Source organism: Lepus europaeus, chromosome 11 (assembly GCF_033115175.1).
Source record: "Lepus europaeus isolate LE1 chromosome 11, mLepTim1.pri, whole genome shotgun sequence".
NCBI classification, from domain to species: domain Eukaryota; kingdom Metazoa; phylum Chordata; class Mammalia; order Lagomorpha; family Leporidae; genus Lepus; species Lepus europaeus.
Window position 1 is genome coordinate 103,279,155 of NC_084837.1, and position 71,438 is coordinate 103,350,592.

Here is a 71,438-nt window from a genome sequence, read left to right on the forward strand (position 1 = left end):
ATACTGGATTAGGATGGATCTTAAATTCAAAGACTGAGGGGTTTCTTTATAAGACTCATGGGAGAGCAGGCCATTGAAGACAGAGGCAGAGATCAGAGTGATGCAGCTACAAGCCAAGGAAGACTAAGGATGGACAGCACCACAAGGAGCTAGGGTAGGTGAGGAAGGGTTCTCCCCAAGACCCTAAAGAGAGATTACAGCCTTGCCAATATTTTAATCTCAGATTCTGGCCTCCATAATAGTGAGAGAGGAAAGTTCTGTCGTTTAAACCACACTACTGGTAGCTGTTTGTTATGGTACTCCTAAGAAACCAACAACTAAGATAATATCAGAGCAGGACACACAGGGTATAAAATAATGTAAAGACAGGCGAGTGGTAAGAGAGTGTAGAGGGATGGACTGGTTTGGACAGTGTGGTCAAAATTGGAAAGGAGGAAATCAAAATAGCCATGGTTGCAGATGACATGTTTTTGTGCATGGAAAATTCTAAACGCTCCACCAAAAAAAAGGTTCAACTTAAAAATCAATTCAGTATAGTTACAGGTTACAAAATCAATATATAAAAAAGGTAGCTTTTTATATGCCAATGATCAACTTGCCAAAAATGAAATCTAAAAATTACTCCCATACGCAATACAGACAAAAATCAATTTTAGGAATAGATTTAAACAACCAACTGAAAGATATCTACAATGAAAATGCTGAAATGCTGAAGAAATAAATCCTCAAGGACACACAAAATGCAAAAATATTACTTGCTCATGGATTGCAATAATTAGTCTAATTAAAATATTTATACTACCTAAAGCAATCTACAGATTCAATGAAATCCCTGTCGAAATACCAACAACATTTTTACACAATGAGAGAATCATCCTAAAATCCATAAGAAATCAGAAAAAAAATCAAGAATAGCCAAAGTGATCCTGAGAAAAAATAAAAAAAAAAACAAATAAGTGACACACACAGTGTCCTCACCAAACCTTAAAAAGGAAGGAAGTTTACTCATTTTCCAAGATGGATCCAAAAGCATGGAACTGTAGGACATTACACTGAATGAAACAAGACACAGAAACAAGAAATACAACATGATCACACTTACATGTGGAATATACAAATGTCACACTTATAAAGTCAGAGAGCAGGATGGTGTTTGTGATTAACTGGGAGCAAGAAAATGAGGAGGTGTTAGTCAAAGAATACCAATATACTATTATGGGGCTGTTATATAAGGTTGAACCTCCACCTGCAGTGTTGGCATCCCCTATGGACACCAGACAAGAGTCCCAGCTGCTCCACTTCACCTCCATTCGCCTCCCTACTTAATAAGCCTGAGAAAGCACTAGAAGATGGCCCAACTACATGGACTCCTGCGCAAAGTGGGAGACCTGAAACAAAGTCCTGGCTCCTGGCTTCAGCCCAGCCCATCCCTGGCCACTGAGGCCATCTGAGGAGTGCAACAGTGGATGAGATATATCACTCACTCACTCCCTCTCTTTCTTTTTCCCTCTCCCCTCTTTTTCTCTTGTTTTCTGCCTTTCAAATAATAAATCTAAAACATAAAATTTACAGTTATTATGAGATAACGTTTTGGATATCTCACACATACAAGCACATATATATATATATATATATATATATATATATATATATAGAGAGAGAGAGAGAGAGAGAGAGGGAGGGAGGGAAAGAGAGAGCGCACGAGTGTGTGCACGCGCGAGAAAGCGTACTGTAACCAGCTAACGCCATATTCCGAACTAGTAATTTGCTAAGGTCACTATTCTTAAAAAACTCTCTAAAAAGCGTAGGAGTGCAGGTTGAGAGCTGAGGACTGTGGGAAGAATCACTATGTTCCTAAAGTTGTATTTATGAAATGCGTGAAGTTACATGCCTTAAATAGAAGTTTACTGGGAAAATAAATAAATAATAAAATATTTTAAAAACCACTATAAGTATGATAGGTATTTTAAGTAGCACCATTGTATTCATCTTTTCATACTGTATTATAAGTATGCAGGAACTTCCTTTCTTGATGACTAGATCCATTTTCTCACCTCCTATCCACTAAGTACAACTAAAATCCAGAAAATCACAAAAGAAACCTACAAATTAACACAGTGGCTGGGCATCTTAATCACCCACCAAACAGAAGATGCCCCACCTGGCTGTTCACCCATCCTGGCATCAGAATTCAGCCAAAGTAGGCTCACGCCTCCTAGGACTGTATGATATCTCGAAGCACATCTACATTTTACATATACAATTTAAAGTATACTTAATTGATATATAACATACAATTTACAATATATAACAAAAATAACTTATAAAATAAAATATGGTATTCAATTTGTAACATACAATATCATACACAATTTATTTTTCCTTCCTCCTGCCTCATGAAGGCCAGAGTGTCCCTGGCCTGCAAGCGTGGCCATCACAGGATATGCACAAAGATTTCAAAAAGACTCACCAGGCACGGGTGGATGAACCTGAGGGTCCTGGTGAATCCACTGCCACTCCTCAGACACCAGCGGCCCGGCCCTTCCTGCAGCTGTTGCTCGTCATGGCCGCTCACCTCCTTGTTCCAAGCCCAGCACTGGGGCTCCACACAGGTTCCGAGGAAAAATTCCGCAACGCTGAACACCAAAAAGCGAAAAGGGCAATAGCGGCACTGAGCACCCCTTTTATAAACTCGGTAGTCAACTGCATACATCAATTCTGACTGGAGTAACTTCAGGCGCCAACCAGTCAGAAAACAAAGACCAAGCCTGTGCAGGCTGGCACAGGGGGTGTGGCTCCAGGCTGCTCCTGAGCTCCTGCTGTCACGAGCAGGCAGTGAGGCAAGGCTCCAGGGCGGTGGGAGACACAGATTGTTTCACTTTTTTCTTTGAATTTCTTCTGACATTCATTTTAAAATTTGACAGAGTACTTCTCTTTAGGCACAGTATAGATTCACCTGCTGTTAACACAAGCAGGAAACACTGTAATATTCACTTTCAGGATCTTTTGAATATATTTATTTTTTCACTAAAATTAATTTTTTAAAAAAGTGCACTTACATAAAATCACAGTATGTTTGTATGCAGTTCAGTACAACAGCTCAAAGATATACAGAGTATATGCCAATTATTGCAAATCATCAGACTTCCATTTCTATTACTGTTTAGTACAGCTACCCATTTCATTCATCCGAATGTATTTTTGTTTTCGCTGGCCAATCTCCATCATCCCTTGGGCACTCTGAGTCTGTTGTAATCACTATTTTACCTCTCTATCAACTATATTTATTAACTCCCAGAGATGCAAAACATGCAGTATTTGTCTTTCTGTGTCTGACTTACCTCACTTACAATAGTTATCCCCTATTCCTTCAATTTTGCTCTAAATGTCAGGATACCATGAACTCCTGTGCTAGTGCAACACTATTTACAAGAACTAAGATATAGAATTAGGGCAGCGCTGCAGCTCAATAGGCTGATCCTCCACCTGCGGCACTGGCACCCTGGGTTCTAGTCCCGGTCGGGGTGCCGGATTCTGTCCCGGTTGCTCCTCTTCCAGTCCAGCTCTCTGCTGTGGCCCGGGAAGGCAGTGCAGGATGGCCCAAGTGCTTGGGTCCTGCATCCACACGGGAGACCAGGGGAAGCACCTGGCTCTTGGCTTCGGATCAGTGTGGTGCTGATGGCCACAATGGCCATTGGGGGGGTGAACCAACGGAAAAGGAACACCTTTCTCCCTGTCTCTCTCTCTCTCTCACTGTCCACTCTGCCTGTCAAAAAAAAGGATATAGAATTAGCCTAGATTCATCAATAGATGAATAGCTAAAGAAGAATATGTTATGTGTACAGAATCAAATATTACTCAATAATTAAAATACATATTTATTATGTTATTTTATCAAGGTAAAATCAGAAAAGTGCTTTTCCGAAACTCTGTCAAGCTAAGGAAGTGACATGTGATCCAGAATTCACCAACTAGGTACCTGACATGAAAGTTTAACTCAAAAGTAAGAAAAGTGTGAACTCTGACACCACATACAAGTACAATGCAATAGTTACATGGATTTCCTGTTTCAAGAAAGGTAGCAATAAAAAAGGTCGTAGTTTATTCATAAATCTTCTGCAAGAGTGTGTGAATCTTCCCTCCATACCGATCCTCCCACCCACACTCCCACCCCAATTCTTCCTCCCTCTCCGTTTCCTAGTCCCATTCTCCATTAAAATTCATTTTCAATTAACATTGGGCACAAAAAGACCAATTCTATATTAAGTAAAGATTTCAACAAGTAGCTCTCTCTCACACACACACACACACAGTTTGAGAACTAGTTTTACAGTTAACTCTCATGATGCAACTCATTGAGGACAGAGATCCTGCACGGAGAGTTAGCCCACAGTGACTCCTGTTGTTAATTTAACAATCTCACATATGAGGTCAGTGAAACAGCATTAAAGCCATACCTGTACCCGTATGGTGTGGAGCCCAGTGGCTATGCCTATTCCTTCCTGTCCCTTTCCCAGACTCTGAAGTGAGGCCCAGAGTCGGCGCTTTGACAAGCTCCCCAGGCGACTGTTATGTGCACTATAGGGTAAGAGTCACTGCTGTGAGGCAGAGCCAACCTCAATGTCAAAGAGATTCATGGATTCTTCTTCCGTGGCAAGCACTGGAACACTTGATACACAACAAGCAGCTGAAATTCAAAGTCTGAGTAATTCCCTAAGTTCAGCCTTTAGGATCAACACCCCGGGCTTTCATGAGAGTTACTTAATTTTGAGTTTTCCCTTTATTAGCACAATCCCGGAGAAACTGACCCATACATTTCACAGTACAAAGTAAAAAGTGTTTACTGCACAATTTGTTTCTTCAGTCCTAAAGCTCAGCCTGTTTCTTGCCAACTTGAAAACTCGGAAAGACAAGCACTGCTCGGTGCTCTGCCCACTGGAGAGGCTGCAGGCTAGGCCGCTGCAGGAAAATCTTCAAACCTTTTCACTTTATTAAGTTCAGCTTATATTTTGAAACACGTGAAAGACACTGCTCTTGAGATATAAGGATAAAAATATGAGATGGATGCATCAGCTGGAGATAAGCAGATTTGAAGCCAGGAGCCAGGAGCTTCCTCCAGGACTCCCAAACAGTTGCAGGGGCCCAAAGACTTGGGCCCTCTTCTACTGCTAGGCCAGGCCACAGCAGAGCTGGAACAGAAGTGAAGCTGCTGGGACTCAAACCAACACCCATATGGGATGCTTGCACTGCAGGCCACAGCTTCATCCACTATGCCACGGCTCGGCCCACCGTGCCCCTTGCCCCACAAACGCCCAGATTGTTCCACTTGTGATCCAGCTGTCTGCTAACAAGCCTAGGAAAGCACAGGAAGCTGCAAAAGGACTTGGGCCCCCAAACCCACACTGGAGAACTGGATAAAGTACCTGGCTTCTGCTCGGCCTGGCCCAGTCCTGGCCATTGTAGCCACCTGGGGTGTGAACCCATACATTGAATTCTCTCTCCTGCACTGCCTCATCTATAACTCTGCCTTTCAAACCAATATTTAAAAAGAAAAAAAAATCTAGTACGTATTATGAGGTGTCAGAACCTTGGACAGGCTGGAACAGAGCACAGAGGGATTCTTGGGGTCTCTCTAAGCTTCTGCTTTCTCCTCCCTGTGTGCAGTCTGTGAAAATTCACTGGACTACATGCAAATTAATTCGAGTGCCTCCTGCCCGTTTTCCTGCACACACACGTTACAGTCCCGAACCACCCAGAGAAATGAGGCCATGAGTCACGGCCTCTTCTCACAGACCCGGCGAAGGCCACTTCCGGCCAGGGCCAGAAAATCCCCAAGACGGGACCAGGGCCGTGGGAGAAGTTCTTCCTCTCTCTACAACCCCCACCTGCCCACCTGGACTCTTATCACACTCCCCTTTCCTTTCCTTTCCCCCACACACGTTTCTTCCCTCCATTCCACGCCTCCCCACATTCATGTCACCTTTTCATTTTCCCCCCTTCCTCTCTCCTCCCATCTCCCCTTTGACCACCTTTCTCATCCTACTATCTCCTCCACCCCTCACACAAACGCCCCCTCCACGATCTTGCACCCTGGGCCCCGCCTACCCAGTGACAGGAAGGCCACCATGCCAAACTCACCACAGAAAAAGCATTTCTGTTCTTCTGAAACAGGAAACGAGTCCTGAGGTGTAGTCTTCAGGAAGGGGCTGAAGAAGAGGACTGTGCCTAGAAATTTCCAGAAGCCCAAGGTAACTGATATGGCCGCCTCAGGTCCCAGCCTCTCCTGATCCAGGCCTGACCCTGGGGGTTGTGGGTCTCCCTCAGGCTCGGCCAGCAGTGTCGAGGACGGCTCCTCACGGCTTGTGCAAGCTCTCGGGCAGGAGTGGACGCGGTGCTGACTCCCACCTGAGCACCACGGGGAAGAAGGGGGCACACCTGTGGGTCCGCTTCCGGGTTGCAGCACCGGGAGAAGGTACACTCCCCATGGGCGGCCACCATGGCCCCACGGGACGCATCTGCGCTGCAACATCCAGTGCCCCAGGGCCGCTTCCAGTACTGCCTCTCCGGGCTGTGACCCAAGTAGGCAGCCACTGATGGCTCAGGTACTTTGCACCGCACCTCCCCGGCTCGTGGGAGTCCTGAATGGAGTTCCTGCATTCTGGCTTCTGCATAGCCCATTGCTGGCCACTGAAGCCCATTGGGGAGAGAAGCAGTACATGAGCCATTGCTCTCTCTGATTGATCGTCCATCTGGGGTTTCACACCCCAGCTGGCCTCACAGGCCAGGGCTGGGCCAGGCCGAAGCAGAAGCCAGGGATTTTTATCCAATGCTCCATTCTGGGTTCAGGGGCCTAAGTCCTTGGGCCGTCTCCCCCTGCTTTCCCAGGCGTGTTAGCAGACAGCTGGATCCCATGGGGAATGGCTTCCGTGAGGGTTGATACTGTGGGATACCAGGTAAAGCCAACGCCCACACTGCCTGCATCCCCAGTGGGCACAGGAAACTGGAAAAAAGAGAACAGACTCAAGTGACTTAACAACAGAAATGACAGCGAGGACATTACTATCAACCTTACCAAAATAATAATCAAAAAACACTATGGAAAATCTACAGAGCCCTAACATCACACCAAATGTGAGGAACCCGAAACTGTCCTCCTAGACCAGGAAACAGACAAGCATTTTCGCCCTTGTTCCTCCAGTTCACAGTCTCAGAGGTCTAGAACAGGGCGGCTGGCCATCAAAAAGCGAACAGACGGGAACGCAGGGCCATTCCGGGAGGAGACAGAGCCAAATCTGCTCTCGACAGCTGCTCGCACCCTGGGGACCGCTCCACATCATCCGCACAGCACCACCGCGACTCCACTCGCGCCGTCGGGACCCAAGAACAATACGCACGCCAGTAGCGAAGAACCCCAGCGGGAAACCACAACAGCCGTGTGTCACTCACCTACAAAGGGGCCCGGTCTACTGGCGGGACAGGGGCCTGCCAAGGCCGTTGCTTCCGGAAGTGGCCAAAGAAGAGAAATGCACCTGGGAAACGGCGCGGCAGCCTCGGAGACCCAGCCTCTCTTGATCCCGGCCTGACCCTGGGGCCACTGGGTCTCCCTCAGGCTCGGACAACAGCGTCGCAGATGGCTCCTCATGGCTTGTGCAGGCTCTCGGGCAAGAGCGGACGCAGCGCTGTCTCCCACCTGAGCACCACAGGGCTGTCGGGACCAGGCGTGCGGGTGCACTTCCGGGTCAGAGCGACAGGAGCAGGCACACTCCCCACTGGCCATCACCATGGCGCCACAGGATGCATCTGCACACTACCCCATCCAGCGTCTGAAGTTCCAGGACCGCTTCCAGTCCTGCCTCTCCAGGCTGTGACTCAGGGACACAGATGCCGATGGCCCAGGTTCTCTTGACCGGGCCTCCCTGCCTCGTTGGAGTCCTTAATGGAACTCCTGCCTCCTGCCTCCTGCCTCCTGCCTCCTGCCTCCTGCCTCCTGTGTGGCCCAGCGCTGCCCGTTGAAGCCGCCTGGGGAGAGAAGCAGTGCCTGGGGGCATCACAGCACTCTCTCCCTCTCCCTCTCCCTCTCGTGATCGTCCATCTGGGGAGTCACCCACGAGGTGGCTACAAAGGCCGGGGCTGGGACAGGCTGAGGCAGGGGCCAGGGACTTTATCCGGTGCTCCATTCGGGGTTCAGGGGCCTACGTCCCTGGGCCATCTTCCTCTGCTTCCCCAGGCACGTTAGCGGACAGCTGGATCCCACGGGGTACGGCTTCCAGGCGGGTCGGCACTGTGAGGTAGCGGGTAAAGCCACCGCCCGCAGTGCCAGCATCCCATATGGGCTCCGGTTCCAGTATGGCTGCTCCACTTCCGGTGCAGCAATCTGCTGTGGTCTGGGAAGGCAGTAGAAGGCGCCCCAAGTCCTTCTGCCTCTGCACCCATGAGGAGACCCTGGAGAGGCTTCTGGCTCCTGGCTCCTGGCTTCAGATCTGCTCAGCTCCACCCATTGCAGCCAATTGGGTAGTGGAGCAGCAGATGGAAGGCTTCTCTCTCTGTGTGTCCTTCTCTGTCTCTCTCTGTCTGTCTTTCTCTCGCTCTGTCTCTCTCTTTTTCTCTCTCTAACTCTGATTTATTTAAAATGAAAACAAAAGGCAAAACCACTTTCAGTTTTGGTAATTTAGTTCTGTACAAAAAAATAGTTAAATATTTCTTTTGCCAAATACATTCATAAGATGTGAAGGTATTCACTGTATTTTTTGGAGAATAAAATCTCACATGTGGTGTGTTTTTCTATGTAAAATGTACTATGTCTAATGCATGGTTGGTAATGTAATAAAAACAAGTTAAAATTTTTTAAAATGGAATTCATTAGGAGAATGGAACATAGCCTAAAAAAGGGAGACAATGAAAAACCAAAAATTAAACAAAGTGAGGAATCCAAACTGTGACTTTCAGGAGCCAGGAATATAAAAAAAATGGATATCAAAATTCATAAATTCCTCAATCAGGTTCAAAACCAAGAAAGTAACATTCAAAATTTTTCAAAAATCCAAAATAACATATACTCAATAATAAAAAACAAAATAAAATAAAATGTGTCATGCTCAGGGGAGTACAGTCAATAGCAACGGGACTGGTTTTTCCACTTTGTACCAGCCTAAACCAGACAATGAAATTGCTGTAGCATCCCTGATTAATAGTAAATGAAAACGAGAGGAAAACCCATTTTCAATAAGGGTGAATTCCTCCTGTACTAAAAAAAGGCTTACATTATACTTTTCCCAAGTGATACTAGTGTACATGTGTTTTTTATATTTTTGGGAGAATAATATCTGATGTGACCTGTTTTTCTTCCTTAACTTGTACTATGTCAAATATGTTGTCGTTGATGAAAGAAAAACAAATAAATAACTTTAAAAAGTGGAGTCAGTGAGGGGAAATCACATAGCCAGAAAGATAAGGAAGACAGCTAGAAACCAAAAATAAATAAATAAATAAATAAACAGAGGAATCCAATGGTGACATGCAGGAGTTATGAAATCCAAAAGAAAAAACACCGTATATCAAATTCACGAATTCCCTGAAAAGGCTCACAGTCAAGGAAGTGACAATTAAAAAACAAGATCCACAATAAAATATACCACTCAAAAATAAACAAAAGAAATAAAGTGTGCCTGGTCAGAGAAGCCTGGTCAGTAGCAACAGAACTGATATTTTCCAGTTTGTATCATCCAAAACCAGCCAATGAAAATTTGTCCTAACATTTCTAATTATTTTAAAAGAAAACTAGGGGCCAGTGCTGTGGTGTAGGAATGTAAAGTCGCCACCTGTAGTGCCAGCATCCCATATGGGCCAGCTTGAGTCCTGGTTCTTCCACTTCCAATCCAGCTCTGCTATGGCCTGGGAAAGCAGTAGAAGAAGGTCCAAGTCCTTGGGCCCCTGCACATGTGTGGGAGACCCAGAAGAAGTTCCTGGCTCCTCAGTGGTTCGGCTCAGCTCCGACCATTATAGCCATTTGGGGAGGGAACCAGCGGATGGAAGATTCTCTCTCTCTCTCTCTCTCTCTCTTTGTTACTCTACTTCTCAAAGAAATAAAGAAAAACTAAACCTAAAGTAGTAGCAAAACTTAGTTTATCATGTGTGTAGAAGATTGCCAGTTAATAGGCAATATAATTAAAGGCTACAGAAATGGCCAGATCTCTTTGAAAGCTTTGTGTTAGAACCCTCTGAGCCTCAAGAAGCCATTACTGGACATTACTTGAACAATGAGGTCATTTGTGATCCTGGCTGACCGTGGGGCCCAGAGCAGGGAGAGCTGAGGCAGGATGAGTTGGGGGTAACGGCACCACCAAGGACCTGGCTTTCCTCACTGGCTGGCTGTGTCCTCAAGGGACATAAACACACAGAGGGACAAGACAGCGCTCTGTTGTGTGGCACACACTATGGACCAAGGACCCATTCTGTGAACCACTTTCCCTGACATCTCTTGTACCACACGGTTTACACCTGTCCACAAGAAGAACCACTGGGAAGTTTGCCACACACACACGTGGGTGAATACTGGGAGGTCATCCACAGTGTCCCCAACCATGTCCCAGAACACTCAAATAGGAGAGGCTGCCAACTGACTCTTGCACTGCTAAGGGCCATTATTTAGGTACCAAGTATCTACCTGTAGGAGGCTGCAGGAGCTGCCGGGAGCTGTGGTTACTTTTATATACAATGCAATGTCAAAAGCTTGCCGAGGGGCCAGCGCTGTGGCTCATTTGGTTAATCCTCTGCCTGTGGTGCCAGCATCCCACATGGACACAAGTTCTAGTCCGGGTGCTCCTCTTCCAGTCCAGTCCAGTGGAGGATGGCTCAAGTGCTTGGGCCCCTGCACCCGCATGGGAGACCAGGTGGAGGCACCTGGCTCCTGGCTTCAGATCGGCATAGCTCCAGCCGTTGCAGCCATTTGAGGGGTGAACCAATGGAAGGAAGACTTTTCTCTCTGTCTCTCTCTCACTGTCTAACTCTATCTGTTTTATATATATATAAGAAAACTTGCTGAAGGGGCTGGCACTGTGGTGCAGTGGGTTAAAGCCCCAGGCTGCAGTGCCAGCATCCCATATAGGTGCCGATTCAAGTCCTGGCTGCTCCTCTTTCAATCTCGCTGATGCACCTGGGAAAGCAGTGGAGGATGGTCCAAGTCCTTGGGCCCCTCCTGGCTTTGGATCAGTTCAGCTCCAGTGGTTGTGGCCATTTGGGGAGTGAACCAACAGATGGAAAATCTCTGTCTCTTCCTCTCTCTGTAGCTGTGTCCTTCAAAGGAGAAAAAAAAAACTTGTGTTGTGGTGCAGCAGCAGATCTTGATACCAGAATCCCACGCAGGAATGGAGTCCTGGCTGCTCCACCTCAGAAGCAGCTTCCTGCTGGTTTGCCAAGATGGAGTTCCAGGTGCCCAGACCTGGTTGTTGCAACCAGTTAGATGAAAGGTCTCTCCCTGCCGCCCCTCTCTCTCTCTCTCTCTCTGTGTGTGTGTGTGTGTGTGCCTTTCAAATAAATAAATCTTGGGGTCGGCATTGTGGTGTATTGAATTAAAACTGCAGGCTGCACCACCAGCTACCCGTATGAGTGCCAGATTGGAAGCAAAGCAGCCAGGACTCAAACTGGTGCCCATATGGGATACCAGCATTGGAGGCAACTTTTTTGTTTGTTTGTTTGTTTGTTTTTTGACAGGCAGAGTGGATAGAGAGAGAGAGAGAGAGACAGAGAGAAAGGTCTTCCTTTGCCGTTGGTTCACCCTCCAATGGCCATCACGGCTGGCGCACTGTGCTGATCCGAAGGCAGGAGCCAGGTGCTTCTCCTGGTCTCCCATGGGGTGCAGGGCCCAAGCACTTGGGCCATCCTCCACTGCAGTCCCGGACCATAGCAGAGAGCTGGCCTGGAAGAGGGGCAACTGGGACAGAATCCAACACCCCAACCGGGACTAGAACCTGGTGTGCTGGCGCCGCAGGCAGAGGATTAGCCTATTGAGCTGCAGCGCAGGCCATAGAGGCCGTGTTTTAAAGTGGTGTTTCTTTAAAAGAAAAAGTTGCTGATCTCACATAATAGGTTAAATGGAATAAATTTTTGTGGTCAGAAGATTCAGATGCTTTTTAAAATATATATATTTATTTATTTAAGAGACAGAATTTTAGACAGAGGGAGAGACAGAGAGGTCTTCCATCTGCTGGTTCACTCCCCAGTGGCTGCAATGGCCAGAGCTGCGCCAATCCGAATCCAGGAGCCAGGAGCTTCTTTTGGGTCTCCCATGTGGGTGCAGGTGCCCAAGCACATGGGTCATCTTCTGCTGCTTTCCCAAGCCACCAGCAGTGAGCTGGATTGGAAATGGAGCAGCCGGGACTCGAACCTGCACCCATAAGGGATGCCGGCACTGCAGGCAGAGGCTTAACCTACCGCACCACAGCACCATCCCCCCAGATACTTTTAAAATGTGTTGTAGACCTGAAAGGATGAAAGGCTTCCAGCAGCTGACTTGAGTCCATCTGACAGAAAACAATCAGTGTGAACTGGAAGAAACTTAGCCCCTAGAAACTCCTTTTGTGGAAGCTGACTTGCTGATTTTACTACTTAGATGGAAAAACAAGGCACTCAATGTTGCAAAGACAGCCCTGCGAGGAGGACTTGCCTAAGCAGATGGAGGAGACCCCGGTGGGAGGCTGGATCCCTGGCAGAGCTGAGAGGAAGATCAGTGGAGAAGGCAGACTGTTCAACCCACAAGACAGAGCCTGGTCCCTTGGCCCCTGCTCGGTGCGAGACAGCACTGCCATCCGCAGGCCAGAAGCTTCCAAGAGAACTCTGAAAGGCCCTGCCGTAAACAACCCAGGTTTGCAGAAACAGAGCTTCAAGCAGCTGAAGTCTTCTCTATGGGAAAGGAGAATTTGGATTCCTACTTCAACCATCCACGAAAGTCAATCCCACGTAGAAAGCAAAAGAACAAAAGTGTTAAAAGAAAATACAGGGAGGGGCCGGCACTGTGGCATAGCAAGTTGAGCCTCTGCCTGCAGAGCCAGCATCCCACATGGGCACGGGTTCAAGTCTCCACTGCTCCACTTCCCATCCAGCTCCCTGCTAATGGCCTGGGAAAAGCAGTGGAAGATGAAGATGGCCCAAATGCTTGGACCCCTGCCCACACGTGGGAGACCTGGAAGAAGCTCCTGGCTCCTGGCTTCAGTCTGGCCCAGCTCTGGCCGTCGCGGCCATTTGAGGAGTGAACCAGTGGATGGAAGATCTTTCTCTCTGTCTGTAACTCTGCCTCTCAAATAAATAAGTAAATCTTTTTTAAGAAGAAGAAGAAGAAAATACAGGAGAGAGGCAGGCATTTAGCACAGTGCTGGCATCTGTGATCCCATAAAAGGAGCACCTGGTCCAAGTCTCTTGGCTACTTCATTTCTGATCCAGCTTCCTGCTATTGTGCACACGAGGAGGCAGCAGGTGATGGGTGAACGCCTTGGGTTCCTGTCGCCCAGATGAGAGACCTGGACTGTTTTCCTGGCTTCTGACTTTGACCCATTTCATGCATTTGAGGAGTGAACCAGTGGGTGGGCTCTCTCTCTCTTTTTAAATATTTATTTATTTGAAAGGCAGAGTTACAGAGAGGTAGAGAGAGACACAGAGAGAGGTCTTCCATCTGCTGGTTCACTCCCCAAATGGCCACAATGGCTGGAGCTGCACCAATCTGAAGCCAGGAGCCAGAAGCTTCTTCCAGGTCTCCCACATGGGGACAGGGGCCCAAGGACTTGGGCCATCCTCTACTGCTTTCCCAGGCCATAGCAGAGAGCTGGATCAGAAGTGGAGAAGCTGGGACTCAAACCGGCGCCCATATAGGATGTCAGCACTACAGGCGGTGGCTTTACCCACTATGCCACAGCACCGGCCACTCTCTCTCCCTCTTAAGTAAATAAACAAGTTTTTAAATATAAGAACGTTTCTTCATTAAAAGCAAGCATAAAGAAAATGAAAAGATAAGCAACAAGCTGAAAGAATATATTTGTGACAGAGAACTCGTACGAATCAATGAGAAAAAGAGTAGTCAACAGAGAGATGCTCGAAGGTTTTGACAGATGGACAGACACAGAAGAAGAAATCCTAGTGTTCACATCAGATGTGATGGATGCTGCCCAATGCCATTGCTGCTCTGGGAACAACAGCCCAGGGAGACCCCAAATAATACCCATCGAATCTACAGAAGCTGCAATTAGACAACACCAAGAGCTGATGAGGAAGCTGAACAGAGGTCGAGGTCTCACGCTCTTCTGGGGAGAATGAAAATCAGAACAACCACACCAAGACACAATTTGTCAAGCTCTTGTCACTGTATGCTTTAGGAATTTCACTCTTATTGGCAGTACTCAGACAGCCTTGAGAGAGTGCACCTGCCACAAAGTAAGAAACAGTAAACAATGCACTCAAGCAAAGGCGGGAGAGGCTGCAAATGTGGCAGAGGCTGCAAGCGGCCACCTAGCCCTGGGGGCTACTTTCCTGCCTTCCAGGACCCCTGATCTTCCCCAGTGTCCTTTTAGGCTAGGTGTGCCCATATGGGTGCGTTTTCCCCGGCAACAATAAGCAGGAGTGGCCTGTTTGATTTTGGGGATTGGGGGAGACGGGGTGTTGTTTTCCCTCCCCTTATTTTTTTTCTGCAATTGGAAAATGGAGTTTCTGGCAGGGTCTGGAAGTCACTTTGGCCCACGCATCGACTTCAGAAAAGCAGATCAGAGCAGGACGATGAGACAGGAGGAGGTTCGGTCCTTGTCACTGTGCGCCCCTTGTCCTGGGGCCTTTCCCCGAGACAGACTTAACTCGCTATCATCTTTAAACTGCTGTGGGATCCCAACCCTTGGGACGCCCGCATCCCATCTCAGTGCTGGAGTCCAAGTCCTGGCTCTGCTCCCAATTCCGCTTCCTACCAATGGAGACCCTGGGAGGCAGCAGGTGATGGCTCAAGTCCTTGCCACCCCATGTGAGCGACCTGGATTTAGTGCTTGGCTTCCAGCTTCATCCTGGCCCAGCCCAGGTCTCTGCGGGCATTCGGGGAGTGAACCAGAGAGGATGGGAATTTTCCCAGACGCTCTCTCTCAGAGAGAGAGAGACAGAGAGACAGAGAGACAGAGAGACAGAGAGAGAGAGAGAGAGAGAGAGTCTGCCCCTCAAATAAGTAAAAATAAATAACAAACACTCTCTTATGAAAATGAATCTCAGAAAAACAATTTTGATCGAAAAGATGTAGCTCTTAGAAGAACATATATAATTCCATTTAAATAAAGGTGAGGCCTCCCAGGACACAGACGCCACATGGAGCCTGGAACCAAGGAAGTAAACTTTTGCCACTTTGTGGAACTGTTGTGTCCTTGGTTCTGGCCAAAAGGTGGTCAGAAATATTGAGCACCAGGATCCCATCACTAAAAAGGCTTTCTCTCTCTCTCTTTTTTTAAACACTGTGTCTTTTTTTTTTTAAGGTAGATCGATCTATTTATCTATCTATCTATCTATCTATCTATCTATCTATCTAACTAAAAGGCAGAGTTACAGAGAGGCAGAGGCAGAGAGAGAGTGAACACTCCATCTGCTGGTTCACTCCCCAAATGGCCACAACAGCCAGGGCTGGGCCAGGCTGAAGCCCGGAGCCAGGAGCTTCTTCTGAGTCTCCCATGCGGGTGCAGGGGTCCAAGCACTTGTCACAGAAACCTGAGGTGGGAAGACCGCCTTCGTTCAAATAGGCCCCACAGACAGTGGAGGATCCGAGCGGTGTGTTGATGCCAGCGGGCTCGGCTTGAACTATTTCCCAAGAGCTGAGCAATAATGCCGAGTGTCTTACCATGTTTATAGGTTCGTCAGCACCACTACGGCATTGGTGGGTTTACATTGCAGCCTTTGTGATGTAGGACCACACTTCCAGTGGTCGGTGGGCCTGGTGTGTTTGTAAGAGAGATACCAGGGGCAGATTCATTAGATCAGGTTTATGGGTGGAGTTGACAGAAGCAGAAATTGGACGTCTTCCTCCCTAGACAAGGTCACAGTGGGCAGCTTCCTCACTAGTTAACTGAGAGCAGCCACTCTTCAAGGTTTGTGCTGGGAGGAGGGGTCTGCTTCTCTTTCTTTGTCTCTGGTTGTGGCCATATATCCTCTACAGGGCCATCTTCCGCTGCTTTCCCAGGCACATTAGCAGGGAGCTGGATCAGAAGAGGAGCAGCCGGGACTCGAACCAGCGGCCATATGGGATGGCAGTGCTGCAAGTAGCGGCTTTACCCACTACACCACTGCATCAGCCCCAAAAAGAGACTCTTGCAAGTACGATGTTGGCCCCTGGGCTGTCCTGGTCCACAGCCTGGCCCCCAACACCCCAGCTGGGGCCAGCACCATTCTGGCCTCGCTCTTAGGGCTTACTGGCATTGGAGCAGTGAGCACTTGCTGAGACTGGCCCAGGGAGACCAGCTGCAGGACAACGGAGGAAGAAGACAGGAGGGCTGGTAAGGCCTGGAAAGGTGGGCGCTCCTCTCTGCACATCTAGCCTGAGGCCACTTCTCCAGCAGCTGCCCTGGAGCCCTGTCAGGGTGAGCCTGGGCTCTGACTTCCCAGCTGGCCATGCTAAGGGGCTGCTCTTGCTGGACCCACACCCCTCCACCCCCAGAGAACAGCTGGGAGTGGGGTGGCAGGCATCCTCAAGGTGGGGAGGCCCTGTTCATGCCTGCCAGCCATGTCCCCCATTCTTGGCATCTTTAGACTCCGAAATCACATATCAAGGTCCATAACTCACTTCACCAAAGGTCCACCAGAGTCAGTTTCAGGGAGCAGGGCTCTCGGGTGTGCACTAGAGTGGGGGCCGGGGGGTGCTCATGGTCTGTGAGAGACCCTCGAGGGAAGGACGGGCTGGGGCCTCGTAATTATCTGTGCACATTTCTGTAGCTGCAAATGAAAAAAAAAAACTAAAAACAGGGTTTGGTTTGGAAGGCTTTGGTTTGATTTATCAATGTTTAAAATGCACATACTTGTTCACCCAGCCTGTCTTAGTTACAAATAACAGCTTATTGGGCCGGCACTGTGGTGCAGTGAGTTAATGCCCTGGCCTGCAGCGCTGGCATCCCATGTGGGCGCCGGTTTGAGTGCCGGCTGCTCCACTTCCGATCCAGCTCTCTGCTATGGCCTGGGAAAGCAGTAGAGGATGGCCCAAGTCCTTGGGCCCCTGTACCCACGTGGGAGACCTGGAAGAAGCTCCTGGCCCCTAGCTTCGGGTTGGCACAGCTCTGGCTGTTGCGGCCAATTGGGGAGTGAACCATCAGATGGAAGACCTCTCTTCTCACTCTGCCTCTGCTCTCTCTGTATAACTCTGACTTTCAAATAAATAAATCTTTAAAAAAAAACAGCTTATCCCAGAGTTATATTAACATATGTGCATGAGACATTTTTGACAAGGATTTTTTTTTAACGATTTATTTATTTATTTGAAAGTCAGAGTTACACAGAGAGAAGGAGAGGCAAAGAGAGAGAGAGAGAGAGAGAGAGGTCTTCCATCCGTTGGTCCACTCCCCAATTGGCTCAATTGGCTGCAACAGCCGGAGCTGCGCCAATCAGGAGCCAGGAGCCAGGAGCTTCTTCCGGGTCTCCCACATGGGGAAAAGGGGCCCAAGGACTTGGGCCATCCTGTACTACTTTCCAGGCCACAGCAAAGAGCTGGATCAAAAGTGGAGCAGCCGGGTCTTGAACCGGCGCCCATATGGGATGCCAGTGCTGCAGGTGGTGGCTTTACCCGCTATGCTACAGAGCTGGCCCCAAGGATCTTTACTATAGCAGTTTGCAAGAGTGGAAGAGTTGGAAACAACTAAAAGTCTATCATGAGGAAGATTGCTAAAGCGAATGCGGCACATCCATATTGTCCAGTGTGTAATAATAGTGCTAATATGTGGCCACTCAAAAGAGCAAGTAGGGGACAGGTGTTTGACCTAGAGGTTAAGGTACCGGTGAAGGCACCTGGGTCCCTTATCCTGAGGACTTGGGTTCAATATCCAGCTTCGGTTCCTGATTCCAGCTTCCTGCAAGTGAGAGACAGCAATGATGGATGAAGTCACTGGGTTCCTGTCATCCGCACGGGTGACCTGGATTGCTTTCCCGGCTCCTGGCTTCGGCTCAGTCTGGTCTCAGTCACTGCGGGCACTTGGGAAGTGAACTGACAGGTGAAAGTGCTCTGTCACTCACTCTCTCTCTCTAATATTTTTTGAAAAGAAGAGTAAGTTGGGGACCGACACTGTGGTATAGCAGATAAAACTGCCATCTGCGATGCCAGCACCCCACGTGGGCACCGGTTCGAGTCCTGGCTGCTCCATTTCCAAGTTAACAGGGAGCTAACTTGGCCTGGGAAAACGGCTCAAGTGCTTGGGCCCCTGCTACCCTTGTGGGAGACCCGGAAGAAGCTCCTGGCTCCTGGCTTTCCTGGCCAAGTCTTGGCCATTGTGTTCCATTTGGGGAGTGAAACCAGAGGATGAAAGATATCTCTTGTCTAAGTAAATAAAATATATTTTTTAAAAAGCAGGGTGAGTTGGATAGTTGGGTTTATAGATCTCAAGGATGCATGGTGCAGTGGCGAAGCAGATAATATGACAACTCACAGCCGTAAAAGCAAAGGTGGGAAGTGGACAGCTGAGCAGGTGCACGTGGGTATTCTGGGATGGAAAGACACACCAGAGGCCCTACCACGGTTGTCCTTGTAAAGGAGAACTGGGTGGGAGTAGGGGTTCCGGGAGGAAAACACACATCCTTTTGCAATGTTTGAATATTTTATTTATATGTATGCATTTCCTAGATTGACCAAGTACTAACATTTCCAAAAACAGGATTTGGAGTGGAGTGTAGAACCTCTATATGTGGCCCACACAGTACAGATTACACTGGGCGAAAGGACATCCTACCGGCGTTCCAAGGACAGACAGGGGACGAAGTGAGGATGATGCGAATGCGAGTGCGGCTGTGGGCAGGGGGTGGCGCTAGAGAGGCCAGACCTGGGACTGGGCCTGCACAGGGCAGCGACCCTCGGAGAGAGCAGTGCTTTAAATAAACGCTCCCTGCAAAGGCGGCCTGCAGAGAGCAGACAGCCTAGGTCATCAGAGGGTCTGGGCGCGACGCTAATAATAATAATAATACATTTTTTTAAAAGCCACCGAAGCTGAGATGGCCCGTGGCCCTCGGAGCGCTGGCTCGGCTGTGCTGCAACACTGATGCGTGCCTGAGCGACAGCACCCGAAAAGACGAGGCCGGGGTCCCCAGGGGCCGCTCTGAAGTCGCCCAGCGCTCCCCGGGCAGCGCGGGTGCCCTTCGCTGGCGGGGGATGGCGGCCCCGGCCCCGGCGCGGGCGCCGCGGCCTCAGCTCTTCTTGCGCAGCTGGCTGTACTGCGCGCGGCCCAGGATGGGCTCCAGGACGCTGGGCCGGAAGAAGCTGTCGCTGACCCTGCGCGTGGGCTTCTCGCGCGGCGCGGCCAGGAAGCCCGAGCGCGGCGCGGCGAGCGTCTCCGCCTTGTTGTCCAGCCCCGGGCCCCGCGCGCTGCGCAGGCCGCCGCGGGGCGGCGCCGGGCGCAGCGCGGGCTCCGGGCTGGCGGGAGGCGCCGCCGACCCCTTGCGCTCCGGCTCGGCCAGCGGGTTGTCGATGTCGCGAACTCGCTTTCGGGCTCCATCAGCGACAACCTGGGGAGCTGAGGGCCCGGCGGCCGCGTTAGGGGCCTCGGCGTGGCTCTAGTCCCTGGGTCTCCAACCTCCTTCTGCCCACCCCACCCCCCATTCATTGCCACTCCTGGAGCGGCCATTGGGAAGGCACAGGCTGGGGTGTGGGACAGCGGGAGGGGGTGGGAGTGCAGGGAGACCCTGGAGGTGGCGCCTGCACTGAGCCCTCCGCGGGGGAGGCCCTGGTACCCGATTCCCAGGTCCCTTGGGCCTTCCTAACTCTTCTTGGGCCAGAGCTACAAGCTGCGTGGTCTATACACTGAGCCCGCCCAGGGGCCAGGGTTCTGTCTGGTCATGTTGGGGTGGGGGGGTGGCGGCGGCGAGATGCAGGGGCAGCCATCGCCTGGGCAACCTCTGGGGTGCAGAGACTGAGTGATGTAGCTCCTTGCTGGCTCTAACAGCGCCTCCGGCCCTGGCCAGCCCCCACCAGCCTGCACAATGTGACTTGCTCTGCGGATGGGCCCCAAGAGATGGCAATGCTGTCCTCGGGGTTTTTCCTCTGGGTGACAGTATCGGAATAGACTCCACTGGTAATCCTTGGAACTCGTGCCCCACCTGGTGTCCCGTGTGGTACAAGACTCCTCCAACCCCTGCCTGGGCAGCAGCCCCCAGACCTGCCAGGTTTCAGCTGGGGGCTGGGGGAAGCTTCAGATGGATGGTGGGAGGCTCCTGCTGGCACAGTGACCAAGGCCATGGGCCATGCTGCTCCCGGGGGTTGGGGGACCCCCGTATATGTGAATGTTCCCAGGGCACTGAGGCTTGCAGGGGGGTTAGTCCTGCAAGGAGGGTCTGCAGCCCCTTCAGTGAAATCTATCATGGAGAGAGTGCCTGCTTAGCCCGGGGTGAGACTCACCGGCACGAAGTGAACCACAGTGGCCACCACGTTGTCAGTAACGCCCTTCAGGGCGTCCGAGAGGGACATGGCCCTGCCCTTGGTGGAGGAGGCAGCGTGGGCGGGCGTGAGGTGCAGCATCCTCCCTGCCGTGCCCAGCACGGCCCTGGGTGCCCACGTCACAGCCGAGATGGTGCCGTACAGGGTTTTCTGCAGAGTGTGCGCCACGCTGCCCAGGAGGCCTTGCGGGCTGGGCAGGGCTGCTACCTGCGGGCCAGAACGCGGTCAGAGACTCCCCTGTCCACACACCCCACACACACACCCCTCTCCCCGCTCCCCGGGCCGCCCTAGAGTCAGAGGGGAAAACATGTGGACGTCAAATTGAAGATACTTGGGGCCTGCTCTGGCACAGCTGTGTGTCCTTAGGATGGTTCCTCCCCCTTTTCTGCCCCTCAGTGCTTTGATCTGTAAAATGGGCCAAGACTCCCCGCCCTGCCTGATTTCCTGGGGGTGCAGTGAGGGACGGCTGAGAGTGACAGGGAGGTCCTGGGCGTTTGGGGCGGGGTGAAGCGTGCTGCAGCCACGTCCCATGGCCCGGGGCTGCGGCAGAGACCCCTACTGCCCCCTCTGCCTCTGCCCCTCCCCCCGTGGGCTGAGGGACCTTGAGCTCCCGCGCGCCCCCCCACCTCTCTGAGCTTGTACTCCTCCGTCTCCGATTCCGACTCCTCCTCTGTCTCCTCTCCCTCTGTGTCTGTCTGGTCGGCGTGCTGCTCCTCCTGGGCCGCAGCGAGATGGTGCAGCCAGGGCACGCGGACCTCGCTCCGCCTCCGGGACACCACCTGCATGGCCGCCGCCGCGCCCCACTGGGCCAGGCTGCTCTGAGGGTGGGACGGCAACGTGTCACTGGTGAGGCCGGCGAGCCCCAACAGCCAGGGCCCCTGGCCCCAGGGTCAGAGCAAGGTGGGGCCCTAGCAGGATGTTCTTTAACTTTTCGTTGAGTGGTCACTTCCACAGGCTACGGTGCACCCTTCCTTTTGGGCACACAGCTGTGTAACTACCGCAGGCCAAGGCGGAGAGCACTGCCCACACCCCAGGGAGCCCCGGTGCCCCCACTCATCCACACTCCCACAAGAGTGGCCAAGGATTCTGACCCCTTCACCATGCATTGCTTTTGCTTATGCTAAAACTTTGTGCAAATGGATCACACAACGTGCATTCCCCCATGATAGTGTCTGCAGCTCCATGGAATGGCATGACAGGCACCCCTGTTGCTGCATACATAAGTAGTTCCTTTTTCTTTCTTTAAATTTATTTATTTTTTTGAGAGGCAGAGCTACAGAGAGAGAGGTCTTCCATCCACTGGTTCACTCCCTAGATGGCCACAATGGCAGGAGCTGAGTTGATCCAAAGCCAGGAGCTTCTTCTGGGTCTCCCACTCGGGTACAGGGGGCCAAACACTTGGGCTATCTTCCACTGCTTTCCCAGACACATTAGCAGGGAGCTGGATCAGAAGTGGAGCAGCCAGGACTCGAACTGGCGCCCATATGGGATGCCGGCACTGGAGGCAACTGCTTAACCTACTATGCCACAGCACTGGCCCCAGCTCCTTCTTTTTCATGTGTGTGTGATAGTCTATGGTGTGCAATTACTACAGTTCACCCCTTCTTCTACTGGTGGACACTTGCATTGTTTCCAGTTCTTGATGAAGGATAAAGCCAATTGGATTGTTTCTGACATGACGTAAGCGTTCATTCTGCAAACCAGGGTCTCCTTGCACAGCTTTCAGGATCACTGTTCTAGGGGAGTGGTGGCACCTGAGACTCTGCCCCCACTGGGCCAGGGGCAGGGGTGTGTGTGTGTGTGTGTGTCTAGCCCCCTCCAGGCCAGGGGCAGGGGTGTGTGTGTGTGTGTGTGTGAGCCCCCTCCAGGCCAGGGGGAGGGGTGCGTGTGTGTGTGTGTGTGTGTATGTGTGTCTCAGCCCCCTCCAGGCCAGGGGGAGGTGTGTGTGTGTGTGTATGTGTGTGTCAGCCCCCTCCAGGCCAGGGGGAGGGGTGTGTGTGTGTGTGTGTGTATGTGTGTCTCAGCCCCCTCCAGGCCAGGAGGAGGGGTATGTGTGTGTGTGTGTGTGTGTGTCTAGCCCCCTCCAGGCCAGGGGGAGGGGTGTGTTTGTGTGTGTGTGTGTGTGTCAGCCCCCTCCAGGCCAGGGGGAGGGGTGTGTGTGTGTGTGTGTGTGTGTGTCTCAGCCCCCTCCAGGCCAGGGGGCGGGGTGTGTGTGTGTGTGTGTCTGTCTCAGCCCTCACTGGTAAATGATTCTTAACACAGAGGACAAAAGGGAACGAGAGGCCACAGCATCTGGCACACAGTAAGTTCTCAGCAGACAATTGCTGGAATGAGTGATCCAGGCCTGGCAATGCTTTTAAAAGTACTCAAGGGGCCAGTGACATGACATAGTGGGTTAAGCTGCTGCATGCAACGCTGGCATCCCATATCAGAGTGCCAGTTCGCGTCCCGGCTGCTCCACTTCCAATTCCTGCTAATGTGCCTGTGAAAGCAGCGGAAGATGGCCCAAGTGCTTAGGCCCCTGTCACCCACCTGGGAGACCCAGATGGAGTTGCTGGCTTGGGGCTTCAGCCTGGCCCAGCCCTGGCCATGTTAGCCATTCGGGGAGTGAATCAGCAGATGGAAGATTCTCTCTCTCTCTGTCACTCTGCCTTTTGAGTAAATAAAATAAGTGAATCTCAAAAAAAAAAGTACCATTCCTATGATGACTGAAAAGTGGTCATCTTGTTTGCTGACCTGCATGCTTTGATGTTTTTATTTCCTTTTTTGCACTTAGTTTCTTATGAATGTATGGAGAGGTGAGGGTGGGGAGCAGTGGGGTGTCAGCCCTCCCTGGACCTGGGAAAGGCAGCCTCTTCCCCTTGGGTGCAGTGCAGATGGAAATTAGAAGCTTCTAGAAGGGAAAAGTCAGGGACACAGGCCAACTGGGTGCTTGCTGCACAGGATGAAGCCTCATGCTTTGCTTGTTTAAGGATGACACAGCCAGGTACCTGGGTACCAGGTGGGAAGGTCCACAGCAGGAGGCCCAGCTGTGGGGGGTGAGGATGGGGGGAGGACCACCCTAGCAAAGCAGGCTGGAGAACCAGCCCCACTCCTCCAGACTCTCATCCTCAGACCGCAAGTCCCAAGGCTGGAAGAGAGAATATTCCCAGGATGGGTGGGGGCGTGGGTGGGGGACAGGAGGAACCAGAGGTCCACAGGTCCCTGGGATTGGGGGGGGGGCAGGCGGGACTGAGCTCAAGGCAGACACTTACCAGGGGCGCCACACCCGGGACCCACATGGCCAGGGCGTGGCCCTGCTTCAGTGCCCAGGCAGTGGTCTGCATGCCTTGTCGAGAGAGCGTGTTGGCCAGGGCCCCCACCCTGCTCGCCAGGCTCGGCTTGGCCTTAGGAGGCTTCTGGCCTTGCTGGTGTCCGGGAGCAGCAGCTGGGTGGGGATTTGTGGGGAAAGAGGAAAAGAGTTCAGAGAGGGCTGGGGAAAGCCTGGGGCTGGAGGCAGTGGTCGCAGGGCCATCACCAACTCCCTCGGGATTGTGCCACTCACCCCTCCACACACAGGTGGGGAGGGGCCAATGGCCGGAGCATCCACCTGGCAGTCCCGCTGGGCCCTTCCTAATCCAGCCTCCTTCACCTCCCTCTGACTCCCGGGTAGCAAGAGTAAGTTGTGGGCCCTGAGACGGCAGGTACCTGTCTCTTCCTTGGCCTGTGGCAGGAGATATTCCACCACCTTCTCAATGCCGCCCAAGGCCAAGTCGGCCCCGCCAGAGGCCAGGCGGCCAGCCCGGGTGCTGGCAGCGTACTCGGCCGTGTTTCGGGCCACCCCCCAGGCGAGCTCGCAGCCAGCCAGCGCGGCTCCCAGGACCTTGTCTGAAGTGCTGGCGATGGGCACGCTGATGCTGTTCCTGGCGCTGCGGAGGCGTGTGGAGATGCTGTCCTTCAGCTCAGATGCGATCTGGGGAAGTCGTGGCGGGAGGGGCTCAGGCCACCCTCTGGGCTCAGCTCCTTAGCCTGGCCCAGGGTACTGGGCACTGATATTTGGGTCCCTGCATTATGCTGGGCCCTAGAGGGAAAAGGTTCCCACCTCACTGTGCTAGCCTCATGGACTTCCTGGCCCCTTCACACCCCCATCACTGCTGTGGCTTTGAGGACAATCTCCAGGTCTTCCTCCTGGGCTGCACCTGACGCCCTCATGCCCACAGGGCCTCTCTGCTCATAGTCCCATCTGCCTTCCTATAGGCTGATAGCCATGGTTGATCTTCCTGCCACAAGTTATAAACGGAAATAATTTGCCTTTCTCTTCATTAACCTGGGAGCTCCTTTGTGACAAAGATACTGCCCTTTACCTGGAAAGATGGGGGAGTGGAGAGCACAGGTCCCAGGCAGAGGTGCACCTGCCGGGCTCCACTGAAGGTGGTTGCCTCTGAATTCTGGGGACGTAACCCCTTCCCCAGAGGGTGGGCAAGGGGGTCAGTGGGAGAGCTCATGCCGTGGGGCTGGGGGCTCGGACAGTGCCTGGGTGGGTGGAGTGGATGAGGTTAGAGACGGAAGCTCACTCCCCCATGGGCAGCTGCCCTGTGAATATGGCTCCCTGTGAAGGGACCTGCTCGGGCTCTGGGCCATCAAGGCTAGGAGCTCAAGCAGAGACACTGCAATTCTGTCTTCCCTATGCGTATGACTCCCGGAGGGCCCCACTCGGACTTCCTGCTTGAGTTTGCCTTTGGGCTTGTGCCTGCTGCTCCGGAAAAAACCTGTGTCCGTTTGGCTCCAAGGGCAGGGAAAGCGGCCACCGTGCGGCTGTAGGGGCCTCCCCCAGCCTGGAGGGGGCTTGCTGCAGAGTCCGGCACCAGTGCACCCGAGGGTGAGGCAGGCACTGGGGCCGAGCAGGGGGCTCACCTTTTCCGGAGGGTACTGGAGGGCGGGGATCCTCTCCTCCAGGTGGTCCAGGCCTCGGCAGGCCAGCTCATTGGCAGCCGTGACTGGAAGGGAAGGACCATGTCAGGGTGGGGTTGGGGGTGGGGGTGCGGCCCCACTCTAAGAACCTAGCAGTGGCCTCTGGGCCAGAGGCAGCTCCTGAGAGCCCTGGGGGCCCAGCCCTGTTGCCTCCCAGGTGTCCTTGACCCTGAGCCCTTTGCCATCAGTAGCCCTGACCTGCGCTGCGACAGGCCCACACTCCAAGCTCAGCTCCCACCTCCACGCAGTGTGTGGCCTCAGGTGAGCCACAGCCTGTGTGTGCCTCGGCTTCCTCGCAGCCCCCTCCCTCCCTGGCTGCCCAGGGGCTTGGTGTGGGCAGCAGGAAGAGGCAGCACGGAGGTGTGGGTGGGAGGCAGGGCCTTGGTGGCGCCAGTCTGGGCCTGCTTAGTGCTAGTGGTGGCACTGCCAGCGACAGCTGCAGCAGCCCAGATTCTCCACGCTTTTAATTTCACCACCTCGTATGGGGATGGTCACCAGTATGGCGAGAGCCACAGGGAAAAAAAAAAGGAGTTGCAGCCCCGAAGGAGCGAGGCCAGCTCCAGGGATGCAGGTGCTTGGAGGGGACGCAGCCTGGGGGCTGCTGAGGACGGAGACTCTGCGAGCACGGCTTTAAAGGATGCTCCCATACGAGATGTTTTCATACATGCCTTCTCGGGGCATCTTATCTTCCTTCACAGAAAGCTCAAGCCCTGATGACTGGGCTGTCTCAGGACTGGGAAAGGACGGAGGGAAGGAGGCCAGCCCAGGGCTGGGGGCCTTCACCCCTCTCCTCTCCTGTGGGCTGGGTGAGAGCCTCAGATCCCCCTCATTCTCCAGCCAGCAGCGAGGAGGGAGCCGGACTTCTCAGCCACGGCTTGGAGAATTCACTTCAAGTGGGGCTGAGCAATTTGAAGGGACAGGGCTGCTAGGGCTTGATGGACAACTGTCTTCCCGTCCTGGTTCCTGGCTGGTGGCCCTCTGCTGCCCCCACGTGCCAGGAGCTGGTATCACCAGCTGTGGGGCCCAGCCAATGTCCCCCATTCCCAGCCCTGGTGCCCACCAGTCCTGCTGTTAGAGCCACTGGATTCATAGTGAGAGCGGGTGTCTGATCTGCCACGGGCCCCATCATCGCCACTTAGCCCCGCCCACCCCTTCCCCTGCCAGTTCTTTGCCAGGAGCTGGTATCACCAGCTGTGGGGCCCAGCCAATGTCCCCCATTCCCAGCCCTGGTGCCCACCAGTCTTGCTGTTAGAGCCACTGGATTCGTAGTGAGAGCGGGTGTCTGATCCGCCACGGTCTCATCATCGCCACTTAGTCCCGCCCACCCCTTCCCTTGTCAGTTCTTTGCCTGGTCATCCCAGGTGACAGCCAGCTGGGTGATGATGGGGCATCCACAAGTACAGGGAGCTATATTTATATCTTTGTGTCTCTACGTGAGAAGACCGTGGAATGGGATGTAGGCCTGGGTAGGCGGTTGGGTAGACAGACAAGCAAGTTATCAGGTGATGGGACAGACAGGGGACAGACAGCCGCGAGTGGCAGTGAGGACTCACACTGGGTGGACAGCCTGCGGACCACTGGCTCCATACTCCAGGCAGCCAGGCTGCTGGCACCCTGCACGCCCTTCTCACAGGCATTGCACGTGGATGCCACCAGGGGGTGGGCTTCCTTGGTGCTGGCATAGGTCTTCTGGAAGCACTGGCACGTGCTGCTCACCACCGGCAGCTGCAGCACCCGCTGTAGCGCGTTCTCTTGCTCCTGCCAGGGAAGGAACCCATTCGCGTTGTTGTCGCACCTCTCTCTCCAGCCTTCCGGGAAGGTGAGCCCAGGCGGGGGGAGCCCATAGTGAGTCACTGAGCCTAAGTGACCTGGGAGGAGCCAAGGCCAAAGAGGTCTCCGGATGCCAACAGTCACAGGGACACGGGGAGCCCACAGGGAAAGCAAGACGCACCTGCAGCACCTCCTGGTCACGAGCCAGGCTCTGGAGTGCTGCAGAGACAGAGGCAGCCCTGTCCTCCTCCCCGGCCACCCCTCCTGTCCTTGGCAGGAGAGAGCAAGTGTCGCTGCCATACGTGTCTGGTGTTTTGGTTCACCTGGCACTGGTGGCCTCACCTGAACACTTGTCCTATTGTCTGGGACACTGCCCCCTGCCTGTGTGCTCCGGCCCCGGCATCTGCGAGGCTCACCCTCCATCCAGGTCCCCCTCTGCCCAGCCGTGCCCTTTCCCGCAGGACCCAGCTTGGCTGTCACTGCCCCTTGAAGCTCCCGGTCCTCGTCCTACCCAGCTGCCTCTGGACGGTCACCCTTGGAACCGCCGTGCTGTGGTTTTGTGTATGCCTGGCCCTCTCTCCCAGTGCCTGTCACTGCTATGCCCCCAGATGGCCTGGCCCACAATGTCAGCTGAATAAAGCTGGACTGCACGGGGCAGAATGGGAAAGCTCAGATCTTGGGCCTCCAAGGGGCGTGCAGTAGGAAGCCCCACCCACCCCCCTGGAAGGCTCCCGTCTCTTGGAGGGGAGAGGAGCACTCGTCCTCAGAGAGAGAGGCCTGCGCCCCTTGTCGGCCAGCTCTGCGGGCCCGAAATCCACCTCTAGCCCTCAGCCCACCTTCTGCCCCTGGAGCAGCACTGGGCAAGCCTATTTCATCCCTCGTGGTTGCCTCTTCCCATAGTTGAAGCTAAAAGTGTCGCCCGTAAGAGGTCCCTTCTCCATGCTAAGGAGCTCCAGGTCCCAACCTGGTTTTTTTTTGTTTTTGTTTGACAGGCAGAGTGGACAGAGAGACAGAGAGAAAGGTCTTCCTTCACCGTTGGTTCACCCTCCAATGGCCACCCCAGCTGGTGCACTGTGGCGGCACACCACACTGATCCGATGGCAGGAGCCAGGTGCTTCTCCTCGTCTCCCCTGTGGGTGCAGGGCCAAAGCACTTTTTGCCATCCCCCACTACCTTCCTGGGCCACAGCAGAGAGCTGGACTGGAAGAAGAGCAACCAGGACAGAATCCGGCACCCCGACCGGGACTAGAACCTGGGGTGCCGGCGCCACAGGAGGAGGATTAGCCTAGTGAGCCGTGGTGAGGCCCCAACCTGGTTTTGTGGACAGTTCACCCCGTGGTCTGGTGGCCGTCTCTGCTGGATGGACTAGTCTGGAGCTGTCTTTCAAATCTAGCACACAGACTCAAAGGCAGCCTGCAGGTGGGAGTGGAGCGTGCCGGCTGTGGCAGACCCACAAGTCTTCATTATCGGGGCACAGTGCTCTTGTTATCGGGGTGCTATGCTCTTGTTATCAGGGTGCAGTGCTCTTGTTATTGGGGCGCTGTGTTCTTGTTATTGGGGCACAGTGCTCTTGTTATCGGGGTGCTGTGCTCTTGTTATTGGGGCGCTGTGCTATTAGCACACTTCGGCAGCAGTCACATGATTCAACTTTAGCTCACTCTTAGCCACACAGAGGGAACCCACATTGACTGCCAAGGGGAGAGTGAGCTCCAGGCACTGGCCCGGGTGCCTCAGTGACTTGAGCTCACTGAGTGCCTACAGTGACCCTCTGGCGCCACCATTGGCTGATGAGAGACTGAGACTCAGAGAAGTGAAGTGACTTCCGCAGATTGCACAGCTAGTACATGGCCATGCCGGGATTCCAACTTAGGTCTAAAACAGCATTACATTAAATTCTTTGTGTGGGGGGGATAGGTGGCCAGTGTTGTGACGCAGGGGGTTAAGCTGCCACTTGCGACACTAAATCCTCTATGAGCTCAGCTCAAGCGCCAGCTGCTCCACTTCCCATCCAGCTCCCTGCTAATGTGTCTGGGAAAGCAGCAGAAGATGGCCCAAGTGCTTAGGCCCCTGCTACCTGCATGGGAGACCTGGATGGAGTTCCTGGCTCCTGGCTCCCACCTGGCCCAGACCTGGCCATTAGACTATTTGGGTAGCAGATAGAATCAGTCAATCTCGCTCGCTCGCTCTCGCTCTGCCTTTCAAATAAATAAATCTCAAAAAAATTTCTTGTGTCTATTGTGAGCATCAAGAATTCTCTGCTGAGGTCAGGCTCAGCTGCTCAGCTGCCTCTGCAGCTTTGAACCCGACTGGGGCACGATTCTACTCTGCAGGAGAGGCCCTGGCCTGTGCTGTCTGTAGGAGACTGAGCTGGAGGAGCCCCCAGGGACACCTGCGTGTCCATTAGACAGAGCAGGCCACGGTGTTTTAGCTTTTCATCTCGCAGGTGACTTGGAAATGGGAACTGGTGTGACACCGTGAATTTAAACAAGTAGATATTTTCTTTAGCATTTTGGATAGCGCCTTCAGGGGTTGTTTTCAAAAGCAGAAACAGATCCTGGGGCGGGAATAAGCGGCTCTCTATTAGGACAGCTCCACCAGGAGTTCACTGTTCCTTCCGTCTCCGGGTTCTGAGTCAATCAACACAAAACTTCAAGCAGCCAAAGTTGGGACCAGATGGTTGTTGTACAGGTTCATGTTTTTTTTTATTTGACAGGTAGAGTTATAGACAGAGAGAGAGAGACAGAGAGAAAGGTCTTCCTTCCGTTGGTTCACCCCCTAAATGGCTGCTATGACCGGTGCGCTGTGCCAATCCGAAGCCAGGAGCCAGGTGCTTCCTCCTGGTCTCCCATGCGGGTGCAGGGCCCAAGCACTTGGGCCATCCTCCACTGCACTCCCAGGCCACAGCAGAGAGCTGGACTGGAAGAGGAGCAACCGGGACAGAATCCGGCGCCCCAACCGGGACTAGTACCCGGGGTGCCGGTGCCGCAGGCAGAGGATTAGCCAAGAGAGCCATGGCGCCGCCTAGGTTCATGGTTCTCAAGTAGCACTGTCTGAACAGTGCCCAAAGCAGGAAGGCCCTGCCAGGAGTCATCAGGCACACTTGAAATTATCAGGATCCAGGGCCGAAGCTGTGGCACAGCAGGTTAAAGCCCCGGCCTGCAGCACCAGCATCCCTGGTTCTAGTCCCGGCTGCTCCACTTCCAATCCAGCTCTCTGCTATGGCCTGGGAAAGCAGTAGAAGATGGCCCAAGTTCTTGGGCCCCTGCACTGGCATGGGAGACTCAGAAGAAACTCCTGTCTCATGGTTTCAAATCAACTTAGCTCTGGCCATTGCAGCCATTTGGGGAGTGAACCAGCAGATGGCAGATGGAAGGCCTCTCTCTCTTTCTCTCTCTGGCTCTACCTCTCTCTGTAACTCTTTCAAATAAATAAAGTAAATCTTTTTTTAAAAAGTATCAAGACCCCTCTGGTCATAGCAAAAACCAGATCAGAGCTATACCACGGGACACACTGAATGTCCAGCCCATGCCCACACACAGTGGCACAGGCTGCACACTGCTCAACTCCAGGCAGTGTCTCACCACACGAATGACACTGAGAGTAACAGAATCTAGTGGCTCTGCACTGAGCAGATGAGGGGACTTCAAAAAGATCGATGGAAAATGGAATTCAAAGATAAGTTGATGCTGACGCAAATATCTTGGATAGTTTTTCCATGACATGAGTTCTCCATGAAGACAAATGCATGGATTTCAGAAGTTTTTTGCACCACGATAAACTTTCCTTTCATTGTGCTTCCCACAGACCTTTTAAAGTGCCCCTGTGTGGTCAAGCTGGGGGGTGCAGCAGGGTGCAGGACACAGCAGCACCCATCCCCTCCAGCCGTCCCCCCACCCCCAGCCAATACAACCTGCCTTTCTCTAGGTTCTTTGGGCATCTTTCCCACCCAGATCCTCCTGCGGATAGCAGTGGGCTCACACATAGCGGGCAGTGGGCTAGGACCGCAACTTAGACACATCTTCCTGTGGTCCCAGGACTTCCCTGCCCTGGCCCTGCCCCTCCCGCTCCCTCCACTGTCCATCCCCATGTCCTGCGATCCCAGATCACTTACCGGGAGGTCTCCATCCAGCAAGGTCAGACCCTTGTTCACTGCCATGCTCACTTGTCACACTGCAACACACAGAGTCCCAGGTCCACCAGAAACCTCGGGCCTCAGCTCTACAGGGGCAGCTCCCCCAGCCACCGTCTCACGGCCACCAGCTGGGCCCAGGATTCCTGAGAGCTCGACTGCCCAGCACAGAAGTTTGAAGGGTGAATGTCATGTCCAAGGCCATCCCTTAGGGTCCCAGAGCAGGGAGGCGCTCCACGGGCTGTTGGCTCAGATGGACGTTTTCTTAGGAGGGGCCGGGGAAAGAAGTGAGAAACTCAGGCAACCATGGGAGAGAAAAGTCTCAAGGCTCTTAAATGAGGGCCCCAAAGAGGCTAAAAGAATGTGTGCAGCCACTCTCAAGGCCAGCTGCTCCAGCTGCCTCCAGGAAAGACTGGGGTCGCAGGTCCCCCACCCGCTTGCATTCACCTGGTGCTCCCCCTCACTTTCCCCAGAAGGCCTTGACCCCCGGCCCCCAACTCTTCCCTTTCATGCCATCGACCCAGGAGCCCCGACTCACTGCGGCCGCCTGTTGCCTCCGCCAGAGCCCAGGCTGCAGTGCCCCCAGAGCACACACAGGTCCAGCCACTCCAGGGAGTCTTGGTCAATGTGAGTCGGGCCTCCCAGCTAGGGGAAGGCAGAGGGCTAGAGGGGCAGAGGAAACTGGGCCGGCCGCGGCCACGGGTCTGACCCAGGGTCCCCTGGGCTTATATCCCAACTTCTGTAAGGACATTTAGCCAACAGGGAGGGAGAGCACAGAGCCGAAGGCAATGCTCGTGCAGAGGCCTGCTGATGGCAGGCCCTTGCAGGCATCCATTCTGAAACATTTCTGGCCCTCCATTTGCAAAAGGAAAAAAACCAAAAGCCCACCCTGCTTTCTGGAAAGGACTGGGCTACACATTGCTAATGTATTGTTAACGGCATTGTGGCACAGCAAGCTAAGCCGCCACCTGCGATGCTGGCATCCCATACTGGAGTGAGTTTGAGGCCTGCTCTTCCAGTTCTGATCCAGCTCCCTGCTAATGCTCCTGAGAAAGCAGAAGATGGCCCAAGTCCTTGGGCCCCTGCCACACACGTGGGAGACCAGATGGAGCTCCTGGCTTCAGCCTGGACCAGCCCTAGCTGTTGTGGCCATTTGGGGATCAAGCTGGGGGATGGAAGATCTCCCTTGCCCTCCCCCTGTGTGTCTATCTGTCTCACCATTTCAAATAAATATATAAATAAAATAAAACCACAGGCTCTAAAGTTCCAGAGAGTTCCATCGTCTTTGAGTCCTTCCCAACAGAGCCTCCCAGGGGGAGGGGCGGTTTTCAACCCATTTCCCCATCCTCAGTTACTAGCGAGAGTGAATCCTAAACAGCATGAGTTAAAGCCAGTGACAGGGTGGACCAGGAGTCTGTTCCCATCAGCAGCACCGCCCTTGGCAAAGACTCAAGCACAAGCCCAGGTTCTAGTCCCTGACTTCAGAACCAACAGGGCACTGTGGTGTAAGCCACTGTTTCCCGCGAAGGATCCTGGGAAGGCAGCACTTAACAGTCCTCGCAGCTGGTGGACTTGTACATGCGATGGGCTCTGCAAAGCCGTGAGCCGTGGGCGACAGGAGAGAGAGGCAGGGGTGCAAAGAAACAGTGCGTACGATAGACCCTCGGTGTTCAGTCCTGTGTGTGTGATGCAACAGAGACTGTGCCACTGTGACTACGTAGCCTCCCAGCCTGGGCTCCTCACGTACAGGACAGCCACAGAGATGGAGGGAAGCATTTAACAAGTGGCTCCCCCCTCTCCGCAAGGGTCAGGCCAGATTACATTTGAGGCTGTGTTTGGACAGCAACCCGGGCCAAAGGGCAGCTTCCAGTCCCTGGAGCAGTGGCTCTGGGCCAGAGGTAGTATCGTACAGGGCTCTGCTGATAAAGCTGGTCCTTTGGCCGCTCGGGCTGGGATTCCAGAATGTGGGTGAGAGGTGAGAGGCGGTGAAAGGGCCCCAAGAGTCCCTGGGGAAGAGGGCAGGACAGCTCGCCAGCAGCGGCTTGTGGGACACGGTGCTCTCTCCCTTCCTTTCTCCCCAGCCCCCCACCACAAAATTAGGGTCTGGGTCATCTTGTTCACAGGCGGATTCCCAAAAGCAAGCACAGCACTTGGATGCTAGTTGAGAAAATCGATTCTGAGGCTCCAAATCCACCAGGATTCTAACTCCACCACAAGTTCCTATGGGCTTTGGTGTGCATGGGGGCTCAGTGGAGGGAAAGACACACAGGGAGGCAGCTCAGGGCCCTCATGGAAGTCTCAGTGCCCTCCAGAAGACAGAGCGCTTCCCAGGCTGCCCATCACCACCCTAACCTACATGAGGAGACAGGCGCCGTGGTACCTCCAGGCAGAGCAGCCAGCCAGACAGGGCTACCGTGGCCCCCTCCCGGGGGCAGCGATGGTGTGGCTGAGGTCTCCTTGGAGGTGCCTCTCGCCCCAGCAGCTCTGCAGCCGGATCTTTCCCCACGTTCCTCCTCTGCCCAGAGCTCCCTCTACCAGCGGGGCGGTCGGGGTGGGGGTGGGGGTGGGGTGTGCCCCACTGCTCCATTCCCACAACACCTTCGCAGACACCAGTCAGTTTGTCTTGAAATTTATTGGACATGATGAACCTGTTACAGTAGAGGATCTGGACAAGGCAAACACAGTCATTTAAACTTTATCTGCCCAGGTCCAGCACCTTGCATCTCTCTCAAAGTCCCCAAAATGTTCTTTTCCAAATCCTGGACCTTGATTGATCACTTAGGAGACAGAGAGAGAAGGACCTGAGTCTGTTTTTCAAGAATCTTAATCACATCCATGGGAATTTAACCCCTTCAGTGCACACTTCTTTTCCCATTCCCTTCCAGGGGAATGACAAGGCCTTCCTGGTAGGACCGACACTGGCCCCGACCTGCTGGCGTCCTGCCTGCCCACCTCACTTCCCTCAAACTGAAGGATTCATCACCACAGAACCTGACACCCAGAGCGCAGGTAAATGTCTGCTTCCTTGGCCCCTGCCTGCTCTCTCCCACCTCCCCTAGCCACCCCACAGTGAGAAATCTGATTATCAAAGCAAATTATGACACTTTTCACAGCATACATTTTGGTGAAAATTAATGCAGAATTGCCCAAAGTGTTATATGGCTTTGAACAAAAACAATCTGGCTCACAAGTCTATAAGGTTTTCATTTTTTGTAGAATAGAACAGGAAGCATGGACCAATGAAAGCATCAAATTTGGGCAAGAGAAGAGACAACACAGAATTCTGGAGGGTCTCACACGTTCACTCTGCCAGGAAGGCAGTGAGAGACCACTGGCCAAGGGGCTGGAAATTGGAAGAAGGGGTTCTGCTTGTTTTTCTGAGTCGGTTTCCTTATCTGTCATGGGCTACATGACAGGCAACCACTGCAACCTTCCACTTGTTGTCACCTCAAGTCCCTTCTGTCTGTTTCTGATTTTTGCAGAGTCATGGCACTGCCTAATGCCCTGTGCCCCCAGACACAATTTTTTTTTTGGCAGGCAGAGTGGACAGTGAGAGAGAGAGAGACAGAGAGAAAGGTCTTCATTTTTGCCGTTGGTTCACCCTCCAATGGCCGCCGCAGTAGGCGCGCTGCGGCCGGCGCACCGCACTGATCCAATGGCAGGAGCCAGGTGCTTCTCCTGGTCTCCCATGGGGTGCAGGGTCCAAGCACTTGGGCCATCCTCCACTGCACTCCCTGGCCACAGCAGAGAGCTGGCCTGGAAGAGGGGCAACCGGGACAGGATCGGTGCCCCGACCGGGACTAGAACCCGGTGTGCCGACGCCACAAGGCGGAGGATTAGCCTAGTAAGCCATGGCACCGGCCCCCAGACACGATTTCTAACATGAAGGTGCACGGTACTTTTCTGCTTCTACTTTGGACACAGCAGGAACGTGAGTGCAGTGCTGTGAGGACCAACAATTAAGCGGTTCCAAGCCCAGCTCCCACTGTGAGTGGCTGACATCCATGGGTGGCGGTGGGGTACATTGGGCCAAATCCCAGAGTGCTACAAAACCAATGGGTGGGCCGGCGCTGTGGCTCAACAGGCTAATCCTCCGCCTTGTGGCGCCGGCACACCGGGTTCTAGTCCCGGTCGGGGCACCGATCCTGTCCCGGTTGCCCCTCTTCCAGGCCAGCTCTCTGCTATGGCCAGGGAGTGCAGTGGAGGATGGCCCAAGTGCTTGGACCCTGCACCCCATGGGAGACCAGAAGCACCTGGCTCTTGGCTTCGGATCAGCATGGTGCGCCAGCTGCAGTAAGCCAGCCGCAGCGGCCATTGGAGGGTGAACCAACAGCAAAAGGAAGACCTTTCTCTCTGTCTGTCTCTCTCTCTCTCACTGTCCACTCTGCCTGTCAAAAAAAACAAAACAAAACAAAAAAAACAATGGGTGGCACACCCCAGAGTGCCCACAGCCAAGTGCTCTGTCACCCTGTGACCGGGCCGTTTGCACTTGGTTTTCCTCCTGATCGTGAGTCAGGGGACAGACGCTAAGCTCCCACTGTGCACGTAAGAGACACTCACTGAGTGTTAGATGACGGAAGGTATTCAGAAATCCAGAGGTGACTCCAGCTCTCCGACAACCACATGTGAGTTTAAATCTTCATGCTCCCCTTCTGCAGCCTCGGCTCCACTCTGCCCGCATCACGGGCTGCTCGACGCTCAGGGGAATGGGAAGCTAAGTGTGGCTCAGCCTGGCCTTAGTCCACACCACTAAGGGGTCACCTGTGAGGGCAGGGTCTAGTCCTCGCCTGAAGGCACCCTAGCGGGTCCTGAGCTTCATCTGAGGATACGCCACAGTGATGATGCCGGCCACCGAGGACATGAGCCCCCCGAGCCCGATGATGCCTGTGTTGGGCTTATAGATCCCCAGCTGGTCCAGGGGGATCAGGATATCACAGAAGTTCTTCACCGTGTCGAGGAGCAGGGGCGCGTGGTGCTTCAGGGACCGGAATAGGAGGAGGAAGGACTGCAACCACTCTGTCTCCTCATCCGCCACGCTGTATGCAGGGAGGTCCCAGGAGGACGATTCCTCCCTCCTGGCTCTGTCGCATGCCACCCGCCCCATCTGCAGGGAGATTTCATACACGTCCCTGACCAGGCTCAGCAGGAGGAAACAGCAGTAGTGGCGGGCGGCCCGTCGTCGCCACGTGTCTTTGTTGATGCCGGAGGCGAGACCTACGCTCTTTACCCAGAGGACAGTGTCACAGACGAAGTAAATCACGCGGTTCAGGTTGGCTAACGTCAGGCACAGGCGAGGCACTGGGTTGGTGGCCCGGATGCTCTGCTCAGTTGCCTGGACAGCGTGTACCACGTTGCCGAGCCTGAACCCTGCAGGGAGAATCCACATGATTAACGGTTATCCATCAATACACAGTGTGAAGGCAGAAGCCCTGGATCAGGGTGAGGAGTCGGCACTGAGCAGTTTTTTCCCCCTATAATTTTTGTTTACTTGAAAAGCAGAGAGACAGGCAGAAAGGGAGATCTTCCTTATACTGGTGCACCCCCAAATGCCTGTAACAGCCAGCGTGGGGCCACGCTGATTCCAGGAACTTGAAACTCTGTCTGGGTCTCCCACGTGGCTGGCAGTGACCCGACGACCTGAATCATCTGCTGCCTCCAGGAAGCACTGGCAGGAACCTGGCCGGGAAGCAGAGTCGCCGGGACCCGGATCAGGCACGCCAGGGGGGACGCGAGAGTCCCAAGCGGCAACGTCGCTGCCGCGCTGAGTGCCTGCTGGTGTTTTAATGACTGCTGTTCATTTAAGGCTCAGCCTTTGCTCAGGGAAGGAGAACAGCCGGGTACATCAGGTACCCCGACAACGATCCTGGAAAGCATAAAGATGGAGGCTTTTTACATTAATCTTCTCCAGTCCCTGGCCCTCGGGGCTGGGATGGAGCACACTCACGCCGAGGTCGGTCACCCCCAGGCCATGCTTCTCCAGGAGAAAGGTGCTGTGACAGGAAGCCTGGGTGCCATCTGTCCCTGGGGGTCTGGCGTCTTGCATTTCATTTACTTTCCAGACAAAAGATTGCCTTATTTTTTTTGACAGGCAGAGTGGACAGTGAGAGAGAGAGAAAGAGAGAGACAGAGAGAAAGGTTTTCCTTTACCGTTGGTTCACCCTCCAATGGCCGCTGTGGCTGGTGCACTGTGGCCGGTGCAATGCGCTGATCTGAAGCCAGGAGCCAGGTCTTCCTCCTGGTCTTCCATGCGGTGCAGGCCCGAAGCACTTGGCCCATCCTCCACTGCACTCCCGGGCCACAGCAGAGAGCTGGACAGGAAGAGGAGCAACCAGGACAGAATCTGGCGCCCCGACCAGGACTAGAACCCGGAGTGCCGGCCCTGCAGGTGGAGGATTAGCCTATTGAGCCGCGGCACTGGCCAAAGATTGCCTTTTAAAATAACACCACTATCGTCTTGCGGTTTATTTAGTCCAGCTTCCTCTTGGCTCCACACTACTACTTCTGGACAAAGTGGAGGAACAGGTGTTGGCCCTGGTGGTTAAGACACACACCCAACACTGGACTACCTGGGTTTGCCTCCTGGCTCCGTTCATGACTCCAGTTTACTGCTAGTGTAGATCTAGAGGCAGCAGTGATGGCTCGAGCATTTGGGTCCCTGCCGCCCACGTGGGAGGCCTGGATGGAGTTCCTGGCCCCCAGCTTTGGCCTGGCCAAGGTCTAGTTACTGTGCGCATTTGGGGGAGTGAACCTGCAGATGGGAGCTGTTTCTGTCTCTTTCTGCTTCTCAAAGGAAAAAAAAGTCACACATAAAGTAGAGACAGCAGGACTCAGTAGACAGGACAATTAATGATATTGTCGGCTTACATCTTAGGCTCAGTACATGCTCAAAAGCAGTCACTTTCAGAAAACTTATAACCTCACAAGAGTGCCTTGCATTCATTCTTCTACTGCAAGTAACACAAAAGAGGATATGGTTTCTGGGTTCCAGCTTTGGCTATACCGATAACTGAAGGACATTGAATAAGCCCCTTCTGGATCTCAGGGTAACCTCTAAAAGATGTTTGAGGGGCCAGTGTTGTGGTGCTGGCCAGTTCAGCTGCCACTTGCACGGGGTGCCAGTTCAAGTCCCGGCTGCTCCACTTACAATCCAGCTCCCAAGATGGCCCAAGTTCTGGGTCCCTGCTACCCATGTGGGAGACCTTAACGAAATTCCTGCCTCCCGGCTTTGGCCTCCCCAGCTCCAGCTGATGCAGCCATTTGAGGAGTGAATCAGCAGGTGGAAAAGATTTTTTTTCTCTTGCTCTCTGTCCCCCTCTCCTTGTCAATTTATCATTCAAACAAACAAACAAAAAGAGCCAATATTGCCAGCGCCATGGCTCAACAGGCTAATCCTCTGCCTTGTGGCACCGGCACACTGGGTTCTAGTCCCGGTTGGGGCACCGGATTCTGTCCTGGTTGCCCCTCTTCCAGGCCAGCACTCTGCTATGGCCAGGGAGTGCAGTGGAGGATGGCCCAAGTGCTTGGGCCCTGCACCCCATGGGAGACCAGGAGAAGCACCTGGCTCCTGGCTTCGGATCAGCACGGTGCGCCGGCCATGGCGGCCACTGGAGAGTGAACCAATGGCAAAGGAAGAACTTTCTCTTTGTGTCTCTCTCTCACTATCCATTCTGCCTGTCAAAAAAAAAGTCAATCTTAAAAATCTATGAGAGCAGCAAGATGGCGGAATAGGAAGGGAGCACACTATTAGTCCGGGGGTCGAGTCACGTTAATAAAAGTGGAGATACTGCAGGGTCAAGGAAGAGTAGGGGATGAAACAGCAGAGGAAACACTTCCGGAACTAGTGATTCACAGTGGACCTGCGTGGAGAGCGTGGGAGCCCAAGTTCGGGACACCAGCAGCAGACTCAACACACCAGCGCTGGAACGCGAGGTGAGCCGAACCTCAATAGCCCGAGATACCAGCGGGCAAGCGGAAAGAAGAGGCTAGAGGGAACGAGGCTTGAAACTTCGTGGGGAAAAGTTCACCAGGCTAACTAGAAGAGAGATAGGAAAAAAATTTAAAAAAAGTGACCAATACAGACACAAGTTTCTCTCTCTCCGCTCACCTCTCAAAGGCGAGCAAGACAGAGCAGGCGCCATTTTGGACATATGTCATAAGCAGGGCGACCTCAGGTCTGCACCAGCCCTGAGCCTAGCAGAAAAACCTGACTCTGGGGGAGGGGTGAAATAACAGGAGATTAGCATCTAACTTGGCAACCCAGTGGGAGACTGCAGGAGAATTGGAGCCCACACTGAGAGCAGCACAGATTCCCTGTGTGGTCCTTGGGAAAGAGCTTCCAATCTCTGGCTCCTGTGGGTATATCATTTGCCTGCTAACTACCTCCAATTACGTTCAGCTGTGCGGAATTACTTCCCTTTTGAATCAAAAAAAAAAAGAATGAAATAGAGATTTACCACACCTAACCTGGGAGTGTCACCTTTGGCACACCCTCAAACCTGAGGAACGAAACAGAGCTCTCAGGCCACACTCATCTCAAGCCTCTAAGGCTCCATCGAAAGCAGACAGTTAGCCGGCGCCATGGCTTAACAGGCTAATCCTCCGCCTTGCGGCACTGGCACACTGGGTTCTAGTCCCGGTCGTGGCGCCGGACTCTATCCCGGTTGCCCCTCTTCCAGGCCAGCTCTCTGCTATGGCCCGGGAAAGCAGTGGAGGATGGCCCAAGTGCTTGGGCCCTGCACCCCATGGGAGACCAGGAGAAGCACCTGGCTCCTGGCTTCGGATCAGCGAGATGCGCCGTCCACAGCGGCCATTGGAGGGTGAACCAACGGCAAAAAGGAAGACCTTCCTCTGTCTCTCTCTCTCACTATCCACTCTGCCTGTCAAAAAAAAAAAAGCAGACAGTCCACTTAACCTAGAGCCATAGTATAACAAGAAAAAATACCACAGTGAAGAAACCAAATATCTCCAACATGCCAAACAACAAACGCAAAAACCGAGGTAACAAGAGCAAGGAAGACACTATGACGCCCCCAAATGGAAAAGACACCCTAATTCAAGATTATGAAGATGATGAGATAGAAGAAATTCAAGAAGGGGATCTCAAAAAATTGATAAGAACATTAAGAAGTTCTCAAAAACAAGTTCTTGAACTACAGAAATCCTTAATGGACAAGATAGAAAATCTCTCTCGTGAAAATGAAATATTAAGGAGGAATCAAAATGAAATGAAACAACTAGTAGAACAAGAAACTGTGATAGTGACGAGAAATCATAATGAAATGAAGAATTCAATAGATCAAATGACAAACACATTAGAGAGCCTTAAAAACAGAATGGGCGAAGCAGAAGAGAGAATATCGGACTTAGAAGACAGAGAACAGGAAAGAAAACAGGCAAACCAAAGAAAAGAAGAGGAAGTTAGAAATCTAAAAAATACTGTCAGGAATCTACAGGATACTATTAAAAAACCTAACATTCGGGTTCTAGGAGTTCCTGAAGGCATGGAGAGGGAGAAAGTATTAGAAAGCCTTTTTAGTGAGATACTAGCAGAAAATTTCCCAGGTTTGGAGAAGGACAGAGGCATATTAGTACAGGAAGCTTATAGAACCCCTAATAAACATGACCAAAAGAGATCCTCACCACAACATGTTGTAATCAAACTCACCACAGTGAAACATAAAGAAAAGATTCTAAAATGTGCAAGAGAGAAACGTCAGATTACTCTCAGAGGATCTCCAATTAGACTCACAGCAGACTTCTCATCAGAAACCCTACAAGCTAGAAGGGAATGGCGAGACATAGCCCAGGTACTAAGAGAGAAAAACTGCCAGCCCAGAATTTTGTATCCTGCAAAGCTCTCATTTGTGAATGAAGGTGAAATAAAGACCTTTCACAGCAAACAGAAATTGAAAGAATTTGTTGCCACTTGTCCAGCCCTGCAAAAGATGCTTAAAGATGTGTTACATACAGAAACACAGAAACACGGTCACCAATATGAAAAAAGGTAAAGGAAGGAAACCTCACAGCAAAAGATCACAGGAATCTCAAACCATATATTAGAAAATATCTTTGGCAAATGACAGGGCAAAGTTACTCCTTCTCAATAGTCACATTGAATGTTGATGGCCTGAACTGTCCAGTTAAAAGACACCGATTGGCTGATTGGGTTAAGGTACAAAACCCATCTTTTTGCAGCTTACAAGAAACTCATCTAACAATGATGCATACAGACTGAAAGTGAAAGGCTGGAAAAAGATATACCATGCCAACAGAAATGAAAAAAGAGCGGGCGTAGCCATCTTAATATCGGACAACATAAACTTTACCACAAAAACTGTTAGGAGAGACAAAGAGGGGCACTATATAATGATTAAGGGATCCATTCAACAGGAAGATATAACGATTATCAATGTATATGCACCTAATTACAGGGCACCAGCTTATTTAAAAGACTTGTTAAGGGACTTAAAGGGAGACTTAGACACCAATACAATAGTTCTGGGGGACTTCAATACTCCACACTCAGAGATAGACAGATCAACAGGATAGAAGATCAACAAGGAGACAGTAGATTTAAATGACACTATAGCTAAATGGATCTAACTAATATCTACAGAACATTTCATCCTACATCTAAAGACTTCACATTCTTCTCAGCAGTACATGGAACCTTCTCTAGGATTGACCACATACTAGGCCATAAAGCAAGTCTCAGCAAATTCAAAAGAATTAGAATCATACCATGCAGCTTCTCAGACCACAAAGGAATGAAATTGGAAATTAGCAACATGAGAATCCCTAGAGCACGTGCAAACACATGGAGATTGAACAACATGCTCCTGAATGAACAATGGGTCATAGAAGAAATTAAAAGAGAAATCAAAAATTTTCTGGAAGTAAATGAGGATAACAGCACAACATACCAAAACCTATGGGATACAGCAAAAGCAGTATTAAGAGGAAAGTTTATATCAATAGGTGCCTACATCAAGAAATTGGAAAGGCACCAAATAGATGAGCTTTCAAGTCATCTCTAGGATCTAGAAAATCTGCAGCAAACCAAACCCAAACCCAGTAGGAGAAGAGAAATAATTAAAATCAAAGAAGAAATCAACAGGATTGAAACCAAAAAAAAGAAGAGAAAAGACCCAAATCAATAGGATCAGAGATGAAAAGGGAAACGTAACAACAGACACCACAGAAATAAAAAGAATCATCAGAAATTACTACAAGGACTTGTATGCCAGCAAACAGGGAAATCTATCAGAAATGGACAGATTCTTGAACACATACAACCTACCTAAATTGAGCCAGGAAGACATAGAAAACCTAAACAGACCCATCACTGACACAGAAATAGAAACAGTAATAAAGGCCCTCCCAACAAAGAAAAGCCCAGGGTCAGATGGATTCACTGCTGAGTTCTACCAGACATTTAGAGAAGAACTAACTCCAATTCTTCTCAAACTATTCAAAACAATTGAAAAAGAGGGAATCCTCCCAAATTCTTTCTATGAAGCCAGCATCACCTTAATTCCTAAGCTGGAAAAAGATGCAGCATTGAAAGAGAATTACAGGCCAATATCCCTGATGAACATAGATGCAAAAATCCTCAATAAAATTCTGGCCAATAGAATGCAACAACACATCAGAAAGATCATCCACCCAGACCAAGTGGGATTTATCCCTGGTATGCAGGGATGGTTCAACGTTCGCAAAACAATCAACGCAATACACTACATTAACAGACTGCAGAAGAAAAACCATATGACTATCTCAATAGACACAGAGAAAGCATTTGATAAAATACAACACCCTTTCATGATGAAAACTGTAAGCAAACTGGGTATGGAAGGAACATTCCTCAATACAATCAAAGCAATATATGAAAAACCCACGGCCAACATCCTATTGAATGGAGAAAAGTTGGAAGCATTTCCGCTGAGATCTGGTACCAGACAGGGATGCCCACTATCACCACTGCTATTCAATGTAGTTCTGGAATTTTTAGCCAGAGATATTGTGCAAGAAAAAGAAATTAAAGGGATACAAATCGGGAAGGAAGAACTCAAACTATCCCTCTTTGCAGATGATATGATTCTTTATTTAGGGGACCCAAAGAACTCTACTAAGAGACTACTGGAACTCATCGAAGAGTTTGGCAAAGTAGCAGGATATAAAATCAATGCACAAAAATCAACAGCCTTTGTATACACAGGCAATGCCACGGCGGAGGAAGAACTTCTAAGATCAATCCCATTCACAATAGCTACAAAAACAATCAAATACCTTGGAATAAACTTAACCAAGGACGTTAAAGATCTCTACGATGAAAACTACAAAACCTTAGAGAAAGAAATAGAAGAGGATACCAAAAAATGGAGAAATCTTCTATGCTCATGGATTGGAAGAATCAATATCATCAAAATGTCTATTCTCCCAAAAGCCATTTATACATTCAATGCAATACCAATCAAGATACCAAAGACATTCTTCTCAGATCTGGAAAAAATGATGCTGAAATTCATATGGAGACACAGAAGACCTCAAATAGCCAAAGCAATCTTGTACAACAAAAACAAAGCCGGAGGCATCACAATACCAGATTTCAGGACATTCTACAGGGCAGTTGTTATCAAAACAGCATGGTACTGGTACAGAAACAGATGGATAGACCAATGGAACAGAATAGAAACACCAGAAATCAATCCAAACATCTACAGCCAACTTATATTTGATCAAAGATCCAAAACTAATCCCTGGAATAAAGACAGTCTATTCAATAAATGGTGCTGGGAAAATTGGATTTCCACGTGCAGAAGCTTGAAGCAAGACCCCTACATTTCACCTTACAGAAAAATTCACTCAACATGGATTAAAGACTTAAATCTATGACCCAAAACCATCAAATTATTAGAGAGCATTGGAGAAACCCTGCAAAGACTTCTTGGAAAAGACCCCAGGAGCACAGGCAGTCAAAACCAAAATTTACATTTGGGATTGCATCAGATTGAGAAGTTTCTGTACTTCAAAAGAAACAGTCAGGAAAGTGAAGAGGCAACCGACAGAATGGGAAAAAATATTTGCAAACTATACTACAGATATAGAGGGTTGATAACCAGAATCTACAAAGAAATCAAGAAAATCCACAACAACAAAACAAACAACCCACTTAAGAGATGGGCCAAGCACATCAATAGACATTTTTTAAAAGAGGAAATTCAAATGGCCAACAGACACATGAAAAAATGTTCAAGATCACTAGCAATCAGAGAAATGAAAATCAAAACCACAATGAGGTTTCACCTCACCCCGATGAGAATGGCTCACATTCAGAAATCTACCAACAATAGATGCTGGAGAGGATGTGGGGAAAAAGGGACACTAATCCACTGTTGGTGGGAATGCAAACTGGTTAAGCCACTATGGAAGTCAGTCTGGAGAGTCCTCAGAAACCTGAACATAACCCTACCATACAACCCAGCCATCCCACTCCTTGGAATTTACCCAAAGGAAATTAATTTGGCAAATAAAAAGCCATCTGCACATTAATGTTTATTGCAGCCCAATTCACAATAGCTAAGACCTGGAACCAACCCAAATGCCCATCAACAGTAGACTGGATAAAGAAATTACGGGACATGTACTCCATAGAATACTATACAGCAGTAAGAAACAATGAAACCCAGTCATTTGCAACAAGATGGAGGAATCTGGAAAACATCATGCTGAGTGAATTAAGCCAGTCCCAAAGAGACACATATCATTCGTTTTCCCTGATTGGTGACAACTGAGCACCAAAGGGGAAACCTGTTGAAGTGAAATGGACACTATAAGAAACAATGACCTGATCAGCTCTTGTCCTGACTCTAGATGTACAATGTAATACTTGATCCTTTTTAGTATTTGTTGTTGTTGTTGTTGTTCTAGTACTAGTGGTTGAACTCTGTAATTAACACACAATTATTCTTAGGTGTTTAAATTTTAACTGAAAAGTGATCCCTGTTAAATTTAAGAGTGGAAAAAGAGAGGGAGGAGATGTACAATTTGGGACATGCTCAATCGGACTTGCCCCAAATGGTGGAGTTAGAAATGTGCCAGGGCATTCCAATACAATCCCATCAAGGTGGCATGTACCAATTCCATCTCACTAGTCCAAGTGATCAGTTTCAGTTCACAATTGATGGCTCTGATAGGTCTAAGAGTCAAAGGGATCACACAAACAAGACAGGTGTCTGCTAATACTAACTGATAGAATCAAAAAGGGAGAGAAGGATCCAACATGGGAAGCAGGATACACAGCAGACTCATAGAATGGCAGATGTCCTAAACAACACTCTGGCCTCAGAATCAGCCCTTAAGGCATTAGGATCTGGCTGAAGAGGCCATGAGAGTATTGTAGGCATGGAAAGCCAAGATACCATGGAAAAGAAAAAAAAGAAGAAGACCTAAATGAAAGATCTCTGTGAGTGAGATTCATGAAATTCCAGTGGAAAGAACGGGGCCATCAAAGAAGGAGGTACCTTTCTCTGAAGGGAGGAGAGAACTTCCACTTTGACTATGACCCTATCAGAATAAGATCAAAGTCAGCGAACTCTAAAGGCTTCCATAGCCCTGGCAACTCATGACTAGAGCCTAGGGAGATGACTGACGCCATGAACAGGAGTGTCAAATTGTTAAGTCAGCAACAGGAGTCACTGTGTACTTACACCCCATGTGGGATCTGTCCTTAATGTGTTGTCTAATGTGCAGTGATGCTATAACTAGTACTGAAACAGTATTTTTACACTTTGTGTTTCTGTGTGGGTACAAAATGATGAGATCATTACTAATTATACACTGAATTGATCTTCAGTATATAAAGATAATTGGAAATGAAAAAAAAAAACCCTGGTGTTAAATTGGAAATGGCATAGAAAATTAATTAATTTTTAAAAAAATATTATGTAGGATCTCTGTCTTTAATGTGCTGTACACTGTTATTTAATGCTATAACTAGTACTCCAACAGTATTTTTTTCACTTTGTGTTGCTATATGGGGGCAATCTGTTGAAATCGTTACCTAATATATACTAAACTGATCTTCTGTATATAAAGAGAATTGAAAATGAACCTTGATGTGAATGGAAGAGGAGAGGGAGCGGGAAAGGGGAGGGTTGCGGGTGGGAGGGAAGTTATGGGAGGGGGAAGCCATTGTAACCCATAAGCTGTACTTTGGAAATTTATATTCATTAAATAAAAGTTTAATTAATGAATAAATAAATAAATAAATAAATGTAGTAAGTGCCCTCTTAAAAAAAAGTCAACAGAGTGCCTTTCCCTAGGAGGTTCACACCTCCCTTAGGATGTACTCCATGTGAAGAGATAGATAGGTCTGGGCCTCTTAACTTACAAGGCCTAAAGCCCAACAGATTATTATCAAGCCCCTTCTGTCAGGTTCTATTTGCCTCTCAATCAGAAAACTTAATTGTAGCTTAGACAGCACCTTTCTTATCTCCTCTAATAATGACTCTGTCCTTTGTTCTAGATCCTGTCTAGCCCACTTGGGCCTCATTCCTTCGTAATCATAACCTCTACTCTACCTCCAGTGGCTCTACTCGCAACCTGTGTGTACTGATGGTCCTCTTCCCCACTTAATGCTGTATAATTGTTCAGACCTGGTTAATGCCATTCTTAGGATCATTGGTTACTATCCTCACCCTGTCTTTTATGATCTTGTCTAAATATGATCAGAGTCGGTGACTTGGAAGGCTTCCATAGCCTTGGCAACTCATGACGACAGCCTAGGGTGGTTACTGGCGTCATAAACTAGAGTGTCAATTTGTTGGGTGAACAACAGGAGTCACTGTGCACTTGCTCCTCATGTGGGATCTCTGTCCTTAATGTGCTGTACATTTTGATTTAATGCTATAATTAGTACTCAAACAGTATGTTTCACTTTGTGTTTCTATGTGGGTGCAAACTGTTGAAATCTTTATACTAAATTGATATTCTGTATATAAAGAGAATTGAAAATGAATCTTGATGCAAATGGAAGGGGAGAGGGAGTGGGAGAGGGGAGGGTTGTGGGTGGGAGGGAAGTTATGGGAGGGGGAAGCCATTGTAATCCATAAGCTGTACATTGGAAATTTATATTCATTAAATAAAAGTTAAAAAATAAATAAATACAAAAAATCTGTGACAGAATTTCTAATCTTGGCCTTCAAAGCCACCCAAGAAAAGCTCACGCCACCCTTCCCATTTCTCTCCTTGACAACCTGAAGCTCCCTTCCCTGTAAGACCAGCTGGTCTGACACTGGTTCAGCAACAACAGGGTTCTAGCCACCCTCCCTAGCCTGAACTAGAGGCACCCACCCTCCTCCAGCTTTCCAACCACACCTCAAGCTCCAGTCTTGCAAAACACCTCTCTCTTCCTCACGCCCAGCCAACATGTTCCGCCCTAACCCTTTCATCACCATTACAGTGTGACTTCCTCTCTAGAGCCCAGGACTGCGCCTAGTTGAGGCAGGTGCATAGGAACAATGGGTGGACGTGCCCGGGGACACCTGCTTCTCATCACAGCGAAGACTCAGGCGTGCAATTGCTACGACAGCACGGGACTTCCCAGGCTGATTTACTGCTGGAGTGAATGAAGTGAGCACGAGACCCCGCCTTCGCTTTGCGCCTTTGACCTGAAAACCCCACAAACGGCTAAGAAAAACGCTGCCCAAGGGAAGAAGGGGAAAGGCAGGTGGTCTGGGACTTAGCTACTCTGTTCTTCTACAGAACAACAGGGCTCACGAGAGCAGAAGCTCAGGAATCAGGTGATTCTGGGCGCAGTGTGACCTAACACTTCCCGTGCCCCTGGTTACAATGGCGTGGGGAGACGTAGCGTCGCCCCATACACAGACACGGAGGGTGGTGCGAGAATGGTGTGCTGCAGGACACCCGCATTTTGGGTCTGGTGGCTGCGCTGGCCAACCACACCGCCAAGCCCGACTGCCTGGAGAGCGGTGAGCTGTAGGGGCTTGAGGGTTCCAAGCCAACAGCCGCTGCCCTCGGCGAGACAGGGTACTTACATTTACGGCCAGTGCTCACTCTGGACTCCAATTTCTTGAGCTTCATGACCACCTCCTCTTTGCCAGCCTTAGGCTCTAACAAATATGTAAGCAACATGCGTGTGTACTGAGTGGCTCTGCAACAGAAAACAACACGGGGAGAATGATTGACAAATCAAATAAAGCTGGAGTCGGCAAGGAGGGGAAGAGAAACGTATCTTGCTAAAGGCAACGTTTCTAAGACAATTTCTTGCATAACAGCTCTTATGAGAGCAAAATTCTGCCACAGGGATTCCACAGGTGGGCAGAGGGTAGAATACGTGATGGAAATGCGACACACAGGTTATGAAAGAGAACTCTGCGATCATGCAATGAATAGCCCTCCAGGAGGCTGGCACTGAGAAACGCCACGGTCAAGGTAAGAAAGTGAGCTGAAGTCTGCTGGTGTTAAGGGACCCATAGTCTGCATTTTCTCCAGGGTACTTTTCAAATTTCTAAAACGAACTTTTCTGCCATGTAGTTAACCTACTCTTTATGTGACAGAACACAAACTCAAGCCAGAACCAAAGCAAAAGTCCACAGTTGGGGGGCTGGCGCTGTAGTGTAGCAGGTAAAGCTGCCACCTGCAGTGCTGGCATCCCATAGGGGCGCCAGTTGGAGACCCGGCTGCTCCACTTTCAATCCAGCTCTCTGCTGTGGCCTGGGCAAGCAGTAGAAGATGGCCCAAGTCCTTGGGTCCTGTTTAATGATGCTATCTATTCAAAAAAGTGATGACTGCCCTGTCTGTAATGATGACTCACTGATAAATGCAATAAATGAGGAATTTTAGAACACAAACACCCCAATGCTTTTGGCAGTGCATTTAATAAAGCACCTGCTTCCTACTGTCCTGTGACTGCATCGAATCTCTTTATGCTGTAAATTTTATTTTCAATAAAAACGTGGCACATTTTCCAAAGTGGTGAACCTAATGTTGGGCATGAAGTAAAATGAGAAGACAGGAATCAGAAACAATTAAAAAAAGAAATCTTCCTAGCTTGATGGCTCAAGCTGGGTATGGCACTGCACCTCTCTCTTTAAAAAATTATTTACTCTCATTTTATTCGAAATGCAATGAGTCAGAGAGCTTCCATCTGCTGGTTCATTCTCCAAATGCTGCAACATCCCGGGTGGGAAAAGCCCAAAGTTAGCAAAGTCTCCGGGACCGAGAGGCCAACTGTTCCCCTCCCCGGAGGGCAGGGGGCAGAGACCGCGGGCGGGGAGGGAGGCGGCCCGGGGACCCCCGGGGCAGCCGCGGGAGGGCCGGGGCGGGAACAGGGGAGGTGGCTGAGGAGAGGAAAGGGCCCCGGGAACCGGCGGCCAACGGGCGGCTGCGGCCCCGCTCTTTACCTGCGGTGCTTCGTGGGGTCCCGGAGCGCGGACTGCCGCTGCATTTCCCTCCATCCCAGGCCACGGGAGACCACCGGCGTCCCCGCGGGCAGCGCGGGCCTCGGCTCTGTCCTCCCTCTGCCACCGAAGCGACCACTCTGCTCCTGGGCGGGGGAGTAGATGCCCCGAGCCGCAGGTGCCCCCATCCACGCCAGCGCTCCGGGCGTTGGCGGCCCGGGCGGGAGAGGAGACGGGGGGGGGACGGACACCGTCCAGGCAACCGCGCCGCCCCCGGGCAGCCCCGCGCCGCCGGCGAGATGCCCTCTGCGCCCACCGCGAGCGGCCGCCGCGCCCGGTCCCACCGCGCCCCCAGCTGCGCCCCTCGCAGCCCCTGCCGCGGCTGCCCCCAGCCACTGCACCACTTCCAGCGCCGCTCCACGTCCAGCGCCGCGCGCCTCTCCGGGTCCCAACACCGCGTGGCCCTCCAGATGCCTCTCCTGCGGCTGCCCCCACCTCAGGACCTTACAGGTGCCTCGACTCCCATTACCGCGCACCCCTCCAGGACCCCGCTCTTCCTGCGCCCCTAATGCACCCCTCCAGGTTGCGGTGCTTCCACGCCCTACCCATCCCCGCGGCGCTCCAACCCCACCTCTCTTCTCTCCACTCGCCCCCTGTGATGGCGCACGCGCGCGGGTCCTTGGGCAGGGGGTGCTTCTGGCTGCTGTGGGCTCCTAGCCGGCTGCTTTGGCCCCTTCCATCTTTCCCTCCCGGCCAGCTGCGTCCTGGTAAGGCGCCTTGGGCTTGGAGCGCAGGTGCGGAGCTGCGGCTCTTCCCACCTCGGATCCTGGTCCTTCAGGATCGGAGGAGTCCGCGCCTTCCCATTCTGGGCCATTTTAGGGAGTTCCTGCTGGGCGAATGGCTTTCCACTAGCGACCCCCTGGGACTTCAGAAGCAGCGCCCTTTGCTCTCTGAAGCTCCTGCAAGGCCAGGCCCTTGTCCGACCGCTAGGAGGCACTCCTCGGGTTTTGCAGACAGCGCTCTCATAAAAATCATGCTGAAATAGTGAGTGCTGCTGACCCATTACTTGTTTGTTTTTTTTAAATAGATATTTATTTTGTTTATTTGAAAGCCAAGGTTATAGAGGGAGAGAGGAGAGACGGATATTCCATCCTTTAGTTCACAGCCTAAATGACACAATGGCCAGGCTGAGCCCAGGAGCCAGGAGTTTCATCCTGGTCCTCAAAGTGGCTGCAAGGGCTTGAGCACTTGGGCCATTTTCCACTGCTTTCGCAAGCCATTAGCAGGGAACCCTTTTAAAAATAATTTTTTAAAAAAATTATTTATTAATTTGAAAGAGTTACAGAGAGGCAGAGAGAGAGAGAGAGAGAGAGAGAGAGAGAGAGAGAGAGAGACTTCCATCTGCTGGTTCACTCCCCAGTGGCCAGAGCTGTGCTGATCTGAAGCCAGGAGCCAGAAGCTTCTTTCAGGTCTCCAGCCCAGGAACAGGGGCCCAAAGACTTGGGTCATCTTCTACTGCTTTCTCACGCCACAGCAGAGAGCTGATTCAGAGGTGGAGCAGCCTGACACAAACCCGGATCCGTATGGGATGCCGGCACTGCAGGCTGCGGCTTTACTGGCTGTGCAACAGCGCCGGCCCCCTCCCGTTACTTTTAAGAAGCTGTTTTACTATGTTTTTTCCAAGATATGATTAGATGCTTTCTTCTGCAATTACATGAAACAGAGTTCTCTGACCAGTGCTAGCGTAGTTCATTTATTTACTCCTTGACATTCTCAGAGACACATGCAGCACACCCCTTCATTTACGTAGCAGAGCGACTTGGGTTTAGCAGGTGGTGGATGGAGTGGGTATCTAAGATGTTTAATGAATGTGCACTAAGTAGGCAAATTATCAAACACTAGTCTGATTTCAGAAAGGATCATACTGGTGCATGCTATGATTTTAACAATGGAAATAAGCTACCATATTTAGACCCAGATAGAACCACAAAGTTGCTGGAGCATTTATAATTTTTTTTATGTAACAAGATGCAAAATGCAAGGTAGAAATGTTTACAACTTTTATATGGCACTTTTTTCTTTGTAGAGAAAAACACCAGACCAGGTTTATTTCATACAATGTCATTCATACATTTTTCATTTTCTAATTCATATGTAATATACAAGGAAGTGAAGATGACATTTAATAGGAACCATTAAGAGCCAGGACTTAGACAAACTGGTCCAGAAACAAATCCATATCAAAAGGAGACACTCAAGAGTGTGGTGGTTCTGCCCAAATTAGTGGTTTTCTTATTTTGAAACAGTTTTGGCCAAAACTCCATGCCAACTTACTAAAAGGTGTTGGGGTAGGCACCAAAAATGACAGACTATATCATTTCCAAAGAACAGGTATTTTCTAGAGTAGGCCTAAAAGTCTGGGGAAGATTGGGTTGTCAGCTTTGGGACACACGGGAACATCAGGACCCCAAGAGGAGAGTTCAGTTTCCCAGGACTTGTCATTTCCTAAATGTGCAGTAATAACTGACTATGCCAGCAGAGGGTAAGGATGCAAACTGGGAATGCACTGTACAAACGCACGGAAGTCATCACCCTTCTCCAGGGACAGCTTCGATCCTGAAACCAAGAGCTGATACTGCAAATGAAAGTGGAGCCAAGACACCCTGAAGCTGGCAAATCAAGGTAGGACAGGAACAACAGTGTGTAGGGGGCAGGGGCGGGGGAGTGGATAGAGAAGCACTGCTGCTGTTGACAGAACAGGCTGATTAGCCAGGGTGACTATGCAAAGAATTGAAACAAATGGACTTAATGGCCTCACCAAGGAATGTTGGGTTAGAAAACTAGGATAACTCAACAACAAACATGAAAAAGTATGCCTGGCACCCCAAACTTTATGCCATTCTTTTAGGTTCATGGCAAGAGCATCTAAATGTTAAAACCTTTATATTCAATATTGTGTTCAGAAGATTGATATTCTTCTGCAGACCACTAGTAAAAAATCCCTTCCATGTTCAATTGACAAAAATTGCCTGTTCATTTCAGTTTCCAGTTCTTAACATAAATGGGTCAACATAAATGTTTATACAAAACATTGACTTCAACAAAATACAAAGCACTGGGGCCGGCGTCGTGGCTCACTTGGTTAGTCCTCCGCCTGAGGCACCAGCATCCCATATGGGCGCTGGGTTCTAGTCCCAGTTGCTCCTCTTCCAGTCCAGCTCTCTGCTGTGGCCCGGGAGTGCAGTGGAGGATGGCCCAGGTGATTGGGCGCCTGCACCCACGTGGGAGACCAGAAGGAAGCACCTGGCTCCTGGCTTCGGATCGGCGCAGCGCTGGCCATGGCAGCCATTTAGGGAGTGAACCAATGGAAGGAAGACCTTTCTCTCTGTCTCTCTCTCATTGTCTAACTCTGCCTGTCAAATAAGTAAAAAAAAAAAAGAAAAAGAAAAAAACACAAATACCTTTTAGAAACTGAATATACAAAGCAAGTTTTTCCCAAAATATTTTCATAGGCAAAGAATTAAAAATGATTTTAATTATACACATATGGTCACAATTTGGTGTTAAAAAGATTCTTGGGAAATGTACATAAATGTACATCATGTTTCTATTATAATGTCTTATGTCCAGAGGAAAAAATGTTGCCATAAAGATTTGCTCTTACTTGGGAGTAGGCTATTCAAAAATACTATATTCTTCTGTACAAAGAAAAAAGTCATATCACATTTAATAAGGTGGAAGAAACATTGGCCCCTGTGGTAACCAAATATCTCAGTCCAATACTTTCTATTATGTACAATACCTTGACTTCAGTTGAAAATGATCCAAATCCTAGCATGTCCACATTAACCGAGTCAACAACTATGTTATAAAACAAAATGTTTCTCACAACAGTAAAAAGAAGGCTGATTCATACTTCTGAAGCCATATACAGGTAAAACATTTTAAAAATCACTCAATTTGGAGAAATAGATTCACATTATACAACAATATATGATGGCATCTTTTTTTAAAGCAAACTTTTTTAAAGGTCATCAAAAGGTGAAAAGTCAATTTCTCAGAAAAGTCCAGTGGAATATTTTAGTAATTATTTCTCTACCTTATAGACGGCCATAATGACCATTCCTCACAGATATTGCTCTCACACGGAGTAATGAGGTGGATGTGGAGATAGAGTGCTAAGGATATTTGATTGATTTTCTACATATTTCACAGGCAACACAGTGACAACAATTGTGAATTATTGGTCTAAGAATGCTCATGATAGCCAGTAATGGCTGCAGTTTAAATGTCTCTGATAAAGAGTTTAAAAGTCATTAATGCATTTTAAATTAGCAAAACAAACATCTCAGAGTCAGAAAACGTTTTGTTATTGTTGGCTTAGAAAGAAGTAACTGGCAAGTTTCATACCACAGATGGTGACAGCTCTGGGGATTGGGGCATTTGCTAGGATTCCCCTGATGTTAAGCCAACTAAGCCCAAAATGGTATGTGGAAAAAACCAGATGTGTCTACAAGGTGTGCATTCTCCAGAGTGCTTTGATTGAGCATCTTACCAGTAAAAAGGATTTTGAGCCACACAGTACTCATAATTGATGACTGTATGATATGCAGAATAGTAGTCTATTGTTTCATTATAAAGCAGAGGGATAGCAATATCTCAAGGGGAAAAAAGAAAAACAACTTGGCGTGACACCAACAGATGCAGATCAGCCAGAAGCTTAACAGGCACACCAGCGAAACAGTCAAGGAAGATGGAGAGAAAAGCACACTCGTCTAAGGAGAGGGTTGGAAAGATTGCATGCTTGCCCGGCGGTGTAGCTCATGAGAAGGGCACACCACAGGCATGCCAGCCAATCACTAAACAAAGAAGCCAGGAAACAAACGCTGATGATATGGGAGTGATCACAACCCAAGGTTGCTATAGCATGTTATTTAATACATCTAGTTTGCAACAAAAGTTATGAAATATTGAAAAATAGGCCAGCGCTGCAACTCACTAGGCTAATCCTCCGCCTGCAGCCCTGGCACCCCGGATTCTGTGCCGGTTGCCCCTCTTCCAGGCCAGCTCTCTGCTGTGGCCCGGGAAGGCAGTGGAGGATGGTGATTGGGCCCTGCACCCGCATGGGAGACCAGGAGGAAGCACCTGGCTCCTGGCTTCAGATCAGCACAGCGCGCCGGCTGCAGCATACCAGCCATAGCAGCCACTTGAGGGGTGAACCAATGGAAAAAGGAAGACCTTTCTCTCTCTCTCTCTCTCTCTCTCTCTCTTCACTAACTCTGCCTGTCCAAAAAAAAAATTGAAAAATAAAAACAATGGCAACAAAATCCACCAAACAATCAACCAAGAAAAACCAACCAACCAACAACAACAAAAAAACCCAATAAAATATGACCCATACGCAGGAGATAAAGCATGCAATAGAGACTGATTTTGAGATGTTGGATTGAGCACATAAAGAGTTTAGAGCAGTTACTTCAAATGTGGTTAAAGGACTTAAAGGAAACTGTGCTTAAGAATTAAAGGAAGTTATAACAACAGTGTCACATCAAATAGAGAATATTGATAGATAGAAAATATAAGAAAGAACAAAATGGAAATTCTATAATTGAAAAACTACAATAATCAAAATAAAACAATTTGCTTGGAAGGCTCAGCAGTATATTTGAACCGACAGAGCAAAGAACAAATGAAATGAAGGATAGACTGACAGAGTTTATGCAATCAAAAACTGGAGAGAAAAGAATGAAGACAAAACAAACACAGTTGCTGAGGGCACAAATATATGCATAACAAAAATATATAAAAGAAAGGAGATACAGAAAGTAGAAGTATTTTAAAAATTAACGACTGAGAGGCCAGCACTGTGGCTTGACGGGTAAAGCCATTGCCTGCAGTGCCAGCATCCCATATGGCCGCCGGTTCATGTCCTGGCTGCTCCACTTCTGATCCAGCTCTCTGCTTATAGCCTGGGAAAGCAGTAGAAGATGGCTCAAGTCCCTGGGCCCCTGCACCTGAGTGGGAAGACCCAGGGGAAGATCCTGGCTCCTGCCTTCGGATCAGCACAGCTCCGGCCACTGCAGAGTGAATCAGCGGATAGAAAACCTCTCTCTCTCTCTCTCTCTGTCTCTCCTCTCTCTGTGTAACTCTGATTTTCAAATAAATAAATAAATCTTGAAAAAATTAATGACTGAAAACTCTCCACATTTGATATAAATAATTAAACTACACATTCAAGAAGCCTAACATTCTACAAGTATGATACACACTGGGAGATCCACATCTAGACACATGGTCACAATGTTGAAAGCCAAATACAAAGGGATCTTAATAACAGCAAGAGAAAAATCAGGTACACTAAGATTAACATCTCATCAGAAACAACAGGGTCCAGGGTGCAGTCGGGTGACATGCTGAGTGCTGAGAAGAAAAAAACACAAAACAAAGAAAAACTTCTGCCAGCTAAGAGATCCAGCAAAATCAACTTCCAAAAATCATACAAAATAAAGATTTCTGAAGATAAATAAAAATTGTACACCTGTTTTACAAGAAACACTAACAGTAGTTCTTCAGCCTTAAAGTCACACACACACACACACACATACATACACAGCACCATAAATTATGTAAGTATTTTAAAAAGAAAGTATAATTGTACCTTCTTTTGTTTTATTTTCCTAAATGATATACAAATCACTTGTGTAAAGCAAAATATAAATAATTGTATTGGTATTCCTATAACACAGAGAAATGTTATATAATTGATAGTAACAGCACAAATGATGTGGGTGAGACAGGAATACTTAGAGATAAATGAAAATAAAAACAATCAAAAAATCTATGGGATGCAGTTAAAGCAGTGTTGAGAAGGAAATTTTTAGTTGTAAAAGCCTACATTACAAAGACAAAATCTTGAATGTATAATCTAAGCTTTCACCTTAAGAAATTCGAAAAAAAAAAAAGTGAACCAAACATAAAGCCAGTGGAAAGAAGGCAATAATAAGGTTAGATTGGAAACAATTGTAATAAAAATAGATGAACAACAGAGAAAATCAATAAAGTCCAGGTGATTCTTTGGAAAGATCAAATTGACAAACTCTTAGGTATAGTCACACAGGCACACACACACACATACTCAAAAGATCCAACATCAAAGACATACAAAAAGATAGAAAATAGCAAACTACTGAAATCAGGAATCATGATCAACTTAAAGAAATGAGTGGGGTATAAGGGAGTACTGTGAACAACTGTCTTCTTACAGAACAGATAACTTAGAGGAAATGGATAAACTCCTGTGTAGACACAAGCCACTGAAACTGATGTAAGAAGTGAAAGTCTGAGTAGCTGTCTGGAAAACGAAGACATGGAGTTATTAGTTGAGCCAAATGCCGGTGCCCATATGACTCCAGTGGCGAACTCTAGCAAGCATTTAAAAAAGAATCAACATAAGATTTTCATAAACTATTTCAAAATATGGAAGAGGAGAGACAGAAACCAATTCGTATGAGGCCATATTACCCTGATACCAATTCACACAAAGCCCTCATGAGAACTAGACAAAATCTTCAGAGTATTATAAATGCAAAAGTCTCCAAATTGGTAGCAAACAGAGTCCAGCAGCATATAAGAAGCTATTATTTGCTATGATCAATGGGATTTACCCTAAGAATGCAAAATTGTTTTTACATTTGAAAACCATTGGTTTTAACACAGGATAGTAAGAAAATAAAAGACAAAATTCACAGTATCATCTTAATAGACATAGGAAAAGCATTTGACAAAATAAAACAACTTTTCCAGATAAAAATACTCAAAAAACTAGGAATTAAAAAGGATCTGTCTCACTCTGATAAAGGGCACCTATGAAATATCCACGGCTTTTAACTTATGACTACTTAATGGGAAAAACTGAATGTTTTCTTCTAAAGATTGAAAAAAAGACAAAGATGTTTACTCTCACAACTTCGAAAAAACTAAGTTGTGGACGCACAGTTCTTAATTTTGAGACTTTCTGCAAGTTCCTTGTTTTGCTGGTGTAAGAATGGACGTGTGGGTTAATGAATGAGAGTTAAGAGTCCGGAAATAACTCTGCCATTGACAGGTAATTGATTCTTCAGAGGGGTGCAAGAGCCTTCAAAGGGGCAGAACGGTTCTTTCAATAAATGATTTGGTGACACCTGGGTGGTCACGTGAGAAGGAGTGGCGATGGGCCTCTTCACACCACGCACAGAAGTGAGCTCAAAATGTATTACAGGTCTCCACGTACAGTGCTAAATCTACACAATTGTCAGAAGAAAAAACGAGAGTAAATCTTTGTGCTTCAAGTCAGGCAAGTCTTCTTAAGTATATATTAAAACTACAAGAAACAAATAAAAATAAACAAATTAGTCTTTATTAAAAGTGTTTCCATTGCAAGCAGATTATATAATCAAGAACGTGAAATGATGACAAGCGATAGGGAATTAAAAAATTTGCATGTCCGAGAGCAGCCCGCGCTACTGTGCGGATCCATAGCAGCTATTAAACTGGGTTATCTCAGGGGTCTGAATTCAGCTCCTTCCTGTCAGCTGACACCACTTGTCTTTCCACTCTTCAGAAAGAACTTGAAACCCCTTGTAATTGGTATTTACCTTTGGGTCTATTAAAAAATATCAGGCTACTCCATTTGTAATCAAACTGAGAGTCTGGAAGATGACATTTCACCAAGAAAAATAGGAGATCCAAGGTCTCTGAGCAGTAGCTTTGCTCCACATGATGGCGATTTTGAAAATATCTTGGCCGGTGCCGTGGCTCAATAGGCTAATCCTCTGCCTGCGGCGCCGGCACACCGGGTTCTAGTCCCGGGCCCGGCGTCGGATTCTGTCCCAGTTGCCCCTCTTCCAGGCCAGCTCTCTGCTGTGGCCCAGGAGTGCAGTGGAGGATGGCCCAAGTGCTTGGGCCCTGCACCCGCATGGGAGACCAGGAGGAAGCACCTGGCTCCTGGCTTCAGATCAGCACAGTGCGCCGGCCACAGCAGCCATTGGAGGGTGAACCAATGGCAAAGGAAGACCTTTCTCTCTCTCTCTCACTGTCCACTCTGCCTGTCAAAAAAAAAAAAGAAAAAAAGAAAGAAAGAAAATATCTTCTGTGGTTTGAATGCAGTTTGCTTCCTTTGAAACTCAGACTGAAGTTAGATGCCCCATTTCGTGGTGGTGTGGGGAGTTGGTGGTGGCTCTCAGAGGTTAGTAGACCATTAACAGGGATTAGTGCTTTTCTCTCAGGGTTGAGTGCTCACTGTGGCAGGGCTGGATTGGTTACCCCTAGAGTGGGTTGTTATAAAGCAAAGTGGGCCTGGGTGGTCTGTCCTTCCACACACATGCACCTGCTTGCCTTTCCACTTTCCACCATGTTATGACACAGCAGGGTGGTGTCAGCTGAAGTCAAGCAGCAGACACAATATCCTCAGACATTTCAGCTCCAAGAACTGTGAGCTAAATGAAGCTTTTTTTTGTCAATTGCTGTCTTACATATTTAGTTATAGCAGCAGAACATGGGCTAAGAAAGTCCCTTTCACCTTAGTTTTTATTCAGATTTTCAGTATTTTATTCATGTGTTTGCAATAGGAATACAAGGTAAAATTGCCAAGATATGTCTGACTTACAGGCCCAGAGACTGACACTGAACCATAGCCTCACATGTTACTTTTGAGTCAGTAAAAAACCCAGAGTTCATTCTTCTTAATTCTAACTATCCTTTTTAAATCTAACTACTTTTTTTTATCTATGTTTTTAAAATCTTTATACAATTGGAAGGTATAGCAAGTTTTGCACTCCATAATTATATGGTTATTAAATGAAATGCCTAATGTGAAAGTTGTCAGAACCAAAATGGAATCATTTTTATCAAGTCCTAACCAAACAAGAAATACATACATACATATGTACATACATACACACATAATTAAAGCTGGGAGACTGTGAAGGAAAGGATCAGCATGATTGCTGATACAACAGCTGTTCACAGAAGAATCTTCCAGAACCATGAGCTCGCATGAAGGCCACTTCAACCCTTCACAAAAGGGACTTGTGCAAGGACACTTGTCCCTCGGCTGTCTGCTTAACCTCAGACTGATACCGCCTTCCTTATTGCTCCTTGTGGCCAGTGATTATTGTCTTGAAATATTATATGTAATCTTCCTCATTTTGCCTTAAAAACTTTCCCCTGCTTTGACCTCCTTGAACGTGTGCATAGTCTGCTATGGCTCTTGTGTTGGCATTGCAGTGCTCTGCTATTGTCAAATATGTATCGTGGTTCTTTGTAGCATCTCCACCTTAATAGTTATTTAGGTTGACGCTCCACAGATGTCCAGGGAAAGAATTGTAACAAATTGTTCTGTGAAAGTGGGGCAATGATTATATCCTGTATTCTCTCTTAGGTGATTAAATACTTTTTATTTCCCTCACAAATTTCTCAGAGTTGCATTGACGATGCTATGAGCTGGTGATGTTGCTGATGCTATCTGACATTCCAAACTGGTTTCTGGCAGTGTTTTTACTTTAAAAGTTCTTTTAAATAAAATTTTGAACCAAACTTGAACATTCTCAATTTGCAAATCAATTCAGCTATTCCTTTAAAAAGTACATTTTACGCCTCTCTGGTTTTCAGCTGGAAGCATCAGTAAAGAATACTAAAATTTTTCCTGGAATTTTCTTTTGGATCTTGAAGTTCACTCCTGTTTACATCACAGAAAGCCAAGTTTAACTACAGTGAAGGTCATCATATAGGGTACCTTGACAACTGAAAAAAAGAAGCTACGATGGATTTTTTGTTTGTTTGTTTTACTTCTGAAAATACAGCCATCTTCTGGAATCTGATGAGAAATTTGTTGCAGAATCACCCCCTAACCCTGTTAACTAACATCCACAGGTGCTTGAGTCTCTTTTGTGAAACAGCTTAATATTTGCCTATATACACCCTCCCATAGACTTTAAATCATCTCCAGATGGCTTATAATATCCCATACACTGTAAATGCTATGAAATAGCTGTTGTACTGTGTCATTTGGGAAATAATGGGCAAGAAAAATCCTCTACATGTTCAGTACAGGCAAACATTTTCGAATTACGGTCAGTTGATTCTGACAACACAGGCCGCATGAATACAAAAGGATGACTTATTAAACTCAAACTTGAATTTTTTCAGGTTTTGTTCCCCATTCTTTACCTTTAATTTAAATAATTCTATAAGATAGCTAAAATAAGAGGGTGCTTCAGGCCTTAGTCTTATTTAAATGAAGGGCAATTTGTGTTTACTATGTAAAGGTGTTTTCCTAATATGCCTTTTTCATGAAATTTTTGAACACTTTCCAAGTACATGGATTTCAATTTTTTGCATCGATATAAATTTCTTTTAATTCCATTTCCATGAACTTCTTGAAGTCTTTTTGTATGTGGCAGATTTTGATCTGATAATAGCTTATTTTTTAAGATTTACTTATTTACTTAGAAATGGGAGGAGAGAGAAAGAGGGACAGAAAGAGAGACGGAGAGATCTTCCATCTGCTCTTTTACTCCCCAGAAGGCTACAACAGCCTGGACTGGGCCAGGCCAAAGCCCAGAGCTGGGAACTCCATTCATGTCTCCCACATGGGTGGGCACTGGGCCATCATCCACTGGTTTTTCAGATGCATTAGCAGGGAGCTGGATGGGAAACAGAGCAGTTGGGACCTGAATGGGCACGCTGATATGGGTCAACCTGTTCCTCCACAACAGACTGATACCAGCTTTTAAGTGAGGACCACAACACTTACTGCCCCTTATTGGATACTAATACTTAATCCCCAAATACCTTGCTTATATTACTGTGTAGAATGCCTTTCATTACCCTCATGATCTGAGAAAATCCTATTTATCCTTGAAAACACTCAATGAATGTATACATAGAGACTTGTAATGACAGTGGGAAAAAGAACCCTGGTAAATGCTTACTGATGAAGATAATGGTGGTGATGTTCTTGAAAATTTAAAAAGCACAGGTAATCTAAACCACCCACCTAATCGAGTTGAATCCGGATCGATTTAAAGAATGTTAGCAAAAATATATAATTACTAACATTTGCAAGATCTTGAATGATTTGCTCATTTGGAATCATCCTATAGGTATTATCTTGGCTTCCTGAAAATAAAAATACAGAAATATTAAATACCTCTGCTTTACTCATCCTCCGTGAATTCCACCTTCTGAGATGGAGCTGTTTCAGATTGCAGTTTGCCCAGAGGTGAGGCTGGCACTCTCAGGCTGGACAGATCTGTGGTGTTGTGCAGCACTGCTGCAGGGGAGACGGGTGCCACGTGCAGGGTTTGGGTACAGCTGTGCCTAGAGGAGAAAGCAATTCGCCTCCTAATTAGTCCTTCTGACAGCTGATTGACAAGGGCAGACGTAAATCACCTGTAGAGGAAGGGAAGAGGGTACTCGGAGCTTCACCTGGGGAAGAGGCCAGGCCTGGGAGAGAAGGGGTGGCTGGGACTGAGCGGCCACAGCTGCATGCCCCAAACTGCTCACCCTGGGTTAGGATTTTAGTTTCTGTGTTGAGGTTTTTGGTTTCACAGAGTTCAGTGTGGACAGAGTCTAATGTTAAACGATTGTTTAATTCAACTTCAAGCATTGCCTCTACTTTCTTTTATTATTCTTTGTTGTAGGGCTTGAATTATTACACTAAAAAATGCAAGTGTCAAGATTATTTTTCTGTACATTTGTTTTATCCCAAACTTTGTTTTCTATTTGGAAAGCTTGCTAGAAGACACCAGTTTCCACCTCAATGAACTTTTTCACTTATCTGATGACATTTTTAGTTTTAAGATTGTAATCCTTAATTGTATTAGAGCCAATCAGCTACTAAATCTATAAATTTAGCCCAGGTTTTAAATCAAATTGAATTCTGATTGCAACTGCCATCTTAGTCTAGCACGGCTTAATTAACTACGCAGATTTTGCTGTAATATATTTTTGTTCTAGTTCCTCTAAAAATTGACTTTCACGATGTGTTAAGAATTAAATAATTGCTGTCAAGTTGCTGCAAAATTAATCATTATCATTTTAATATAACCATAGAAAACAGCGAAAAGTTAGTGAATTTTAAAATGTGTCTTTAAATTTTCAGTTATAAGATCCATCAATGCTGACATCTTAATTTTGCTCTGCTCTTCAGCTGATGCACTTATTTTTATGTAATTATCAGCTGTCAAAGGTCCCTTTCATAACAACAGATTTTATTTGCTTCATTGAACTTAATGAAATCCATGTGCATGAGTGAATTTCACAGATATATTTAAAGTTGGTACCTGAAATTTCTGTTTCCAATGATATCTACTCTTTTGAAAAAGGCTATTGAAAAAAACAAATTGTAAAATCAGAAATACCATGAGTTAAAAGTTACTAAAGAAGATGGGTAGTAGGTTTAAAAACTTCAGTCTGTTTTGTAGCCAAATTCATTTGATCTTATCGAGGACTACTTTAGTCTTGACATTTTCCTGGGAAAGACTGTAATTTCTTCTGGATATATCAGTCTGTTGTCAGAAAGGGCTTTCTCAGAACCAACAGATATATTTTGGATCTTGTCATCACCCTAGAGGGAACATTTGCTCTATTTTCTGGGTTCTGTAAAGCAAATCTGGGAGAGTGAGAACCATCTCAGGACATGGGAGTTCTGAGGACCAGAGGCTAACCTCATGAAGCATCTGTCAACTCCGGGGCCTCCCTGGCTCCCTGCTCTCTAACCCCCTTTCCCCTCACGGCTCCTCCCCTCTCCCAACATAGAGTTCCACATAATTCTTCCTCTCTTGTGCAGAATGTCTGCTTCTTTCTTCTGAAACGGAGCCCCAGGCAGTATCTGGGCTCTGCCCAGGGAAGGACACTACTGCCTGAGGACTTCCCTCTGCAGACACATTAAGCTGCTCCTCTGAGCAATCTCCGTCTCACTGATAGTCAAAAAGCAAGCTGGGATATTATTCCTTCCTTTTACAATCGCTTTAAGGCAGACCGTCTTCACATTTACATTTAATTCTATAGTGTTCACCTGAACATGGCTTTGTAGACTAATACTCAGCTTCTCCCATTCTCTCCCTTAAACTGCCCTTCTCCTTCCTCTCTTCCGACAATCACCTTGTACTCATGACTCACGCCTAGGCTGTGTAATTTACTTCTGTCACCTGTGTGTTGATGAGCACTTCCTCTTGCCTGTTATGTTTTTCCACCACCAAATGTATTGTGTTTAGAATCTGTGGGGCCGATGCCGTGGCTCACTTGGTTAATCCTCCACCTGCGGCGCCAGCATCCCATATGGGCGCCAGGTTCTAGTCCCAGTTGCTCCTCTTCCAGTCCAGCTCTCTGCTGTGGTCCAAGAAGGCAGTGGAGGATGGCCCAAGTGCTTGGGCTTCTGCACCCGCATGGGAGACCAGGAAGAAGCACCTGGCTCCTGGCTGTGGATTGGTGTAGCTCCGGCCGTGGTAACCATTTGGGGAGTGAACCAATGGAAGGAAGACCTTTCTCTCTGTTTCTCTCTCTCACTGTCTAACTCTGTCATGTAAAATTAAAAAAAAAATCTGTGATAGGTTTGCAACCCTGAGTTTCACCTTTCTGATCACCTCTTTCAAATTTGAGCGCGGTGCCTGAAAACAAGTACTGAACTGAGACAACAAAGCCTTGGGTTTCAGTTCAGCTCAGTCATGGAAATGTGGAGGCCTGCCTCCTCGGAACGTGGTTCCTAGTTAAGGGGACTGAACTAGTTTAGGGTTCTAAGGTTTGGACTTTGGTATTTTTTGACATTGCTAAGCCAAATGTCTTGGAGTGGGCATTCATTTGGCAGGGTTTAACTTTCATAAGATTCTCAAAAACTTTCCTTTATTGTAAAGTAACTCCGTGTCCAGTGTATCAGATTCTCTTTCAGATACCTTCCTGTTCTAACAGTCACTTCTGAGGCTTTGGAGCTTCTGCACTGTGTTAGAACTCCTGGCAGTCAGATGGACACAGTGGATCAGATGTATAAATACTCAAAAATATTTAATAAATGTCTAAAAATGTTATTACACTCAGAAACTGGCACTGAATGTGTTAAGAAATAAATGATTGCCACTCTTGCTATTTCAGTCTTTGTCTATAAAAATATCACAGATTTACGTATTTATAAATTCATAACATAAATCAACTTGAATGAGAAGTCACAAAGTTTCTTGGCTATGAAGTTTTTCAAGCTATGACTCTGCAAAATGAAACATGCAAATTTAATGAATCCAAAAAATCTTTATCGAACATAGTCACACACAGTTTTCAAAAGTAATCTAATTTCATGGTGAAACTAAGTGTAATGTTTAACTTTAATGATGAAATAAAATATGAATTTGCTTAAATTCCTGATTAAGGTTTTTAACATTTTATCACTGATTAAGTGATATTTGTTGTTTTTTTGTTGGTTTTGAAAAGATTTTTAATGCTTTAGAACAATTCGTAACAGAATAATTAGGTATTTTTAGATGGAAAAAATAGATGTGATAATTTTTAAGTTTTAGTGATTAAAAAAATCTTGGGGTTGCTATTGTGACACAGTAGTAGGTATACTCACATCCCATGTCTGAGTGGCTGAGTGCAAGTCCCATCTTTGCTTCCAATCTGGCTTCCTACTAATGAATACTTCAGGAAGCAGAGAGAGATGGCACAAGGACTTGGGTTCTTGCTACCCGTGTGAGAGATCTGGATGGTGTTCCTGGCTGCTGACTTTGGCCTGTCCCAACACTGACTGTTGTGGGGTATTTGAGGAGTGAACCAGAAGATGGGAAAATCTCTCTTTCTGTCTTTGGCACTCTGCCTTTCAAATAAATAAAAAAAGAAACAAACAAAACTTTAATAAAGTCCCCTTAATTTGTTTTAACCTTAATTTTATACCTTTGATTAAATACAATTAAGCAAACAGTCAGATGGTACCTGGAACTGCTGTCAAAAACCGCTAGCCAGGAGAGAATAAAACAAGGAATTCTTCAAAGCTGAATTTAAGAGCTCACTTTGGAGAACTGGAAATAAGGAGTAGTGCTAGATTTCCTAAAAGGAGTTTTAAAAGAATTTGGTAAGGGTTTCATGCACTGAGAAAGAAGAAGTGAGAAGCATGTTGAGTCTGTTTAATTTAGGTAGTAGACAGGTTAGAGTGGTAATGTGCTGTGAATAATTTGTGCTGTTCCTTGGGACATGGCACAACTAGGTCTTGTTAAATAAGCTGAAAATTTTGCACAGATGATACTTTGACATTTAACTTTTTCTGTAGTGAAAATAGTTAAAGATGAGATATAGCACTCGGGACTCACAGTCCCAGATAGAGGCTTTCATCATTACCACATTTGGAGCTGGCAGCATCCGTCCCGAGACAGGTCACTCGAACTCCTGACCATCTGCTGTGCAAGAAGAGGGGCCTGCTCTATAGCTTTCTTTAGTTTTGCTCATTAGGTTTAATAAGTCGGGTTTGTATTATGTTGTAAAGTGCCTGGTGTGGAATTCTCAATTTAATTGGATTACAAAGTTGAGTTAGGAAAGCTGAAAGTAGAAAAACTTTAATTAGTTGTTTACCTAACTTTGATGTTAGCTAAAACATGCCTCTTAGTCTTAATTTGTTCATCCTATTTTAATAGTTGTTAACCTCTTGCTATGTCTAATGTATAAGCTAAAGTTTATTTTTATAATGGATAAGAACAAATATCATATATAGAGAGTTCAATACTATGTAAGGTTTTAGGCAACCAATGGGGGTCTTGGAAGTAGTTCCTGTGGGGGCCTACAATATAAGTACAATGTACTGTACCAAGTTTAAGGATACTGGTAGGAAACAGAAATGAATACCTAGTAAATTAAATTTTAATACGGATTGGCCTTTTGAAATGATTCTTGGAGAAATAAGTGGAGTTGATAATGGGAGAAAGAGATGAATATCAAATCAGTAGTTTGTTAAATACCTTATCCCTTTTGATTCAAATCCCTGTCCCCTGGCCTATTAGTAGTCATAAATTCATGAGCAAGATTAGAAACAGGGCTGTAAGAAAGTTTTATTTTCATGCAGTGGTATTTTCTGCTCAGGTTAAAAATAAAAAAGATACTTAAATTCCAAAGCCATGCTGCTATTGAATTGTTTTTTATTTTTTTGAGTTTACTCTATTTTTATTTTTTATATCTTCTTTTTGAATAATTAGCTCATTGTTTTTCAGTTTTTATTTCTTAAAAGCATATTTATTTAAGTGTATTCTCTAAATGCCTAAAATTTGATATGTATGGTTTATTTATTCTGATCTAGGCCATTCAGGTCCCAATAGTCTATCATTTCAATTGCAATATCTTCTTGGATTCATTAATTATTTTAAATTATATTATTAATTATTTGGAAAAAGTATTGAAATTTCCTATGCTTATTGTGCTTCTGTGAGTTCTTGGCTAATGAGACTTTAATTTTATTGCATTTTAGTCAGATGCAAAGGTGTGTACAGTAAATTCTTCAAAATATTTTTTAAAAGATTTATTTATGTATTGCAAAGGCAGAATGACAGAGAGGCAGAGGTAGAGAGAGAGAAAGGTTCTTCACAAACTGGTTCACTCCCCAGATGGCTGCAATGGCTAGAGCTGCGTTAATCTGAAGTCAGGAGCCAGGAGCTTCTTATAGATCTTCCATGTGGGTGCAGGGGCCCAAGTACCTGGGCCATTCTCCACTGCCCTCCAAGGTCATAGCAGAGAGCTGGATTGGAAGTGGAGCAGCTGAGACTCAACCCAGTAACCATATGGGATGCCAGCAATGCACGTGGCAGGTTTACCCACTATGCCGCAACATCAGTCCCCAATTCTTCAATTTTTTTATAAAAGATTTATTTTTTTATTTGAGAGAGTTACACAGAGAGGAGAGGCATAGAAAGAGAGAGAGAGAGGTCTTCCATCCGATGGTTCACTCCCCAATTGGCTGCAATGGCCAGAGCTGTGCCAATACGAAGCCAGGAGATTCTTCTAGGTCTCCCACGTCAGTGCAGGGGCCCAAGAACTTGGGCCATCTTCTACTGCTCTCCCAGGCCATAGCAGAGAGCTGGAATGGAAGTGGATCAGCCGGGTCTCAAACCAGTGCCCATATGAGATGCTGGTGCTTCAGGCCTGGGCACTAACCCACTGCGCCACAGTGCCAGCCCCAATTCTTCAATATTTGTAGGGCCTTCTTTTGTAGCTAGATATTGATCAATTTTTTTGTAAATATTCAATGTTTGCTTAAAATTTTTGGTTTCAAAAATCCCTATGTAAGTCTATCATGTTAAAATTATAGTATTATTTAAATATATATACTTCCAAGTATCTGATTTTACCTTTTTTTTTCATTTGACAGGTAGAGTTATAGACAGTGAGAGAGAGAGAGACAAAGAGGAAGGTCTTCCTTCCGTTTGTTCACTCCCCAAATGACCGCTATGGCTGGAACTGCGCCGATTAGAAGCCAGGAGCCAGGTGCTTCTCCTGGTCTCCCATGCGGGTTCAGGGCCCAAGCACCTGGACCATCCTCCACTGCCTTCCCAGGCCACAGCAGAGAGCTGGATTGGAAGAGGAGCAACTGGGACTAGAATCCGGTGCCCATGTGGGATGCCGGCACCACAGGCGGAGGATTAACCAAGTCAGCCACGGTGCCGGCCCCTGATTTTACTTTTAAAATCTCTTTCCAAAAAAGTTGAATTAAATTGATTTTTTTTCTTTACCGGTTTTGGTTGGTAGATTCAGGACTGCTTTGTCTTTTTTTTTTTTTAAGTTGGAGAAACAGATACAGGTGAACGGGGTAAGGGAGAGAGGAAGGGAGAGAGAGAGAGAGAGAGAGAGAGAGAGAGAGAGAGAGAGAGAGACGAGAGAGAAGCTCATATGCATTGGTTCACCCACCAAACCCCCAAAACAGTAAAAACCCTGAAATAGGGCTGAGTTAAGCTGAAGCTTGAGGCTGGGAGCTCAATCTAGGCTTCCCACATGGGTGGCAGGAAGCCCATTAGTTGAGCCATCACCACTGACTTCCGGGAACCATGTTGGCAGGAAGTTGGAACTGGGAGGTAGAACTGGTATTTGAACCCTGGCACTCTGGTGTGGAAAGTGGGTGCCTTAGGGTTAGGGCTTCCAAGGACTTGAGCACTCCCACCCTATGACTTTGCTGGTCACATTCCATGCTTCAGTAGTCACAGACTGAAATGCCATATCTGCAGCTCCACTGGCACCTCACCCCCCACATGTTTCTATTTGGTATTGCCCTTGTAGAGGTCTTCTGCAATAACTCCACTCCCTTGACAGATCACTCTGCCTGGGCTCCTGGTGTCTGAGACATCCTTTGAAACTTTGAAGGATGTGTCTATGCCTCTGTGGCTCAATTGGTTTCTGTCCACTTAGCTGCTCTCTGAGGCTACACACTGCTTCAGTAGCTTTCCTTGATGTACCTTACACATTGCTGGTCACTCTACCTTCCCAGGGTCTCCTCGCAGCATCACTGTCACAGCTCCATCAGGCATCACCCTTTCAGGGCTCCATGCAGGACCTCCAACCTGTGACTTCAGCACTTAGCTCTCCATACTCCACCCCCCTTTTCCTAAGCCAGTCTCACTTGCTTTTATTGTTCATCATTTATGTGATGAGGACCCCCAAACCTACATGTTTGGCCCAGGAGGACCCCCAAACCTACATCTCTGATCCAGACATCTTTCCTTATTCTAGATCCATATATCCAGCTGACTATGGAAGTCTCCATGTGAAGTGGTTTATAGGCATTCTAGATGTAAGATGTGCTAAAACATAAGTCATCTCTCCTTGAGCAGTCTTGATCCTTGTCATGTGTTCCAAGTCTAAATGATGATATAATTGTCTAGGTTAAAAATATGAATGGGGGTGTATGTTTAGCCTAGTGGTTAAGACATAGGATATTTGCAACTCATGTTGGAGTTCCTGAGTTTGACACTCACCTCCAGCTCCAGACTCCAAGGACTTGCTAATACAGACCCAGACAGTAGCAGTGATGGCTCAATTAACTGGGGTCCTGCCACCCACATGGGAGTACTGGATTGAGTTCTTGGCTCTCAGCTTTGGCCTTGGTTCAACTCTGGCCATCCTAGGCTTTTGGGAAGTGAACTAGTGAGTGGGAGCTCTCTCTCTGTCTCTGTCTCTGTCTCTTAAATATATTCTACAAATTCTTTTGTAATCTGAGTGTATTTCTTCTACCTTTAATTCCTTCTGCTTAACCAAATAAACAGTTTAATATTTTCTCCTTTATTATATCTCAAAATAATCCATTTATATTTCTCATAAATATTTAATCTTTAATGGTTTAATTTATAAATTTATTTTAGTGAATGGCCATAATTCCCAAACTGTATTCCACAGTGCATTAATTCCATAAGAGATTAAATGGTACTGTCCAAAAAAAATAGGGTTCCATGACCAGCAAAGTTTGGAGAATGCTACGTGCCACCATTCCCATCTTGGCATTCTATGATGTATGAAGCACTAAGAAAAGCTACCTGTTTGTTTTACCCAGCATTTCACTAACCTCTCCCTCACTTTCCTGGAGAGTCTTTAAATATCTTGCTTCTGCTGCATAGTTAAGTCGTTGTTTTCCCTATCAATATTCGTTGAACAATCTCTTCCTTCCCTGCTTGTTTATGGGATTTCCTTAATCATAGGCTAAATTCCTAAATATCCTGGAATTCATTTTAGAGCTTACCGTGTTCTTTGGCTTTATTTATTTCTTAGAGATGGAGAATCTATTTGTGTTTTTGAAGAAAACCTACTTGACTGCAGAACAAAGCGTTTTACAAAGCATATACATCCAACTCTCAGCTGTAAGCTAAAATGGAGCCCAAGCGAATCATCATCTGTGGAGTTCTATTACAGCGGTGTTGGGCAGGAGGTCAAACTTGCAAGGATAGTCAGAGTTTGTTTGGAATTGACCACATCATTATTAGTTCAAATGAGCAGTCTGCTGTGGGCATGTTGCCTAGCCATTAAGACGTTGGGTAAGAAGCCTCTGTCTCCTCTCAGAGTTCAGTACCCAGCTTTGGCCCCTGATTCTGATTTCCTGCTGTGCAGGCCCTGGGAGACAGTGGTGATGGCTTACATGGATAAATCCCTGCCATTCATGTGGCACACCTGTACTGAATTCCCAATTCCCAGTTTCATCCCAGCCCATTCCTGGCTATCACAGGCATTTGTGGAGTGAATCAGGGGATGAGCGCTCACTCTCACTCTACCAAAAAAAAAAAAAAAAAAAGAGCTGCATTCCCTCATTCTTCTTTTCCAGTTGATAAAAATAGTTGTATTTAGTATCCCAAGGTTAGAAACTTGTCTATAGTTATTTTCCTTCATACTACTCTGCCTTTAAAAGGCCTTTAAAATATTTATACCTGAAACTACTTAAAACTAGAGAATTAACTATATTCCAGGTTGAGTTGTGATTTTAATTAATCCAATTCTGCTGGCCTGGAACAATCAGTGACCAGGTGAACTTCTATTCACACAGTTGTAAGACCAATGC

At 48.2% G+C, this 71,438-nt stretch overlaps 2 protein-coding genes across 2 annotated transcripts; both read right to left on the reverse strand.

Annotated features, from left to right (window-relative positions):
- Positions 1–19,383: 19,383 nt before the first annotated feature.
- Positions 19,384–31,505, reverse strand: LOC133769632 (perilipin-1-like). The gene is given in 9 exon segments (XM_062204827.1): positions 19,384–19,670; positions 19,673–19,709; positions 20,591–20,836; positions 21,256–21,447; positions 23,884–24,056; positions 24,317–24,581; positions 25,523–25,605; positions 27,133–27,337; positions 31,461–31,505. Coding segments are annotated over 9 exon segments (1,533 nt in total).
- A 4,414-nt stretch (positions 31,506–35,919) lies between these two features.
- LOC133770614 (peroxisomal membrane protein 11A-like) lies at positions 35,920–50,088 on the reverse strand. The gene is made up of 3 exons (XM_062206668.1): positions 49,904–50,088; positions 48,536–48,651; positions 35,920–36,845 (listed from the first exon to the last, which is right to left on the reverse strand). Exons 1-3 carry the CDS (start codon positions 50,086–50,088, stop codon positions 36,277–36,279), a joined length of 870 nt encoding a protein of 289 aa, XP_062062652.1. The 3' UTR covers positions 35,920–36,276.
- Positions 50,089–71,438: the final 21,350 nt, after the last annotated feature.

What these genes read in the sequence shown, in the direction of transcription:
- LOC133770614 (XM_062206668.1), bottom strand. Translation starts at nt 50,088, where the DNA reads ATGGGGGCACCTGCGGCTCGGGGCATCTACTCCCCCGCCCAGGAGCAG. An exon ending in GACCCCACGAAGCACCGCAG is followed by an intron (nt 48,652 to 49,903) that starts GTAAAGAGCGGG and finishes TTTCTGTTGCAG; the next exon opens with AGCCACTCAGTACACACGCA. An exon ending in AGTGAGCACTGGCCGTAAAT is followed by an intron (nt 36,846 to 48,535) that starts GTAAGTACCCTG and finishes TTCTCCCTGCAG; the next exon opens with GGTTCAGGCTCGGCAACGTG.